The sequence below is a fragment of the Hyperoodon ampullatus genome (assembly GCF_949752795.1).
Source record: "Hyperoodon ampullatus genome assembly, chromosome: 13".
NCBI classification, from domain to species: Eukaryota; Metazoa; Chordata; class Mammalia; order Artiodactyla; family Ziphiidae; genus Hyperoodon; species Hyperoodon ampullatus.
Window position 1 is genome coordinate 26485763 of NC_136926.1, and position 67972 is coordinate 26553734.

At 57.5% G+C, this 67972-nt stretch overlaps 6 protein-coding genes across 7 annotated transcripts; 3 read left to right on the forward strand and 3 right to left on the reverse strand.

Annotated features, from left to right (window-relative positions):
• Window positions 1-862: 862 nt before the first annotated feature.
• Window positions 863-2831, forward strand: DERL3 (derlin 3; the record flags this gene model as incomplete). Its single annotated transcript, XM_079717740.1, has 7 exons — window positions 863-955; window positions 1078-1143; window positions 1219-1292; window positions 1400-1493; window positions 1907-2102; window positions 2556-2646; window positions 2750-2831. 7 exons carry the CDS (start codon window positions 863-865, stop codon window positions 2829-2831), a joined length of 696 nt encoding a protein of 231 aa, XP_079573866.1.
• Window positions 2832-4974: 2143 nt separating this feature from the next.
• SMARCB1 (SWI/SNF related BAF chromatin remodeling complex subunit B1) lies at window positions 4975-29591 on the reverse strand. 2 transcript variants are annotated; one of them, XM_079718098.1, is made up of 9 exons: window positions 29129-29591; window positions 25270-25408; window positions 23618-23747; window positions 21591-21728; window positions 19442-19569; window positions 16165-16331; window positions 11538-11728; window positions 5626-5757; window positions 4975-5290 (listed from the first exon to the last, which is right to left on the reverse strand). In XM_079718098.1, exons 1-9 carry the CDS (start codon window positions 29219-29221, stop codon window positions 5251-5253), a joined length of 1158 nt encoding a protein of 385 aa, XP_079574224.1. In that variant the 5' UTR covers window positions 29222-29591; the 3' UTR covers window positions 4975-5250. The 2 variants fall into 2 exon arrangements, with proteins under 2 accessions (XP_079574224.1, XP_079574223.1); XM_079718097.1 differs by having other exon boundaries at window positions 25297-25408; window positions 29129-29308.
• Window positions 29486-40643, reverse strand: MMP11 (matrix metallopeptidase 11; the record flags this gene model as incomplete). Its single annotated transcript, XM_079718096.1, has 8 exons — window positions 29486-31387; window positions 32254-32511; window positions 33209-33425; window positions 33543-33784; window positions 33927-34060; window positions 34141-34284; window positions 35188-35417; window positions 40533-40643. 8 exons carry the CDS (start codon window positions 40641-40643, stop codon window positions 31254-31256), a joined length of 1470 nt encoding a protein of 489 aa, XP_079574222.1. The 3' UTR covers window positions 29486-31253.
• Window positions 40644-43331: 2688 nt separating this feature from the next.
• On the forward strand, window positions 43332-45224 carry CHCHD10 (coiled-coil-helix-coiled-coil-helix domain containing 10). Its single transcript, XM_079717866.1, has 4 exons — window positions 43332-43471; window positions 43722-43941; window positions 44787-44934; window positions 45031-45224. The coding sequence occupies exons 1-4, from the start codon at window positions 43431-43433 to the stop codon at window positions 45048-45050; spliced, it is 429 nt and encodes a 142-aa protein (XP_079573992.1). The 5' UTR covers window positions 43332-43430; the 3' UTR covers window positions 45051-45224.
• An 877-nt stretch (window positions 45225-46101) lies between these two features.
• LOC307061745 (uncharacterized protein C22orf15) lies at window positions 46102-47524 on the reverse strand (the record flags this gene model as incomplete). Its single annotated transcript, XM_079717021.1, has 5 exons — window positions 46102-46208; window positions 46290-46364; window positions 46598-46735; window positions 46827-46913; window positions 47500-47524. The coding sequence occupies 5 exons, from the start codon at window positions 47522-47524 to the stop codon at window positions 46102-46104; spliced, it is 432 nt and encodes a 143-aa protein (XP_079573147.1).
• Window positions 47525-51513: 3989 nt separating this feature from the next.
• Window positions 51514-52626, forward strand: VPREB3 (V-set pre-B cell surrogate light chain 3; the record flags this gene model as incomplete). Its single annotated transcript, XM_079716991.1, has 2 exons — window positions 51514-51562; window positions 52310-52626. The coding sequence occupies 2 exons, from the start codon at window positions 51514-51516 to the stop codon at window positions 52624-52626; spliced, it is 366 nt and encodes a 121-aa protein (XP_079573117.1).
• Between the last annotated feature and the right edge of the window lie 15346 nt (window positions 52627-67972).

Genomic DNA, 67972 nt, shown 5'->3' on the forward strand with positions numbered 1-67972 from the left:
TCTCCTTGGCTACACCAGGAGGGCAGGAGTGATAGCATCTTTTGTTGGCCTTTGTGTCTTCAGCATCCAGAACAGTGCTTGGCACATAGTCGGTGCTCAATAAATGATTGACTTTGTTCATTAGAATGAATAAATGGAGTTTCCCTTTTCCACCAAAATAACAAGGTCCTCTCCAGCCCGTCCACTTGCTCCAGCCTGCCTCGTCACCGGGGCTGCAAGTCCCCAGCCTGGCCCCTCCTCCGGCGGCCCTCGTGGGGCTTCCCAAGGAGTCGGCAGTTTCAGCAGGGCCTGGACGTGCAGGGGGATTTGGACTCGCGGCTGAGCGCCTCCTTCGCTGCTCTTGTTCCCGGAGGGAAGAAGGACGGGCCGGGTCGCCGGCCAAGCCAGGTGGATGGACATATCAGTGCGGCCGAACACCGGGTTCCGCCCCGCCCACGCCCCCGCGTGGCCCCGCGTGGCCCCGCCCCTTCAGTCTCGCGGGGCCTCCTCGAGCAAGCACTCCTAGCCTCGCCCCCAGGGTGGCTCGTGGGTCCTCGCTATTGGTCCTCCCTTAGTTTGCCGCGAAGCGCCCAGTTCCTCATTGGCCACACATTCTCCCGCGCTGCAGCCGCAGTCACCACAACAAGCGCCACGTGCTCAACCGTGGGGCTTGCTCATTGGCCGCGAGTCCCAACCCGCCCACGCCCCCATCCTGCCCCCGGCTTCCTGCTTCCTCCTCCTATTGGTTACCTGTCCCAACACCCCTCCCTCTAGCCCGGGCGCGCTGCATCTCGGATGAGGATTGGCCGAAGACAGGAAGGCGGGGTTTGGAGGCAGGTTAAGAGCGCTTGGCGGTCGGGCCACGCGTTCCTGAGAAGGTTCAATGGCGTGGCAGGGGATAGCGACCGAGTTCCTGCAGGTGCCGGCGGTGACGCGGACCTACACCACAGCCTGCGTCCTCACCACCGCCGCCGTGGTGAGCCGGGCGGGCGGGTGGGTATAGCCATGGTTACAGCCCTGGGGGTTGCCATGGTTACGGTTGGACCAGCACCCCCCCGCCCGCCGGGGGGTAGCTCCTGACGCCCCCTGGTTCCGCAGCAGCTGGAGCTCCTCAGCCCCTTCCAGCTCTACTTCAATCCGCACCTCGTGTTCCGGAAGTTCCAGGTGAGGCTGCCCCGCCCCTTGCACCTGCTGGCCCAGCCCCGCCCGCCCCGCGCCTGACCGCCCGCCCCCATGCAGGTCTGGAGGCTCGTCACCAACTTCCTCTTCTTCGGGCCCCTGGGATTCAGCTTCTTCTTCAACATGCTCTTCGTGTATCCTTCACCGCGCGGGCCCGAGAGGCGGGGGTGGGGGGGGTGGGGACGGCGGGAGCGGGGAAACTGAGCTCCGCTGGGAGGCACTTCCTATACGGACGCTGCAGGTTTCGCTACTGCCGTCTGCTGGAGGAGGGTTCCTTCCGCGGCCGCACGGCCGACTTCGTCTTCATGTTTCTCTTCGGGGGTGTCCTTATGATCGTATCCTTCCCGGGCTCTGGAACCTCTGGGCCCGGGCTGTGCTGGCCCTGGGGCCCGGCTTGAGCGCCGGTTGGAGAGGGACAGAGTCGCTTCCTCCAGCTTAGGCTGTATTGAGCGTGCATCGCGTGCTCAGCTCCAGGTGCCAGGGCTAGGTCCAGTGCAGTACCCAAAATGCCACACGGTGGGGTACCCGGCGCTCTGAGCCCTGAATGCCAGTATCCAGGAGGAACTGGGGCCGGGATGACCAGTGGTGGGGCCTGGGGTGAGGTGGAGAGGCAGTGCAGATCAGGTGGCCCCTGGAGGCCACAATGTGGCCTTAGATTGGGAAGGGAAACCAGCCAGCGGGAAGGTTCCAGGGGTTTAGGAAGTCAGAGGGGCCCTGGGCAGGGCATGAGGCCTTGACTCTGGCCCAGCTGCTGGGGCTCCTGGGCAGCCTCTTCTTCCTGGGCCAGGCCCTCACAGCCATGCTGGTATACGTATGGAGCCGCCGCAGCCCCCGGGTGAGGGTCAACTTCTTCGGCCTCCTCACCTTCCAGGCGCCATTCCTGCCCTGGGCGCTCATGGGCTTCTCAATGCTGCTGGGCAACTCAATCCTCGTGGACCTCCTGGGTGAGCCTGCTGTCCATCCAGCCTTCCCCAAGCAGGCTGTCAGGGACTTGAGGGTCTGCTTGGCCAGGGCCCCCCGTCCACCTGCACTGGACCTCTCATCTGTCCCCACCACCTCTTCCTGCCCTCACGGCTACTCTGTTCTTCCAGCCCCTCAAACAAGCCAGCCTATCGGTTTTACTTCAGGCCTCACCTGCTTGCTGATGCTTGTGTAGGTTCTGACCCAGGTGGGGATGGGTGGGTCAGGGTTCCTGCTTCATGGCTCCCATTCCTCCCATGTTCTCAGGCCTGACCCCCTCCCAGGACCTGCCCTCTTCTGGGTCAATCCTGGCCCCACCCTGGGCTGGCCGTCTGTGTAGGACATTGGTCACCCGTGCTCTGGGGCCTTCAGGGCTGCGCTGGCCGTGGGCTCTGGGCTGTGGAGGGTGGCTTTAGCAGTTGGTGGCTCTCCCACAGGGATTGTTGTGGGCCACATCTACTACTTCCTGGAGGATGTCTTCCCCAACCAGCCTGGCGGCAAGAGGCTGCTGCTGACCCCTGGCTTCCTGTGAGTGCTGAGATGACAGCCCTCCCTACTCCCCCCCAGATGGTTCCCTACCCCATGGGGTAACCCCTGTTGGCTGAAGCTCAGCGTGGGCCCCTCCCCACAGGAAGCTGCTACTGGATGCCCCAGAGGAGGACCCCAATTACCTGCCCCTCCCTGAGGAGCAGCCAGGACCCCTGCAGCAGTGACCCCACCCAAGGCCAGGACCAGCCCCAGGGGCCCATCTTCCCGGCCTCTGGCAGGCCTGCATTCCCCCCGCAACCCCGGCTTGTAGCACAGCTACCTGTCCTGGAGGCTGGGCCATGCCCAGGGCCCACCCGAATAAACAATGACCTGCATTCTCTTCACACACAGCACTGGCCCTCCTGCCTCGGCCGGCCACACCTTTCCATGCAGGGTAGGTGCTGCTGGCCTTGACCAAGGGCCACCAAGCCTGACCTGCTCTCTCAGACCAAGAGCAGGTGGTAGGATGGGAGGCCCAGAGAGGGTCCAGAACCTACCCACAATTGCCCAGCAGAGCTTTGAGCTCTCATCCCCACCCTGACTGTGCCTCAATTCAGCCTTCAGTGAGGGGTGTCAGATACTGGTGGCGGGGCCAGGACTGGGCTAGCCAGTCATGCTGAGCCCAGTCTGTGGTGGCTGCTGCCCGAGGGGCCCTCAGGCTGATGCCTCTCTAGGCCCCTCCTGTCCCTCACCAGCAACCCACAAGGGGAGCTTTGCCTCATTTTCCAGCTAAGCAGCTAAAGAACTGGCTAAGTACCCAAGGGGCCAGGTGCAGAAAGGGGGCAGGACCTTTCTGTGACCCCGAAGCCTTAAGTGTCACCTCAGCAGAGTCCAACGGCTGAGGCAGAGACCTCTGGGAAGCTCTGCCCCTGCCATTTTCAGTTGAGGACGCGGAAGCCTCCTCTGGCCCACAGCTCACTTGCATCAGATGACCAGTCCACATGGTTTATTCCTGGATCGTCACCAGCACGAGGGCTCCTCCAGCCACCGGCTGTCACGTTCACAGATGACAGAAGTATTCGCCATGGAATGGACCTAGACGTTGTAGTGAAACCTTTGGAGCAGCAGTGGGCTCTGCGGTGGGCAGGTGGCATGTGAAGGCCCCTCCCCGGGCCTCTCCCAGGCAGGTGGCCAGCCTGGCCAGTGGGCTGAGGCAGGCAGGGTGTATCCCACCCACCAGCTGGGGGCTTGGGCCACCGCCTGCTGGCCTGAACACACACCTCAGCAGTGGAGCCCACTTGTCTCCAAAGCCAGCTGGACCTGGAGCCTTCCTCTTTGTTCAAGGCCTTCCAGTGAAGCCCAGCTGTCTCCTTGCTTAGGGTCCAGCAAGTTCCACTTCTGGATGAAGGGCAGTGGCTGGAGTACAAATTCCTAGGACGTGCTCACGAGGCCCCCCACCACCCCCGCCCCAGCCCAGACGCCAGGCCCATCTCACCCCACATCCCACAGCGAGAACCCTCAGGGCTCTGCCCCTGCCCAGTGTGGGGCTTGGGCTGGGTACCGGGTGCCATGGGGCCCCAGCCATGCTCCGGGGAGCAGAGCAGTCCTGCCTCTCAGTCCCGCCAGCAACTGAAGGTGCAGGGTCTGGGCCCATGGTCTTCAGTTAGACTGTAGCTATGCCTGGGTTACCCTGCGGTGCCTGGCCCAGTGAGCAGGTCCCCATGTGCCACCCTCCTGGGTCTCACATCCCAGGCAGAGTGGGGACCCTTCCACATTACAGAAGAGGATGCAGAGCTGCATCACCTTCGAGGTGGCACCAGGTTGGGTGTACTGCTCCACACTCTTCTCCTGTTACTCCTCACAACCGGCAGGGAGGTGGGGGCTGGCCCGGCCACAGCATCAGCTGCGGGTGGAGATGGGCCCCAGTCCACCTGTTATGTGTGAGGTGCTAGGAGGTGTGGCGAGAGCAGAGCACACCTGCTGGAGCTGAACAGCTGGGCATGGGCACCCGGGCTGGCAACACACCCTCAACGACCGCACAAGATGAGGCCTCTCCAAGGACCAGAGAAGCAGGCTCCTGGCTGGGGGCGGGGCTGTGGCTGATAGGGCAAGCAGCCCTGCCTGCTGAGCCTCACCTTCTCATCCCTCTGGGACTGCAAGGACTTGCTGAGCACAGATGGGCGGGATGCCGGGGCCAAGGGGAATCAAAACTGCTCTGAGTCACGGGCCTTGCAGGGCTGAGAATAGAGCCACAGCCCTGCTAAGGCCCAGCTGGGGACATGAGGCAGAGGAGGCTGAGGGGCCTGCCCGCAGCCTCGACCACGTGTCCTGACCACATGTGCTCTCCCCCATTCTTGTTTTTATGCCACCACTTTGAAGAAACGGAACAGGACCTGTTGCCTTTTATTTAAAAAATGTTGCTTGCCCTGCCTGGGGCTCCTATACAAAAACAAAACACAACCCCAAACTAGGCTTCTTCCTGACCAGAGACGGGCGGTGGGGACTGGAGCTCAGCAAAAGGAATGTGTACCCTGGGGTGGATGACCAGGAGGCCCCTGCCCCGTGCTCCTCAGGATGGCCGGGCTGCCCCCTCCTTGCCAGAAGATGGAGGGGAGACGGTCCAATCTTCCAGATGCTCCGTGGGAGCCAAGCACCACTGGGTGGTTACCAGGCCGGGGCAGTGTTGGCCAGACGCCTCATCCGCCTGCAGGAGGGGAGAGGGTGGTGACCCTGGGCAGCTGCCCCTCCACCAGGGATCTCTAGGGCAGCCAGGGGAAGGGGCAGAGACAGGACGTGGTAGGTGGGATCCCCAACCCCTCCCTCAGCCTTGGCCTGTCTGCTACTTGGGGCCCTGAAGCTGCCCTCTGTCCCACCCACCTCTCCAGGGGTCCCGAAACCTGGTCTAGGCTGTGGTCAGACCGACCCAAGGGCTACTCTTGTCCCCTGCAGGGCTAGACTGGGACTCATCATCCAGGGGCCTGCTGGGTCTTGGGAAAGGCGACGGTCCTATCCTGCCTGGAAATGGGGCTGGGGAGGCACCTTGTGTTCCTGTCCTGGTCGCGGATCTTCTTCTCCATCTCGGCGTCTGTCAGGGTCTCCAGCAGCGGGCACCACTGATCAGCGTCGCCTGTATTCCGGATGGCAATCTCCACCGTGGGCAGGGGGTTCTCACTGTGGAAGACGGGAGGAAGTAGACAGTTCACAGAGCAGCAGCTGGAGAGGCCCCAGAAAGCGCTGTCCATGCCCCATGGGCAGCTGGAACGCTGGAGCCTGATTTCTGTGCCCAGCCCCCAACAGGGCGGTGGGGGTGCTGCAGCCCAGCGGACAGCACGACAGTGACTCCGGGTCTGCATGCTGGGGAAGGGTCCATAGGACAGCGCTGCAGAGCCAGCTGTTCCCACTGCAACTGTGGGGAGGGGGAGGGCCATCCGCCTCGCTCAGCGTCCACGAAAAAGGAAACCAAAGGAGTCCACCCAGGAGTCCAGACGCCGCTCACCTAGGGCCACTGCCCCTGATGGTCCCACACACGGCTCCTCAGCCCATCATGGGGCCCAGAACCCACGACCCCTGACCGCTCCACCTTGGGGTCCCTCAGAAACGTCTCCGACTCCGGCTGAGGGCCACCTGCACACCCTCCGGCTAAGTGGACTCAGTGGTGGGGGGAGGTCAGCCTCAGCGAGGCCACCAAAGCTGGGGGTGCCTGACCGAGCTGCCGCCTCTGCCAGGAGGGCCAAGCCCAGGCTGCCCGGTGAGCCTCAGCACAGCCCGAGCCCTGCCCTCGTCTACCTGGAGCCCTGTAGAGCCAGCTCTGGAGGAGGGAGAGCGGGGGGGCCCCAGGGAGGTGCCCGGTGAATGATGGCACAGAAAAAAACGGGCCCCTGGCCTTGGTCTTAACACCTCATCTCGAAAATGGGGACAATGTCCTCGCTGTGAGGGATTTCAGAGGATCACTATTACTAAACATCCAACGTACATCCACTATGTGGGGGCCGATGCCACTCCCACAGCCCCCCGAGCCCGTACCGAGGGGCTGCCCAGCGTGACTGCAGAGCCCCCGCCCACCCCCCTCATGTTGCTCCTCGGCCTGGAGTCTCAGGGACCGCAGGTGCACGGGGCACAGCCCAGGGCTGCCCCGCTCCCCTGCAGAAGTGGGGCTCACCTCTTGCTGCCACAGCTTGGCCCATGGGGTCCATGCCCATGAGGCCCGGAGCCGGTGCTGGTGACTCAGAGGCCCGTGGCTGGGCCGCCCCTCCTCGGCCGCTCCTGACAGCTGCTCCCCAGCCGGGTGGCGGTTTGGCAATCCCAAAACCAGCCGGCCACAGACCCAAACATCATTCCTCACCTCGAGGGCTCCCAGCCGCCTTCCTCAGGAGGGGGAAACATGAAAGTCGCCAAGCCCATGCGAAGGGGAGCCAAACATGTTTTCCTCTTAAACAAGAGCTGGTGCGTGGGTCCTGGAGGCCCCTGTGTTTACCTCCCCGTGGCTCTGGGAAGATTCCACCCCAGTGGGTTTGTTCTAAAATAAGAACTGCTTGAACCAGGCACGGAAGGATGGGTCTGGAGCCAGCAGGCCCCATAGGTGTTGCGGGGGACATGCGGGCAGAGAGCCACCCTGCCGCCCTCAGAATCCCCTTTGATGGGATTGTGCTTCCCGGGCCTCAAGGCCACCTGGGACCCTGATGTTCCCACAACCTGTGGTATCCAGGCAGGGAGGCCATGGCTGAGGAGGCAGAGGACCTGGACGTTCATCTTCGATGTGACCTCACTTTTATGACCTCACGAGGTACGAGAGGCCAGCTGAGAAGCAAGACTGTGCCCACTTGGTAGATGAGAAAGAACAAGGCTGCGATGGTGAGCAACCTGCCCACAGCTCCTCAGCTGGGAGGAAGGGGCAAAACTCGACGTTGCCTTCCTGTTTATGATCAACTAACTTTGGATAAGGGGCCAAACCCACTCAATGGGGACAGAGCAGTCTTTCCAACAAATGGTGCTGGGACAGGAGCCTGGATCAGGCCACCGTTTCTTAGGTAAGACACCAAAAGCACAAGCAACAAAAGAAAAAATAGATAAACTGGACATCATCAAAATTTTAAACTTTTGTGGGACTTCCCTGGTGATCGAGTGGTTAAGACTTCGCCTTCCAATGCAGTGGGTGCAGGTTCAATCCCTGGTTGGGGAGCTAAGATCCCACGTGCCTCTCGCCAAAAAACCAAAACAAGCAATATTGTAACAAATTCAATAAAGACGTTGAAACAATGGTCCACATCAAAAAAAAAAAAAATTTAACTTTTGTGCCTGAAAGGACACTCTCACGAAAGTGAAATATAATCCCACAAAATGGGAGAGAATATTTGCAAATCATGTATGTGATAAGGGACCTGTAGCTGGGATACATAATGAACTTTTACAACTAAATAATAAAACACCAAATAACCCAATTAAAACACAAAGGACTTGAACAACCTTTTGTCTAAAGAAGATATACACATGTCCAACAGCACATGAAAATATGCTCAACACCATCAGCCACTGGGAAATGCAAATCAAACCACACCGAGATGCCACTAGGGTGGCTAGGATCAAAGTCAGGCGAGGATGTGGAGAAACTGGAGCCCTTGCTCTGCTGGAGAGAATGCAAAATGGCGCAGCTGCTTTGAAAACAAGTCTAGTGGCTCCTCCAAACGCTAAACAGAGCTACCACGTGACTCAGCAATTCCACCCCTAGGTACATACCCAAGAGAACTGAAAATAGGTGTTCAAACAAAACCTCGTGCACAAATGTTCACGGCAGCACTACCCTTAACAGCCAAAAGTTAACACAACCCAAATGACCAACTGATGACTGGATAAATAAAGTATGGTCTGTCTATATGATGGAATATTATTCAGCCACAAAAAGGAATGAAGCTCTGATACAGGCTCCACATGCACGAACCCTGAAAACATTATGCTAAGAAGCCGGCCACAAAAAACCATATGTCATATGATTCTATTTACATTAAGTAATCAGAACAGGCAGATCCACAGATGGGAAGTAGATCAGCGGTTGCCCAGGACTGCGGAACTGTGCAAACACACAAAAACCCACTGAGTTGTCACTCTAGGTGGTGAACGAAAACAAGCCGGCCAGCCCGGCCATGGGGCCAGCGCAGGGGCTGGAGCCCCAGGACTAACCTCTTCTGGTGGCTCTGGTCAGCCAGTCCACAACGACCCTGGTGCCTCCCAACCCTGAGGCTGTTCCAGTGACAATGCCTCTGTCCCCCACCGGGCACAGCTGCCAGGTTCTCTGACCCTTTGCCTGTCCCCAGCTTCCTCCAGCCGCTCCTGCCCTGGCCATCTGCTGCCTCCTCCCTGGCCCACACCCTCTGGCCTCGGTGGCCAGGCACTCGCACCTCCTCTGCTGGACAGCGTGCTGGTTCTCCCGTGTCCCCAGCCAGGGTGCAGGGCTGGCCTGGAGGAGGTAGAGGAACTCTGCAGGATGCCACCCCCCTCACAGTCTCGGTGACTGTCTGACACCCTCACACCCTCTGCCCAGCCCTCCCCTGGGGAGCCCTGCCCCCTCATCACTGTCTCTGTCTCCATTCCGCTGGCTCCAGGACATCTATATGTCCTTCTGGTTCAGCTCTGTCCTCTAGCAGCCACACGCCCGCGTCCCCCTCATGCTCACTGCCTGCCTCTGCCCACATCAGGCTTGCCCGGCCCACTGCCTGTTCTCCGCACTGGTGCCCCAGCTCACTAGCCTGTGACTAGCCTGCTCCACTGTCGCAGAGGACGGCACCGCGGCCAGACACCGGGCTGGGCTCAGTCCGGGGGAGACAGCCAGCACTGGCTCACAGGAATCCAGAGTGCTTCCAACAGGGGTGACGGGGCCCAGAGCTTAAAGTCCCCTTGAGGAGTCATGTGACTCAGCAGCTGCCAAGCCTCGCGTAGCAGAAACCAGGCAGGGGCTCCCAGTCCAGCTCTCTGTGGGCCAGGCAGGCCCTGGCCCTGGGGGTGCGGCAAGCCCCTCTCCTTTCCCCAGGCAGAGGCTGGACAGCAGGGAAAGGCTGGTACTGGTCTCCCGGGGAGCTCCCAAGGCATGGGGAGTGCACGGGGAGAACGCGGGGTGGGGTCAGGAGACAAAGTTCCAGGCACCCTGCTAGCCGCAGTCCTGCCCCTGGATGATAAAGCCTGACCCCGCGCTCCCCTTCCTATCCTGCCAGCTCTCCGAGCACCCCGCTGCCCAGCCCAGACCCAGCACACGCGAGCCCACGAAGCCTGGTCGGCTGGAGAAGTGCAGCAGCCCTCCTGACGCCAAAGGAGGCCTGTGGCCGCCTCCAGACCACCAGGCAGGCCGCACCCACCCAGCTGGCTGGGCCAGGCTGCTGTGGAGGGGACATGCTTACCACAGTCCCCAGTGGGGTGGCCCTGCCTTTGATCCTGAGGATTTGAAACCTGCATCTTCAGTACCAGAGTCATTCCCACCCACACAATGGAACGTGTTAACTAGCTGCTGAAATGGGAGCACTCCATCCAAGTCCTGACCTGCACGCCTCGGGGCCCCTGCGGGCCTGCTCTGGAGCTGCAGGTCGCACTGCCGACAGCCCAGAGCCCCGGGAATCAGAGCAGGAGGGATGCGGCCTCGTGTGTGGACACCCTCCAAGTCCCCCTGCTGCACACCAGTGAGGTGTGGATTCTGACTCAGCATTTGGGGATGAGGGACTCCCAGGACCTCAGGGTCGACTCTAGGAAGCAAGGCCACCCCAGACTGGCCCCAGACCGGTCGGCCTCAGCTTGCATGCCGTCAGTGGACACACACCGTGACACGGTGAGCAGACCTCCCATGGGATGCGGAGTGTGGGCCTGGACCCACATCTGTGGAGCAGGATCCCCAGTTAGCGGGGTTGCTGGTGGTCATGGGAGGCCACGCATGTTATGTCAGCCGGGACGCCCGGGGCCTCAGGCCCTGCGGGTGTTGGTCATTCCTTCTCTCTTGCTCAGAGCTACAGGAAAACTGAGAAGGCTACCTCCTGGGATTTCTGGGGGAACCAGCTGAGACACAGGTAGACCCACGCACGCCCTCAGCTGCCCCGTCTCTGCAGGGCTCTTCGGCTTTGCTCCTCTGCACACCTTAAGGGGGGGTCGGTCCCTCAGTAACGGCCTCCAAATGTGGACGGTGACAGCTTGACGAGCAGAATAAATCCTAACATCCTGTTTTGATGCAGAGATACTCAGTGCCGCCCGCACTGGCACCCCATCCCGCAGAGGAAAAGGAGCTCGGGGGACAGGGCTGGATGTGACAAACAGTCCTGTGGGTGGGCGAGCTCTGCTATGTGGTTAACGCTCGCCGACTCCTGCCCCGGCCAGGCCTGCATGGCAAGGCCACCAGGAACAGGAAGGCCACATCTGTGTCATGAGGAGCCCCATCCCCCAGTCCACCCCCACCAGCACCCATGACACTGGACCAAATGCTACATTTACACTCCCTACCCGCCCCGTCCCCAGCAGCCTGAACGCTACTCCCTCTTCCACACTGGCAGCACCCAGTACGGGTCCAGCCGGCGGAGGCGCCCACCACCTGCTCTCTGACTGAACAAGTAGCCTCTTGACTCCCCTTCCAGGGAAGGCAGCATGGAGTAGCCCTTGTTTGAGATTCAGTGCCAGTCCATCAGACGACCCTGACCGAGGAAGGGTCTGGGTGAGTGCAGGGAGGAGGTGGTGTGTGAGGGCGGCAGGGGCTGCTGGTGGCAGAGTGGGTGAGGACAGAGGGGCAGACCCGCCACCTCCTTAGATCCTCCTCTGTGATGGGGGATGGGAGGAGCCAACAGAGGCCGTTGAGCCCGCAAAGCTGCCCTCGGCCAGATGGCATCATGAGGCTCCAGAAAGTCCCAAAGGCATCACTACACACAGGGGGAAGCCTTGTCCCCAGAATGGTCTGCAGAAGGAGGAGGAGGCACCTGTCCGAGACCTACCTGAAGGCGTAGGTCTTCTGATGCCAGCTCAGCTGTCCCCGGATGCTGTACGCGATGGTGGTGACGAACTCCCCGCCCAGCCCCAGCTCGGAGCACAGCTTCAGTGCAAACTTCTCTGGCGAGTTCTCCTTCTCTGACATGTCCCACTCGAACTGGTCCACCAGGGAGATGTTTCCCACATGGATGTTCAGCTGGGCCAGAACCAGGAACACGAGTCAGAGCAGGCAGAACTGCATCCCCCCCTCCAGGCCCATGAGAAAGTGAGAAGGCTGCCCTTATCCCTCTGGCTGCAACTCCCCATCCACAAACGGGGCTGACCCCACAGACCTCCTGGGCGGCCAGAGGGACTGTGGTTCAGGCCCCGGCACTGTCACCCTCTAGGGAGGGCCCTGGAGGGCCCCGGGCACCTGAGTCCCGCCTTGCCCCTGTTCCCACCCCCTCGCTCCCTGCACTGGCCGGTACCCTCTTCTCTGCCCTTCTACCGCGCCGCTCTGGACCTTTACAACATGATAAACACTGGTCACTCATCAGATACTATCCCTGAGCCCTCACCTGAGCCAGCGTCTACCCCCCTCCTCTGTCTCTTCACGGAACATGCCCTGCTCTGAAATCATCTGCTACGTGCGCTCACAGACCCACAGCCCGCAAGGCACAGGCAGAGCCTGGGCAGGTGGGGGTGGGGGGCGGCGGGAGCGGAGGCCATGCCGGCTCCTCCGCCTCGTTCCCCAGAGGCATCTGTGAGACATGCCACCTGCAGCCACAGCCTGTGCCCCAGGAGCTCCCCACCCTGACTTCTCACCCCACAGATGACCTGGGCCTGCTCTGAAACTGGGCATCAGCGACTCACAGAAAGGACAACTCGGGGTCTGGCGGCATTCACTGGGCATCGTGTGGAGACCCCTGCCCCTGCTGTCCAGCCCTCTGCCAGCCAAGCAGGCCACGGAGCACCTGCCCCTTCATGCTACTGTCCCCAGGCGCTCAGCTGGGCTTTTAAGGTTCGGATCGGGACTCGTCCATGCCTTCAGAGAAACGTGAGGCCCTACCACCTGACCTGTGCATGAAGTCCTGCACCTCTGGGCCCCCTGCACAGCGCTCCACTCTGCAGCCGAGGCCCAGCCACTCCCGCCTCCAAGCCACGCCCTTGCTGGGCGACCAAGCAGGTCTGCTGGTGAGAATTGGAAGAGCCGGCCCTTCCCAGCAGGAACCACGTGTCTGCTGAGCCACGTCGGCACAACAGGACCGGAAAGCGAAGCAGCAGCAGGCAGCCCGTGGACACATCACACGGGACCAAAACGCCCCACGCACCACTCGGCCTGGCCATCGGGGTGCCACGCAGACCGGTGCCTGTTTGTGCACTGTGCCGACTGCTCATCAACGCTATCGTTTATTAAGAAATACAGACTCCTGCCGACCCAGGAGACGCACAGGGGACACACAGTGGGAAAAACAGACAGAGTCATCTTCATGGGTTTTCATCCAGTGCAGGGTTAAATACGTGAATGAGGGGACATCAGAGGTGTAGGTGCTGAGGGGAAGAGGGGGAGGGGCAGAAAGTGCAGTCAGCCTTAGCCAGGAGCCCCAGGAAGGCCGCCCAGTGGAGGGGGCATTTTAGGAAGAACTGGACAAGCTGAGAGAGAGCAGGGTGGGGCTCCCAGGGGAGGGTATGGGCAGAGCAGGGCCTGAGGCCTCCACAGAGGACACAGGAAACTCACAGAGTGGGGACTGGGAGCCGTCGGGGCGGGGGCGGCTGGACTGTGGGGCCAGGCCCCCTGAGCAGGCTCCCCAGCTTCAACCTGAATCACCCACATGCCATTCCCTCCCCAGAAAGGGCCCACCAGCCCCCCAGAGTCTGACAGCTCCACCCTCAGCTGCACTGAGCCCCACGACCCTGGAGGGCCAGGTGTCCTGGTCGCAGTGCCAGCCTGAGCTTTCGTTCCACCACTCCGGGAGCACCTGTGAGCAGCCGCCCTGAGCCTTAGGGCTCTGCTCTGTGAGGAGACATTGGTCTGATGTCGTCCTCCACTGTGTCCCAGAAGCACCCGGCTCCTCTGGAGTCTGTGACACACGGGAAACCCTGGATGTGGCCATCAGCGTGCTCGCCTACCAGGTGGCACGCTCCCCCCAGGTCACAGTGCCCACGAGGCTCTGCCCCCACCGGAAGCAGGCCTTCCCTGACCAGCTGTGTCCGGCCCCAGTGCTGGCAGGCCCTCACAACCCCAACCAAGCAGGACCCCGACCTGGGGATGGTCTCCCAGCAGCCTACCAGCCGACACCATCCCATGGATGGGGATTATAGGTGGGTGTGAGAGCCTGAACGGACCCCACGGCTGAAAGCTGTCTAGTCACCAAGAAAGCCTCTGATCAGGGAGCAGGTGATGGTCCCAGGTGGATTTTCAACTGCCTGACAACTTTCTGTATGGCTGCCCACAAGCCCCATCAGGATAATAAAAAGATGACACTCAGTTACAAGAAAATGTCAGAGAAGCCAGCTGTCAGACTCACAAGGACCCTCCCTGTGGCTGACCCCGCTTATCTGGAACCACGCAGTTGGGTGTAGCCAACTCTGCAAGTCCACGTCCCCACCATGGTTACAGGACAAAGATGCAGCACAGAGCGGAGTAGGGACCATCCTCCAGGGGCCACAGGCTGCGCACAGGGACACAGGTGTTGGTCCCACAGCTGCACCCCACACATCCCCACCGCTTCTCTCCCAGGACATCCCCCTTCTTTCTCACCCGTGCCCTTTTTCTGCTAGTTGGCCATGAGAAACTGAAATAGGTTAAGAAAAATAAATTCATATTTCTCTTAAAAGAAATTAACTAGCAAGGAGGTTGAATCAGTAATTAAAAACCTCCCTACAAAGAAAAGCCCTGGACCGGATGGCTTTACTGGTGAATCCTACCAAACGTTTAAAGAAGAACTAATACCAATCCTTATCAAATCCTGCCAAAAACAGGATGGACTTGAGGACACAGGGAGGGGGAAGGGTAAGCTGGGACGAAGTGAGAGAGTGGCATGGACTTATAAATACTACCAAATGTAAAATAGATAGCTAGTGGGAAGCAGCCGCATAACACAGGGAGATCAGCTCGTTGCTTTGTAACCATCCAGAGGGGTGGGAAGAAGATGCAAGAGGGAGATATGGGGATATATGTATATATATAGCTTATTCACTTCATTATAAAGCAGAAACTAACACACCGCTGTAAAGCAATTATACTCCAATAAAGATCTTAAAAAAAAAAAATCCTGCCAAAAAACTGAAAAGCAAGGAATACTTCATAACTCATTGCTTTGTTACCAAAGCCAGGCAAAGATACTACAAGAAAGGAAAACTATAGACCAATACTTCTTATGAACGTTGATATAAAAATCCTCAGCGGACTCCCCTGGTGGCGCAGTGGTTAAGAATCCACCTGCCAATGCAGGGAACATGGGTTCGAGCCCAGGTCCAGGAAGATCCCACATGCCGCAGAGCAACTAAGCCCATGCGCCACAACTACTGAGCCTGTGCTCTAGAGCCCAAGAGCCACAACTACTGAAGCCCGTGAACCCAGAGCCTATGCTCTGCAACAAAGAGAAGCCACCACAATGAGAAGCCCGCGCACCGCAATGAAAAGTAGCCCCCACTCGCTGCTACTAGAGAAAGCCCACACGCAGCAAGACCCAATGCAGCCAAAAATAAATTAAAAAAAAAATTCAACAAAATACTAGCAAAACTGAATTCAACAGCACATTAGAAGAATTACACACCATTATAAATGATACAACAATATAAATAAACTATAAAAAGTGGAACCTATTCTGGCAATGCAGGGATGGCTCAATAAGAAAACCGATCAATGCAATAAACCACTTGAACAGAATGAAGGACAAAAACCATATGATCGGGGCTTCCCTGGTGGCGCAGTGGTTGGGAGTCCGCCTGCCGATGCAGGGGACATGGGTTCGTGCCCCGGTCCGGGAAGATCCCACATACTGCGGAGCGGCTGGGCCCGTGAGCCATGGCCGCTGGGCCTGCGCGTCCGGAGGCTGTGCTCCCCAACGGGAGAGGCCACAACAGTGAGAGGCCCGCATATCGAAAAAAACAAACAAACAAAAAAAACCACAATGAGATATTGCTTCATACCAAGCAGGCTCTGCAGCAGGCAGGCCTGGGCCCAAACCCCAGCTCTACCACTTCTCAGCAGGGCAGTTGGGGGTAGGCGGCCCCACCTCTTCACTTGTAACACAGCACCTTCCCCCAGGATGGTGGGGGTTACTGAGACAGTATGGGATGTGCTTGGCCCAGCCTGCCCATGGGAAGAGTGTGGCAGTGTGCTCATCTTACTGTAGGCTTCCCTGCTCTACCCGTCAGCTGGCATAACCTCCTTTGTACCACCCAGGCTCTGCTCCACACCTGGCAATGCCACAGCAGCACCCCGAATGCGCCCAGAATGTGATACCTTACTCAGAAGTCAGCCCACGCCTTTCCTGGGATAAGCTGCCTGAAAGACAGCTTTCCAGAAGCCCTGTCCAACAGTATTAATCCCAGACAGGCTTCTGCTGAAGCCTCCACGTAGCTTCAGCACCCCATGACCCCCACCAGTACAAGGAAGGCCCTGGTGCAGGGTGGGGAGCTGCTTACCTTGATAATGACACGCTGGTCTGACTGGTCCTCCAGGATGCTGTCTGTGGGGTAGGACTCGATCTGCTGTCTGATGGCGGAGGCGATGGCTGGTACGAACGTCAGTGGGTTCAAATCCAGGTCATCACAGAGAATTTCTGAAAACATCTCAGGGGTCATCAGCTTCTCTGAAATGAGGTGAGAGGTATGGATTGCTGGTGGATTGCAGGGCCTAATGTCACCCTGCTCAGCCCTGAACTCCCCGAGCCCGTCCTCCTCTGCCAACCCACCTGGATGAAGATGAGCATAAAGGTGAGGACGATGGATCCTCCCAGACATGGTAAGGAGAGGAAGCACAAGACGAACACCTCCCTTCTGGCCCTCAATCCATACACACCACCCCCCCAACACCTCTGGAGGTGGTCAAGACCCTATGTGCTCCCCAACCCCAGGCTCCCCACTCCCAGGCTTAGCACTGCACGGCTCCGTTAGTTCTAACCAGTGAGCTGTCTGGGGAGGGGGGAAGCAAAGGCACTTCAGAGCTGACGTGCCACTTCCTCCCCTCTTCCAACCCAGGCAACCAGGGAAGCCCACGTGGAGACACAGGGAGAAGATGGCCTCAGAGGAAACCAACGTTGCCAACACCCTGACTCGGACTTCCAGCCTCCAAAACTGGGAGGAGATAAAACCTGCTGTTATGCCCCCCAGGCTGTGGGACTTTGTCACCTCGGCCTGAGCTAACACAGATTCCTTCCAGACAAGACACTTGGAAGCCAGCATCCACTGGAAGACGGAGCAGGTGCATGTCTATCCACCATTTCCTCCGCAGTGGAAATCCCTCAGAGATCACCTGGGGCTGCGTGTGGCTTTTTACAACCCCTCGCTGAGTTTCTGACTCTGTGGGCAGCACACACACTCAACAAGGCGACAGCATGGGGGCGGGTACGGATCCTGGATCCTGGAGATGTAACTGCCTCAGGCGCGAGCTTCATGGGGACTGTCCACTACTGGCCGGACTACAGCAAGGTCCTGTGCAGTCAACTGTTTTCCCCAGACCTGCCCTCTTTCTCATAACCCAAACTTCAATGACCACGTGCCAAACTGGGATGAGCCACAGAGAAGGGAAAGCAAAGAGTGAATTCCCAGGTTTCCCTGGTGGCGCAGTGGTTTAAGAATCTGCCTGCCAATGCAGGGGACACGGGTTCGAGCCCTGGTCCGGGAGGATCCCACGTGTCATGGAGCAACTAAGCCTTGCACCACAACTACTGAACCTGCGCTCTAGAGCCCGCAAGCCACAACGACTGAGCCCGCATGCTACAACTACTGAAGCCCACACGCCTAGAGCCCGTGCTCCACAACAAGAGAAGCCACTGCAATGAGAAGCCTGTGCACTGCAATGAAGAGTAGACCCCGCTCTCTGCAACTAGAGAAAGCCCATGCGCAACAATGAAGACCCAATGCAGCCAAAAATAAATAAATAAGTAAAATAAATAAATTTATATATATATATATATATATATATATAAAAAGAATGAATTCCCTCACAAGTACTCGGCATGATTCCATCTTCAAGAACGAGGTCTGCTGGGACTTCCCTGATGGTGCAGTGGCTAAGAATCTGCCTGCCAATGCAGAGGACACAGGTTCAAGCCCTGGTCCAGGAAGATCCCACATGCAGCGGAGCAACTAAGCCCGTGCGCCACAACTACTGCTTAAGCTCTAGAGCCCGTGAGCCAAAACTACTGAGCCTGTGTGCCACAACTACTGAAGCCCACATGCCTAGAGCCCGTGCTCCGCAATGAGAAGCCACCACAATGAGAAGCCCACACACCGCAACGAAGAGTAGCCCCCACTCGCTGCAACTAGAGAAAGCCCACATGCAACAAGGAAGGAAGGAAGGAAGGAAGGAAGGGAGGAAGGAAGAAAAGAAAGAAATAACTAAATAAATAAATAGAATGAGGTCTGCTTAACAGACAACTGACCCCACTATTTCACTAGCCCAGGAGAAGGGCTAGAGACCAACCCTCCTCATAGCACCATTGTGCCAGACCTGAACAGTGCCAGCCTACTATTGATAACACATACATCCAGTTTTGGAGAAGCAGCAGGAAGCTAAGGTGCTCAGGCCAAGCGTCCTATGAGTATACTGTGCAGAGAATTTTAAAAATTAACTTTTTTAGTCTATGATCGTCATAGATTCAGATGCCGCCTTGATTACTGCAGCTCCACACCAAGTCTTGGGATTAGGAAGACTCATTCCTCCTACTTTCTTCTTTTCCAAAATTGCTTTAGCTACTCTAGTTCCTTTGCCTTTCCACTGAAATTTTAGAATAATTTTGTCTAAATCTACAAAATGTCTTGCTGGGATTTTCAAAGAAATTGCATTAAACTTGCATATTAAAAGGGAAGAGATATGGAGATATATGTATATGTATAATTGACTCACTTTGTTATAAAGCAGAGACTAACACACCATTGTAAAGCAATTATACTCCAATAAAAATGAAAAAAAATAAACTTGCATATTAATTTAGGGAGAATTAACATCTTGAATCTTCTGATCCATGAACATAGTTGTCTGTCCATTTATTCAGATCTCCTTTAATTACTTCCATCAGTGCTTTATAGTTTTCAGCATATGAAATGTTTCCTGAAACAAACTATATGTTTGTAAGATTTACACCTTTTTTCTTAACTGTGTAACTGTAAATAGTAACATTTTTATACTGGACACTTGAGTGTCCACGTGTTCACTGACAGTATATAATGTATAGAAATACAATTGACTTTTGCATGTTTATTTTGGGTCTTGTGACCTTGCTAAGACTCGGTTATTAGTTCTAGCAGGTTTTTTGGGTAGGTCTCTTGGGATTTTCTATGTAGATAATCATGCCGTCTACAAATAAAGACAGTTTTATTTCTTCCTTTCTGAAGCGTATGTTTTTTATATCATTTTCCTGCCTTGTTACACTGGCTAGTACTTCTAGCACTATGTTGTCTATTCCCAATTTCCTGAGTTTTTATCAAGAACGAGTGCTGGATTTTGTTAAATACTTTTTTGTATCAATTGATATAATCAAGGGATTTATCTTTTCTAGTCTGTTAATATGATGGATCACACTGACTGATTTTCAAACACTGAACCAGGTTTGCATTCCAGGATTTGAACCCAAAGTCCACACCCTCCTAATCTACTCCACAATGCTCTGAATGTCACAATCAGAGTCCAGGGTCCCCCTGACGGGCAGCAGGCAGGAAACAAGACTGTGTGCAAGACGGTGGGTTGGCCACCACATACCGTTCATGTTCCAGGTAAAGGCATCTCGCAGCTTCTGCCCGTCGATCTCCATGTCCAGTCGGATGGGAACCAGCACCTCGGGCTGGGACGCATTCTCATGGATCACAGCTGGGTCGTGGTCGTCGAAGCTGGAAGGGAGGCAGCAGCATGCTCAGCAAGGGGGGCTGGGGTCCCTGCACCCAGGGCCTCCCTCTCTGCACCACTGGTCACTGTGACCTAACCAGAGGGGAAACCCCGCTTCTTATAGGGACTTGTCCACTATGGGCTGAGTCGGCAGAGACAGTGCCAGCAGGGGTCCACGCTAATGGACACGCGGGACGGGAGAGGAGATGCTGACTTGGGCAGCAGGACAAGATGGAGATGTCCGAAGTAAGGGACATTTAAGCCCCAAGACAGGCAGGACTTTCCCAGGAAACTGTAGGAAAGGAAGGGTACTCCCAAAAGTGGAAGCCCTTGAGCAAAGGCCGAGGGGCAGGAGAGTCGAGAACTGCTGAGGGAAGGAGGGGTGCAGATGGTGTCGGGGAGCAGTGGGAGGATGCTGGGAAGCCACAGGGGTCCAAGTGCCCACAGTTCTCCATCTCCAGCCTCGACCCCGAGGGAGCCCCAGGAGGACTGAGAACAAGGCAGTTCTGTGCTCACACCTGCATTTTAGGAAGACGAAGCGGGAAGATACGGGGTGAGGGTGGGTGCAGGAAACCCAAGGGTGGAAGACCGAGGGTTGAGATCTGTTCTCAGAGAGCTGGGGGCACAGATGACAAATGAACAAACAAATGAGGAAAACACCCCCTCTCTCCGCCCAGACACGAATGCTCTAGGACAGAGTGGTCATTCTAAAAGGGGAGGAACACTCTGAGAAGTGACATTCAAACAGAGATGGGGAGGGAGAAAAAGGAAGGGGGAGGAGGGAAGGAGGAGGGAGAAAGGGATGAGCCTGCAGATGCTGACAGGAAGTGAGGGAATTGCGAGGGCAGGAGTGCCTGGGCGGCTGAAGAGTGCTGAGAAGGCCACAGTGCCTGAGGTGAAGGGCGGCAGGAGCCGGGGCCAGAGAGGGGCAGCCACCACCAGGACTCTGTCACGTGGATGCTGGTGTGACGGGGCATCTAGAGGACCTGCCCTGGCTGAAGGGGCACATGCCCAATGGGGAGCTGGCCAAGGGTGGCCGGATTCTGAACACTTGGAGAGCTGAGCAAGTAGAATTTGTGGAGACTGGCTCTATGGTGTGAGAAGGAGGAAGAGTGCCAGGATTGTGGTCCAAGTACAGGAAGGACGGGATTGTTGTGTCCTGGGCTAGAGAAGCCTACAGGCAGCCTGTGCTGGAGGTGCCTGGGGCGGCATTCAGAGGAGAGCTTAGTGGGCGGGAGCTTGAAAAATGGCCCCCCAGAGACATCTATGTCCAAAGTCTTGGAACCTGTAACTGTCATCTTACAGAGCAAAAAAGGAGAGGAAGCCTTGTCGAAGTGGGCCCTAAGTTACATCACAAGTGTCCTCACAAGAAAGAGAGGGAGAGGGAGTTCCCTGGTGGCCTAGTGGTTAGGATTCCAGGTTTTCACTGTGGTGGCCCAGGTTCAATCCCTGGTCAGGGAACTGAGATCCTGCAAGCCACGCGGCACGGCCAGAAAAAAAAGAGTGAAAGAGAAAGAGAGGGAGATTTCACACACACAGAGGAGGCCATGTGACCAGGGAGGAAGAGACTGGAGTGATGCTGCCACGAGCCAAGGAACGTGGCAGCTGCCAGCAGCTGGAAGGGACCCTGGAGGGAGCAGGGCCCGGCAACACCTTGATTCCAGCCCAGTGAAACTCCCGGCCTCTGGAACTGTGTGAGAATAAACTTGTGTTGCTTCAAGCCACCCAGTTTGTGGCATTCTGTTCTGGCACCATGGGCAACTAAGCATCGAGTCATGTGGATGGCAGAGAAAAGGTCCAGAGACTGCACCCAGGAACGCTACCTGAGGAGCTAGGGGTGAGCGCAGGCAGAGCCAGGCTGGACCACGCAGAGCCAGTCATGCTGGACGCTGAGGGAGACCAGCCCCAAGGAGGAGCAGTGCAGCGTTTCGGGGACAGGAGGTCAAAGCAGAGCGTTTTTCTGGGGAGGAGGAAACTAAAACATGCTGGAGGACCTCGGTGGATTCAGAGGGCGAGGCCCACTCACCACAGTGGGAATGTCCTCTTCTTGTCCCGGCCCATGCGGTTCCTGTTGATGGTGGTGGAGCAGGGCACGGCATCCAGGTGGTGGGAGCTGTTGGGCAGGGTGGGCACCCACTGGCTGTTCCTCTTAGCCTTCTGTTCCCTGGGAGACATGGAAATACCTCCTCTCAGTCTGTGAGCCGAAACTGCCCACCAGGCATCAGGTCGTGGTCAGTGGATGCCCACTGCGCCCCTGCTGGGCCCCAGGTCCCAGTGGGGACCTCTGTGCACCCCAGACTCCGCAGGTGTCTATTCCCTAGGCTCCCACCAGCACCTGCTCCTGGGTTAGGGGAGGTGCAGAGGGGCCCCAGCCCAGTGCCTCAGCCATGACCCAACGTGCTACATGCTGGGCACAGCTGCACGGAAGCACAGTCCCTTCTGCGAGGAAGGGACGGTACAAGAAGGCTGAAGAGCAGCCCTGGAGCAAAGCCTTAAATGCTGAGTCACGGTTCATGGGTGGAGGAGAGGAGAGCATTTCAGGAAGAACACAGAGGGCAGCAGGGCTGGAGACACAGAGAGGGTCCTGATTACAGGGGCTGGCGTGCTCTGCAGGAAATGGATGCACTCAGCAGGTGGCTGTGAGTCCCTGGAGGTTTGAAGCAGGCAGAGACTCAGACTGTGATTTTAGACATGCAGTCCAGGCTGAGACAGACTAGGCAACAGCTCTGGCCTCTGGGCCTTCAGACCAGTAGAAGTGAGAAGACACATTGGTAAATACTCTCTACAAAATGATGCTCAAAGTAATCCAAGGAACCCATGTCCCAAAAGAGCTCACTCTTCTCTCCAAATTACAAGTTGCTTTTACTACTAGGAAAGTACCAAAAGCTGACCGACAGGAGGGGGTGGGCTCCCACCTTGCTCTGCGAGACCCTTCATCACCCTCGGGCCGTGTCCCTAGTAACCTGGGAGCAACGTGAGGGCAGCAACTGTACGTAACTCACCTTTCCATCCCCAACCTCTGTACCATGTCACCTTCATGATTTTCCGTAACCGCATCACTTGAAACAATGGCCTGCCCCCCGCCTTAGTGCTCCCGCCATCTCATGCACCTAAATGCATGTTTTCTTGAGAGTTGAAAGCGTCACGCAGGTATTCTGCACGTCTCGCTCATGTGAGCCAGGTTTCAGGTTGCTGCAGGGTCTACTTACCCACAACACATCAGGTAACCCCAGACTACTTGGGTGTCTGCATCTTCGCTCACACAGCCTTTCCCTGAGGCAGGACACTCAAGGGGCTCCCTAGTTCCCTTTATAATTCACATGCCACCAATAGCATCTCTGTACTTATAATGGTTTTTGTTGACAGTATAAATTATTTCCCTGGGACAAATTCCCAGGGGTGGAATTAATAGATCAGAGACCAACAAAAAACTTTGAGGCCACAATGCCTGAGGCAGAGCCGCCACGGTGGGCGTGAGTGTGCCCACTCCATGACACCCTCCCCGGTTCTTTATGTTGCTAGTTATTTATATTTTTATTCTGCATTTTTAAAATCACACTCAAGAACAAACATCATTCCCTGTGTTTGTTTACTCCTGTGCCTCAGTGTGGGTCACGCTTTACCTATCTGTCTACATAAAATAGAGAAATACTTGGGGTATCCAAGTTTTTCTTATAAATCTAAATGAACAAACTCTACAAGGTAGCAACTTCCCAATTACTCCCCTGTTTAATTGTTAACGTAAATGCTCTTTCAAAGGATCTACGTTGATACGTTCAAATCTATTGTTTGTTTCTTTTGTGAGCTGATCTGGGCCACTAATTGTTCTGACAGATTAGTGAATCCCACTTTCAAAGCATTCTTAATGACTCTCCAGAACCCAAGACTTGACTTATGTTTCTTAGAAGTTCCAAAGTCAGAAAAAACTTCGAAGCCTGGCTAAGACGACCTGTAAACACAGTGGGTAAATTGCTGAAAAGTATTTTGGTTCCAGAGCATGAGAAAAATACCCGTGGGTGTCCCGAGAGCGAGCCGAGCCTGAGGGTGCAGTACCTGAGGTAGGTGGGGGGTTCCGTGCTGATGGATACGGCCTTGTACTTCTCATCGTTGCCATCCAGAATCTCTTCCACCTCGGAGGCTTTTAACAGAGTTACGCTGGTGGCCAGGGTCGTGTATCCATGATCTGCAACCAGAGATGCGGCTGCGGTCACCCTGCGGGAGGGCAGTGAGCAGCAGCAGCCAGGAGATGCAGCGCACTGAGGTCCTCACATGCAGGAGGTGGAAAAGCGGGTGTCAACCTCACTACTGCCCAATGCTGGCCTCTTCCAAAGGGGCGGTCTGGACCCTGGCTTTCTCTAGAGGCCCTCCCGGGTCAGCACTCCCTGGATGGACGGGGACTAACGTGTCCCGGGAGGAGCACTGGCTCCAGGCACAGGGTACGCCCATGGGCAGCTCAGCCCGCAGAGCCTCTCGGGGAAAGGAAGGCTCCAGAGTGACACCGCCAGTGGGAAGAGGTCTGACACCGCTGCAGTCCACGACACGAAGCAAGGTGGAGATGAAATGGGTGATGAGAAACATTTTTCTTTTAAAACAAGAGCCCAGAGAGTTGGAAAGAGCTGCTGTACACCAAACAGGAATTCCTGGCCCAGCGCCAGTGGATGCGAGCTGCCCGGGAGCGGGGAGTTCTAGACAGTTCGACCACAGCTCGCCTAGGAAGCCTGCTGGAGAGACAGATGGTTACAGGAAAGAGTCTCCCGAGCGCGAGGCCGAAGGGTCGCCAAGGCTTCCAAGGGGCAAGCGCAGCTGGGGACGCACTGGTTAGTGACTGGCGCTCCACTGGGGTGGAGGGAGGACCAGGGAGGCTTTGGAAAGCGCGGGAGGGAGGAGTGAAAAGTTACAGCAGCGCATAGGAAAGCAGCTCCGGCTCCTGCATTAAAAGAACATGGTAGACGAGACCAACGCAGGGCTTACAGACGAACCGGCACGGGACAGACCGCAAAGAGCACGTGCACACACACAGGGACGCGGGCACACGCACGCAAACGGGCGCACGCACGCAAACGGGGGACGCGCACGCACGCGGGCACATGCACACGAGGCCCGGGCCAGCTCCGCCAGGCAGCCCTGCCAAAGGGAAGGAAGCTTCGACCAAGCCCAGAGGCACAGGGCCTCTCCCCAGCTCAGAGATGAGGAGCACCCTCTGCCCGCCCTCCCGGGTCGGGTGGCAGCGCCCCACAGCCCCAAGCGGGACATGCACACGAGCGCCAGCAGACCGACTGCCAGAACCAAGTGCCACACGATGGATGTGCGCTGGGAAGCATGTGCGCTGGGAAGCGAAGCGGTGAAAGCCTGAGGGGAGCGGGGGCTGGGGCGGCCCCCCGCCGCCCGGGCGCATGGAGGGTGACGATGGCAACACGCCCAAGGCAGATGGTAGAGCATCACAGCATTCCTAAAACGTTTTCAGACCAGCGGTCTTCACAACACCCTCTCCGCCCTGGCCCCGCCCCCTCCGCCCACCGCCTGCTGCCAACACCTGAGCCTGACCAACCCTGACGGAGGACCACCCGCTCCAGGGGGGCCTCCAGGATGCTCCATCACCTTAAGGTCAGGGCTGCCGTGAAGACGCTCCAGAGTGAAAACGTTTTATCTTCATGACATAAGCGAGTGGTTTTGAAACAGGTTTACAAACCCTCGTGAAGACGCACCCTTAGTGTTAGGTTTTGTTTTTTTACCATGTGACGATGCAACTATTTTCTTCCTCTCTTCCACAGTGGCTAGTCGCCTCCAGAGCGAGGGGTATCTCTTGTACAGAGAACCTCGGAACATACGGAGGTAGTTTCCCACCTATGAGTAAAGCGAGAAGGCTCATTATGAGGGTCGCAGCTCCTCGAGGAAGGGGAGGGCCCTGGCTCAGAGGCTCTGCTGGATGAGTGACAGACAAACACACCTCGACTTGGCCCCCAGGCCTCCAGGCGCCAGGCTTCCAGCAGCAGTAAAAATACATTCTGCTGACATCAGGGGTCCAACAGCAGTTCGTATCTGGCCTACATCTGTCCCTCTGGCAGGGGTAATAACATCTGCATCCTGACGACAGGACCAAGTTCAGAAAGGCCTGACCAGACACTGGGGAGGCAGGCCCCCCGAGCTCACTAAGAAGCTCGATGTGATTCTGATTTTGGACTAAGGATCGCTGGCACTTTCCAGAAATGTAAGGCCTCTCTGACTTTCTTTTATCTTAAGACTTTGATATTTTTACGATGTAATAAAGACCAAAAAGGTCTTTTAATTTTAGACAGATGCAGGATAATTTCCCCCATGGCCTTTGTTGCTTTGTTTAGTAACAAAACTCAAACCAGAAATACCAAAGGAATTTTCCAAAGAGTTTAAAATGCACTTATCAGCAATCCTTAGATTGCTATATAAATCATTACTGCCCCAAACAATAGCTTCAGTTTGCCTGTACCAAATACTCGAAGTACGACCTACTTGATGAAAAGAAATCTAGTCCTAAAGTTTTTATAAAGAAACTCCATTGTTTCACTGACTTCAAAAACGAACACTTGAGTCACATGGCCAGGGACAGCAGGTGGACTGGGTGGGTACTGGCTCCACCTGTGACCAGGCATCACTTCCCTTTTCTGGGTCTCCCTACTTCTCTGTCAGATGTTCATCAACTGTGAGGTTCACCCACGAAGGACCACTTCTACTACTTTCCCACTTACCTACCCCATTATAGTATATTTATTTTTAAAAAGTTTCTCCATTTTTCATGAATCAAAGATTTACACGATGCCCAACTAGGGGTGCCGAACAGTGCAAGAGAAAGTGGCCACAGGGTCACTGGTGCTCCCCACTGCGGGCACAGACCCATGCGAGTTATTTGGCTTGAGTGTGGTTACCGTCCAAGGGTAAACACATAGTTTCCATTAGGTTTTTGAAAAGACACTGACTATAATGCCCCCACTACTACTTTGCAGGTCCTGCAGACCTCCCACACTCCTAGGCCCTTCCCAAGGTCCCTTCAGAGCTTAGGAGACCAGGTCTGCCTTCCTGGGTTTTCCCTGAACCAGCCTTTGCCACCTCTGGACCCAGGTTTCCCAAATGGAAAACCAAGGTGTGGTTATGGGGATTTCCTAGGATTCTCTCAGCAGTGACTCTGGCGTGGTGACAACGGCTGCCTGCAGATGGCAGAAGAAGGGTGACACGCTCACTGCAGCTGTGGATGCCCTCCCAAAGCTGCTACACCCAAGTGTGTGGGGGTGCTGAGGGTGTTGCTCTGGCGGGCCCACCTCTCTGAATACGGTGCCTGTTTGCCAAGGGCATGGGGCCTGGGGGTCATCTGCCCAATGCTGTCAGAGGAGCTGCTGCTATCAGTAGACAGCACTCTGACCTCGAACCCTTCTCAGGCCTCCCAAGGCCTGATGATTGTTAAGTCAGGCCCCAGAAAGCAAACTGCCTCTCCCTTCTCCCACCTGGTCTCTATAAACTGCATCTCAGGACAAACGTTCTCACTCAACAGGGCTGAAAGAAAAGACTGCAGTTAGCTTTCTAGAATCTAAAATGTGCTAAGGGGAAGATCTTAGAGACCACCTAGTCTAAGCATCTCATTACATACATGAGAAAAGTGACACACAGGCAGAGCTGAAACCAGGCCTCCTGACGTTCTGCCCACCTGGCTGTGGGCTCCACCTAATAAACGCAAGCTTGATTTTCAAAAGTACCACCGACTCAGGGCCAATGGTAAACTGACTGCTCTTCCTGCCCGTTAGATCAGGTAAAGGTTTCTTTCTTTCTTTTTCTTAAATTAACTAATTAATTTATTTTGGGCTGCATTGGGTCTTTGTTGCTACGCGCAGGCTTTCTCTAGTGGCAGTGAGCAGGGGCTACTCTTCGTTGAGGTGCATGGACTTCTCATTGCGATGGCTTCTCTTGTTGCAGAGCACAGGCTCTAGGCGCGTGGGCTTCAGTAGTTGCAGCACATGGGCTCAGTAATTGTGGCTCGCAGGCTCTAGATCGCAGGCTCAGTAGTCGTGGCTTAGTTGCTGCACGGCATGTGGGATATTCCGGGACCAGGGCTCGAACCCATGTCCCCTGCACTGGCAGGCGGATTCTTAACCACAGCGCCACCAGGGAAGTCCCAGGTAAAGGTTTCTTTAAACAACCTGTCCATCATCACAAACTGAAACTCCTCCACTGCCTTTGTGCCCACCGGCCAATGAGGACCATTCTGAGCTATGGCAGATGGCAGGCACTGGCTCCCCTCCTCAGCACAGCTAGCTTTGAAGAGTAGTATTTTTGTGATGACATGAAAAATGTGTTGCATCCTGCCCCTTGTGTTTTACAAAAACTGGTGAAAAAAGGAAACACTAAGGTTCTGATGCTACTGAAAACACTGGTCTCGTAACTCAATACAACTCAGACAAGCCAGGAATCACAGGAAGTCCTGGAAGCCTCAGTGTGACCATCATGAGGCTTAATTCATTCACACTATGTTCAATTGTGATGGAAAAAAAACATTGTGGGGGAAAAAAAGAAAAAAAAAAAGGAATGAAATGTCTAATACTGAAAACTGCTACAAAGAGAAGCAACTGCTGGCATTTGTAACTGCTTTAACTCTCCAACATCTGCACTTAACTCATTACATGAGGAAGACACTACTGCTTGGTGTTTGCACATCTAAATTGCATATCCATAATTGAAAAATATATGTGTATGTGCATGTACACACACAAACCGGGGACTGCCAAAAAGGCCTAGTTTCAGGCAATCTGGAAAAACTTAATATACTTGGTATAAACTACCAGTGAAGAACCAGTTGTAGGGTTTTCCTAAAGTCAGTCATCCACATGATTCAACAGAGTGCTGAAAAGTCACTTTTATTTAAGGATTAAAGGCTTAAGTCTCTTTCCCCGGTACTAACTCAGAGTTAGTTCAAGATATCCGAAGTGTCAAGCGCTTCCGAATTGCTGATAGATCTAACTCGGGGGCTGCAGCCTTAGCCATCCAAAAGCAAGCATCCTCCTCCCAACCTGTTTCCTCACTGGTAATCAAAGGTCAGAACAACTCCCCGCCCACCTCAAAGTTCACGAACACGAAGGGGGTGAGCCCTCACTAAGCCCCGTGTTTCGAACATATGATTTCAGGATCCCAGCTCCAGCAGTGTGGGATGGGTGCGCGTGAGGGGTCCAACATCTCCCCCTACGTGTCGCAAAAGATAACACCCCGTTTCTATGTGTCCGGCTGGAGCTGTGGAACTCAGCGTGGCCCAGGGGCCCCGGGACGCCGCAGCCCTGGCAGCCGGGCGAGTCCCCGACTCCGCAACACCAGCGGGTGAACCCAAGCGGCCGAGCGCGGGGCGGGGGCCTGCTCAACCACGCCCCGGTCAAACCGCGCCCCCAGACAGACAGACCACGCCCCGCTGGCCGGCCGTACACGCGCGCGCGCGCCCGCCCTTCCGCCGCGATGAATGGAGACGCGCGTTCCCGGCGCGCAGACCCGCCCCGAAGCTCCCGCGGGGACCAGGCCGGCCAGGGGCCCGGAGAGAGAGGACGCGCCGCGGGCTACCTCAGAGCCGATCATGTAGAACTCGCCGTCGTCTTCCAGCTGGAACTTGACAGGCTTCTGCCCGAAGGTCTTGCTCAGCGCCATCATCATCATTGCGGCGGCAGAGTCGGGCGGCCACGATCGGGCTGCGAGGGTCAGGAGAGCTGAGGCGGGGCCGGGGTGCGCCGAGCCCAGGAAAACCGAAGCCGGAGGCGAAGGGCTGGCCGAGCCGGGCCGGGTGCTTGCGCCGCCGCCGGGCTCCTCCACCGCCGCAGCAGACGACCAGGCCGCACTCAGTGCGCAGGCGCGGGCGTTGACGCTGACGCGCGCGCCGCTGCCGCCCAAACAAAAGGTCGGGCGCGCCCCCGCGTGCCCCTTAAAGGGGTCTCGACCCGTTTCTCTTCCTCCCAGGTCGCCTCCCAAGTGGAGGTACCAGGGAAAATTTCTCACGGACAGAAGTAGCAACCGCGGCCCTGACTCAGGCGGTGGTCTTCCCAGTCTCACAGCTGGGACTGTAACTTAGCCCAGTGAGGAGGAACGAGGCGAGGCCTGACGGCCTGGAGGAGGCCAGAAGCACATATGCCTCAGTTTCCTCGGCCCAAGAACTCAGTGCAGCTGAGCAGATAGGAGGGCTCAGGGACCGCTATCCCAGCTCCGGGCCCACACTGTTCCTGTGGCTTTGGGGATGGGGTTGGCAGGATTTCAAAGCCCAGGTGGTGTTTGGTTTGGCTGGTGCATCCTCTGAGTGCTGGGGTTGGCGGGGGCGGGGGGACCGTCTCCATTCCCTCCTTAACTCTGCGCTTTATGCCTACCACAAGCCCGGTGCACTGAAGCCAGACAGCCAGGCCCTGGGGCGCTTACAGCTGGAGCGGGGCCTGACACACAGGAAAGCATCAAAGCATCCGTGTATCCGGTTGAACAATTGCAGTAGGTAAAAAACGGCCCACTGCTGACAATTTTCTATGGTTCCATCTGATAAATGGCAGCCGTGGTAGGTGCCACTCCGAAGAACATTCGCGTGGGGCTGGGTGGCAGGCGAGGAGACCCTGGAGAGTTAGGAATGCTTGGCGGTGGTAACCATGAGTTTTGTTCTGTGTCTTGACAGCGGCAGGATAGTGGCTGGAGCGTGGCATGATCAAAAAGAGTGACCACCACTTGGTGGAGGAGGGTATGAGGGGCCATTGGGGAGGCAGGGAACAGATTATAAAGCCACTCCAGGCACCCAGCAAGATGAGGAGGAGCCCTAAGCAGGGCACCCGGCCCCGAGGACCAGGGGCTTGGGGGTGGGGTGGGCTGCAACCCTGGCTCCCAGGGCAGAGCAGGTCCCCAGCCAGGCTTCCCACCTCCCTGGCCCAGCTCTCCCCCCATCCTGGCCTTGCAGTCACAGAGACACCCCAGGCAGGCAGGTAGAAAATGACCATGTTTAATGACAGTCCTCAGTAAAAAAAAAAAAAAGAAAGAAAGAAAGAAAGAAAAGGCTTTATACACACTGTACACATTTACATGGCTTTGGAGGGCTTGGTGTGGGGTGAGGGCTGGAGAGGATCCGACCCGTGATAGGATTGAGGTATGTTGGGGCCTCCAGGTCCCAGGGTCTCTGGCAGAAAGCACCCCCCTCCCCAGCTGCCTGGCCCTTGCACCCTGGATCCTGGGGAACAGGTCTCCAGAACCACCAACTGGAAGGCAGCCAGTTCCAAGCACCTACCAGAGCTGACTTCTCAGGAAAAGACAGAAGGCACAGTGCCCTGGGACCCACATGCCAGCACCCTGTGGGACCCCACAGCCAGGACAGTGAGGGCTCCAACTCCCCCAGCCCTGCTGAGGTGCTACCCTGAAGGATGGGGACAGAGACCCAGGGCAGCTGGGTTTGACTGTGACCTGCACAGGTTGGGTGGAGCTGGCCTGAGGCCACCCTCACCCTTAATGCCGGAGCCGCCCTGCCCAGTCTGAGGCAGTCACTGGCAGTGGCCACGACCCGCGCGGCCCTCCCTGCAGTCCTGATGGCAGTGCTCGCCCCCACCCCCACCCCCAGTAGGCACGGCTCCGTGCCGTGCCCAGTGCCCACAGCCACAAAGATGACCATAGTCTCCAGCCGATGTCGGTGTCCTGGCAGGGGTTAGGGGCCCTGAGGACATCCAAGCCGTGGTTAGCGGAAAGTATTGGCAGGCTCGGTACACCCAAAGAAGTCGGGGCCCACGAGGCGGGGGAAGCCCTCCAGGGCCTTCACCTTCACAGGGTCAAACTTCCAGTAGAGGCGGCCACGCAGGAAGTAGGCATAGCCTGAGGAGACAGGAGGGTCAGGCGGGGCGAGTGGACACAGGGGCAAGTCCCAGTGGGCAGACCTTGGCCACTGCTGAGTTCCTTGAAACCTGTAGACCCCAGGGTGTCCCTTCCAAAACCTCCCTTTGGGCAAGCCCTTCTGCCTGCCCCAGGGTCTGGTCTGAGCTACCACCCAGCCTGACAGAGGCCAGAGCCTCGGAGGCCCAACTCCTGCCTCTCAGGAAAGCAAATCTCGCCCCTCTCACCACCTCTCCTGTGCCTTGAGTCAGATGGGGGACACTGGCGACCTGGAGCCCAGGAGCCCAAGGCCACTACAGGACAGCTCTCCCAGCAGGTCCCGATGTGGGGGAGCACAGAAGCAAAGGGGGGACATGGGAGAGAGCGCTGCACTGTGAGTCCCAGATCTAGTGCTTCAAGATCACAGGAGGCAGGTGGCTCTTGGCTAGGAGCAGGGATTGCCTGGGTGGAGGTCCTGGCTCTGTCCACCTTGGTGGCCCCAGTTAGGTACCTCACCACCTGAATCTCTGTTTGCTTTTCTGGAAACTGGGTTCATAATAGATGCTACATCGGGAAATCGCATGAGACGTGTACAGAGCTCAGCACTGTGCCCAGAGCCTCGTTGGCCCTCAGCAAGCAGCAGTTACTTCACCAGGCACGACCGAGGGACCTCGGCAAGTCCTTGCACCTCTCTGGCCCTCAGTCTCCTCATCAGCAGCACAGGGGTCTAGCACTGCCCTGGCACAAGGAGGGGGTAGAGAGGGAGTTCGCCAGGCAGAGGACCCGCAATGAGAGCTGATGCCCAGCCACCACCGGTGGGAGATGCAGCCACCACCCCGCTTCCCCCAGCCACCCCACCCCCAGCGCACCGTCAGCATCCTGGAAGGCAGCGTCGATCTCAGAGGGCACCCCTCGCCAGTCGGTGGCCCGGCGGGGCACGGGGCTGTCCACACGGCGGGTGCTGGGGTGGAAGCGCCAGTAGTCTCCGCCTTGGAAGAAGTAGATCTTGTTCTTCTCGGGGCCCCAGACCAGGGCGGCGTGGACCAGGGACCCCAGTAGGCCCAGCTCAGAGAGGGGCGCGGGGCCCAGGACTGGCTTCTCACCATCGTATACCCAGTATTGAGCTCCTGTTAGAGAGTGGAGGCTGCAACAAGCTGCCCAACTGCCACATCCAGCCACTGTGGACCCGCCCAGCCACCACCATGGCCACGGACTTTCCCAGCCTCAGTTTCCTTGTCCGTAAAACATGAAGGCCAGCAATGCCTGCTTGGCACCCCCCACCCCCGAGTAGGACATTGGGCAATGCAGGCACTGGGAGGTACACGTGGGGAAGTTTACTCTAAGCAGCAGAGTGGCCGCCTTGGCTCCCACTCCTTCCCTGCACTTGGCTGCCCCGGACAGGCACCTGCTGCCCAGCCCTGGGCCCAGCCCTGCCACAGCAGGCCCTAGCTGGGCCCTTGTGAAGTCCCTGCCGCGTGCAATGCTCCAGGCTCTCGTCTCTGCCAGACCCAGATCACATCCCTCTCTGCCTTTTCCAAGCTGTGCCCTCATGCAGGTCACTTCACCACCTCTGAGCCCCGGAGCCTCGTCTCTAGACCAGGGGTAATAATCACACATGCTCCATGGGGTGTGATACCTTCAATTCTACTCCAACCTCGATAGCCGCTTCCTCTAGGAAGTCTCCCAGCTGTGCCCAGAGGAGTGAGCCATACTCTTCCTTGGCCCCAAGAGTTCGGGGCACCCTCCATCTGTTCATCATATCTGCCATCTGTCCCTACCCTTGGCCATGATATTCCTGAAGGGTGACCTCCAGCCCCCACTCACCTTGGAAGAACCAGATGTGGCCCTGGGCATCCTCGAAGGCTGCATCCACGGAGGTGGGCAGCCCCTGCCAGTGGCGCGAGGCCAGCGCAGGGTAGCCGGGCTGCAGCCGGCCCCCGCGCAGCCGCCATACAAAGCCTGCCTTGAAGAAGAAGAGTTCGCCGCGGATGGTGGCGACCGCATCAAAGGAGACCTGGCAGGCATCTGGTGGGGCGTCTGGCTGGGGTAGGAGGGAAGGGTCAGAAAGAGCCTGCACTGGAGCCACAGAGGCCAGCAGTGGGGGTCGGGGCTGGAAGCAGGGCCTCACCTCCTGCCTCCCCACCCTCCTGGGCCTCACCTCCAGTGGTGCAATCTCGTTGGTGTCCACCCCGGCCCTGGGGCCCAGGTCTGGGGGCCTAGAGGTGGGGGCTAGCCGAGGCCGGCCGTAGAGGTGCTGGATGCCCCTGCGGTCATCCGGGCTGAGGCTCAGCGGGTATCGGAAGGTGTAGAAAGGGGACATGAGGGCCTTAGCAGCTGTCGTGTGCTGCAGCCCGAGCACATGGCCAAATTCGTGGGCTGCCACCTGCAGGAGGTCTGTGCCTGGAAAAGGGAGATAGCCCAGCAATCCCCGAGCTCCTGCAGCAAGACACTGAGCTGCGGGCCCAGCTCAGGGACCTCGGCAAGTCCCCATTCTCTATGATGTTCAGTAGCCCCATCTGGAAAGTGGGTCCCCAGCCCATACCCTGGTTGTCCCCGATTGTCCAGGTCTCGTCATAGTCGAAGTGGACATCCCCTTCTCGGTGGGTCTTGGGGAAGAAGGCGTGGGCCAGGATGCCCCCAGGTCCATCAAACGGCAGGTTGTCCCCATGCCAGTACCTGCAGGGGAGTGGGGGCAGAGTCAGTGGCTGCTGATGGGTGGGGCTCATTCCTAGAGGGGTCCCCGGCCACTGGCTCACCTGGTGAAGTCGATCATGATGTCAGCGTGGCCCTCGTGCACCTCGGTAAAGGTGAGTGGCGTCACATCACTCCATACCTGTAGGGCCTCTGCCACTGTCTGCCGCACCTGTTCCCGCACCAGCTGCCATGGGAACCGGAGGATCCTGGGGGAGGAGGAGGGGCCTGGACCTGGCTCATGGGGCAGCGTCAGCCCCTGATGGCTCTTGGGCCAGGAGTTGCCCCTGGATGCTGCTCAGTGGGGAAGCAGGCATGCACGACACAGGCCAGGTGTGCCCTGGGCCTCAGGTGTGGCACACCAGTCCCTCTGCCACATGGGCACATCTTTGTGTGGGTTTATGTCCTCAGGTGCCCATGGGTATCTGCATTGGGTGGAAAGAACACAGGACCAGGAGCCCCGAGGCCCACCTTCTAGACCTGACTATACTGCTCACTGTGGGGAGACGTTGGGCCCTAGACCTGCCCCCTCCTGGTTCCCAGCTCCCCACCCAGGACATTTCCGGAGCCCCCAGCAGTCTCAGCTCCAATGCCTCGGGGCACCACACCAGTATTCACACCTTCTCTCCCAGGATGAGCCCCACTGCATCACCCTGAGGGACCTCAGGTCACCTGAGCTATTACCTGTCCTGCCACTGCTGCTCCCTACCTGCTCGGATCCCAAGTTGCAGCGATAGATATGAACCCAGTGTGGATAGCACCTAGCTCGCTGAGAGGAGGGGCCGTGTCTGCCTCATTCACCACAGAATCCCAGGACCTGGCCCTTAGTGCATCCCCACAGAGGCTGCCTGGCTGACTGAAGGCTGTGTCCCCACATGTCTACGGTGTGACCAGGCATGTGCTGAGACTCCTCTGCTGAGGGAGGGCATGGGTACAGGGGGTACCATCTGTGTGGGCATCTAAGTGTGGGTTTGGGGTGTTGACCCAGGGGGCTCGGGGGCCAGTGGATACACCAGCCTGTTACCATGGGGATCTGGCACAAGTGTGTCTCAAGAAGCAGGGTGAGGGCGGTAGGTGGAGGGCGAGAGCCTGCTCGCAGTCCCTGGCCCTACCTGTAGGTGAGGTCCTTCTTTTCCCAGCGTCCGCCTGACAGCACGAACCGCTTTTGTCGGTTGTGGGCGCTCGGCCCGTCCAGCGGGTCAGGCACGCCGCAGCGGGGAGGTCTGGGGCCGGTGGCAGGCTGAGGGGCCTCCTGGGCGGTCGGGGCAGGTGCCAGGCTGCTGGGAGGAGCTTCACGCCAGGGCTGCGGCCCCCTCCTCACTGGGTGGCGGAGGTGGGCATCCTGTGCAGGAGAGAGGATGCAGGGGCCTGCTCAGGCCTTGGGTCCTGGTGGCCCATGGTCAGAGGTGTGGACGGTCGGCGCACCCTCACTTGACTCCAGCTGGCCGTGTCAGTGGCCAAGCTGAGGCCGTCACGCAGTAGGGCCCTTTGGCGCAGGCTGACTGGCGTCCAGATGCTGATTCCAAGGCCTCCTACCGCCTCCTGCCCCCTTGTGGAGGGCCTGGGCTGCCGGGCACCTACTCCTGCCATTTGGGCTGGTGAGGACTGGGTCGGGGTGCAGCCCTGACTGTACTCTTCACACACACCCAGGAAGGGACCCCACAAAGCTTCCAAGGAAAGGCCAGGGAAACTCCCCCTCCACCCCCCCAGCAGATACCTTTCCACCTCCCCACTCTGCCCTCTCCAGTTACATGAGCTGGCTCCTGCCCAGGACAGCCACTGCAGCCACTCCCCAGCGTGGAGGGGCTGCAGTTCTGCCTCAATTTGCTCACCTGACAAACAGGAACGATACTTCCCCAGAGCGTGGATCTGAGGATGAACCAGGCAGTGCATACAAAGTGCGAAGGGCACCGGGAACTGAGATCTGATTGCTGGGGGCAGTCTTGCTCACGCCCTGCCAGGGCTGGGTACACGGCCGGGCTAGATGTGCTCTGTTTGCCCCCTCCACGGGGGTATGGGGGGCAGACAGTTACCAGACACCCAGCCCCACCATGCCAGAGCCCCTGGACCAGCAACAGTGATTCTGACCTGGAGCTCCCACCCTCTGAGAGTCCCAGGATGGAGGTTGCAGTTCTCATGCATGGAAAAAACAGAAGCTCAGAGAGGTAGAGAGACCCGGCGGGGTCACCCAGCAAGGGCATGGCCAGGCCAGGTGAGGACTCTGGCATCCCAGGCAGGGGGCGAAGGCCCGGCTTGGGACACAGTAAAGCTGAGGGAGAGGCACAGAGCAGTGCCGTCTGCTGAGAGACTCAGCGCCTGTCTAGTCTGGGCCTGTCTGGTCAGGGCCGCTGTGGCCTCCCCACAGCCATATTTGGGGTGGGAGCTGGGCCACCCAGGCCCCACCCTCGGCCTCAGCCTCTGGCGGCTCTCCCAGGCCCTGGGTGCCCCAGAGTTCTGATGAGCATCCTAACCCCCCCAGCTCCCGATTCCAGAGCCACCAAGAACTCAACCCCCTGGAGCCACTCAACCCCCAAGGACTCCCCATGATGAAGGGGTCGTCTAGACACCTGGAGCTTCTGGGGTGTGAGGCCCTGGGCCAGTTTTCCCCATTTCAGAGTTGCTTCTTGAATGGCTGATCACCTGACAGAGCCCAGCCATACTGAGTGTGCCAGTACTAAGTACTGATGGCTGTTACAGCTTACCCGTATCTAGGCTAGGACGCTGCCAACTGCTCCACGGACACGCTCTCAGCCCCTGATGGGACCTCCCACCATCTGTGCAGTCATCATCCCCATTTCTCAGGTGAGGACCCGGAGCCCAGAGAAGTTAAACAACTTGTGGGGGGCACAGCTGGCAGGTGGTGGGCTGTCTGCACTCACAGCCCACCCCCTACTTGCTACTCTGCTCTGCTCTTCAGGCTGGGGTCACCCTACCCCTGGAGGAGGGACCCAGGCTGGCCTCACCTTGATGACAGAAGAGAAGGAAGGGGAAATGATTAAGCACCTGCCACTTCCCAGGCACTCTGGAGGCAGGTTCACTGAACCTCCCCACCCCCATCCCCGGCATAAGTTGGGGAGGATACGCATGCCAGGTCTCACATCAAGGATGTGGACCCCAGACTTATGTGACAAGCCATGACGGCCTGCACCTTCCCCTCCCCAGGAAGGTCTAGCCCATAGACCTCCAGGATAAATAGATTCCTTCCCCCCAACCCTGGCCAGGGTCTGAGGACCCTCCCCAGGAAGGCCAGGGCTGTGTCGTTCCTGGGAGCCCCAAACAGCCCAGAGCCCAGCCTGCAAGCTCTGTTTATGCCCATGAGCAGACAGCTCCTCCCCCCAGTGAAGCCTGAGCAGCCAGCCACAGAGGGAGGGTGGGTGTGCCTTTCTTTCCTGCCCCCACAAGGCACCAAGTCCTCATGGATCCCCCACGAGGACCCCTGGATCATGGGACTGTCAGTGTAGCAGGAAGAGCCACGGGCTGAGATTCAGAAGGCCCAGTTCTGTGATGTGGAGACCCTGGATGGAGTGACCCTGGGCAAGTCACTGTCCTCTCTTAGCCTCGACTTTCCTATCTGTCAAATGGGAATGGTGCCATGGCAAAGGGCTAAATGACCTCCATCTGTAATGCCCGCTGCAGTGTCTGGCGGCAGAGAAAAGCCTCTTCCTGGTCTGGCTTCTTGCCCCGTGGGCCCTCCCCTCCCACACCTGGGAATCTGCTCCACCCAATTCCCTACAGCTCCCCTGAAGTTTCCAGACTTTAAATCGTAACAAAGGAGTTGCAGCTAGAAGGGAGCTCTCAGGCCCAGAGAGGAAGAGTGACTCGTGCTGGGTCCACCCACAAGCCAGGGGCCTCTTGCTCCCCGCCCACATCACGTTCATTGGTACTGGAGAGCGAATGAGCAGGAGGCACTAGGATCAAGGCCCCTGGGAAGTGGGGTCTTTTTCTTGGAGCCCACCATTTAAGGGCTCTTGGCCTCAGTTTCCCATTGCTGGGATAGGACACATGCTCCCTGCCCTGCCGACCTCCTGCACTCTCTCTTCCCAAGTCCTTTCCGGCCTGGGGCCAGGGGCCCTCCCTAGCTGCAAGGCCTGGCACGCAGCAACCTGATTCCTCAGATGGGTGTGCCAGTCCCCCCAGGGCAGCTGGGAGGCAGTGAGGTGGGGGGTGGGCATAGACCACGCCTGGCCTCATCTACAGCCCTGGGGGATTGGGGAGCAGGTATCACCCCATTTCCCAGGGGAAGAAACAGAGCCCAGAGAGGTCAAGGTCTTGGCTCAGGGTCACACAGCAAGTCAGCCAAGAGCTGGGCCTAGATCTGGGGTTCATGCCTCCCCACCCATAGCCCCACATCCCCCCAGCTCTGGCCTGTCTCCAAAACCCACATTCCTGAGAAATGCGCCTCTTTGGAGAAGGTCTGCCTCCTCCTTGGCCAGCGGCCTCCCTCAGCCTGCCCTAGGGAGGGTGCACAGCTCCCTCACCCCACCCTTCTCTGGCGGGCACCAAACCACAGCCTCAAACATACTCGAGGAATTTCTTGGGGAACTCAGCCTTCTGGCTGAGCTAGAGGCTTGGGGTCAGCCCCTGGGTCAACCTCCAATTAGGAAAATGGGAGGTACCTAGCAGAGGGGAGGTGAGGGAAGACCCCAGACTGGAAAGTGCTGGGTAAGGCCAGGCCGGGTGTGCCCCTCTCTGGGCCTGTTTGCTGTTGGTCCAGCGGGACAGTTACTCATAGCTACTCTCTCTACTGTGGGCAGGAGGTGACCCTGAGGGGAGGGCATTTGGTTAGACTGTGAGGAAGGCACGGAGCATCACCACGCCATTCTATGCCCCCTGAGGCTCAGAGAGATCAAGCAACCTGCCCAAGTCACACTGCTAGTGGGCAGGCAGGTCCATCTCCCCCCACCTCCCCCGCTGGCTCCAGAAGGGAAGGCAGCGTCCACCCCACTGGGCGGCGGGGCTTTCATCAACCCTGAAGGCTGTGAACTGGGATGGATAAATATTTACAGAGCTTTTCTGGCCCTGCCAACAGCAGTCCGGGGATAAACACATCGGAGGCGACCCCAAATGCTCCCTGCATATCTGCAGCGTGACAGACAACGGCCCAGCTCAGACCCAGACCCGATTGACCCTGCACAAGCAGCAAAGTAGCAGCTGCAGGTGACAATGTCTCCAGTGTGCCTGGCTGAGCCCTCTCCTGGCCTCACCTCATATACTCTGCAGCCCAGCAGTGGGCACTGTTGCCTCCCACCCACCCAGACAAGACTGGGGTCGGGGGTGCTGAGGCTCCAGAGGGCTCACCTAGGGTCACGTGGTTCAAACCCAGGTCTCTCCCATACCCAAACCCCATGGATTCAACAGCTACCCAGGGTGATTTCTGACTCTGCCCCAAGGTCTAGGGGACCAGGAGGGGCTGGGAAAGAGGCAGGGTCCCTGCACTGAGGTGCCCACCACCCCTTCTGTCCTCTCCTGCTCCTATAGTCAGGGCAGGGGAGGGCAGAGCTGGCGTGGCTGGACAGAGGGGCCCAGCCTGGCCAGATCTCCCTCCTCACTGGACTCTACCTGCCACCCCCCTAATGCTCCCATCCCTGCCTGGGCTGGCTGGATGCTCAGCTGGGCGTCTGAGTGGGCTGGGTACCCAGCGGGCTCTGGGTCTGCAGTTGCCCAGGCTGTAACCCCAGGCCCACCTGGCCGCCCCTGGGACTGGTCCCCCCCAAGCGCCAGCCGGAGGGGAGGGTGCAGTTTTCCCAGGCACACACAGGCTGTCACACATGCCGGGACCTCCTTCCTCTCCCTATCACACCTTCCTCTCCCTTCCCTGTCTGACCCTACCCCCTGCTCTCTGAGGGTCTCGACTCCCTGCTCTCGGCCCCTTCTTTCTCACCCAACTCATATAACACACACTAGCTCTCACACTCATGCTGCCTCCTGGCTCCACGCTCCCCAATATCGCCACTCTCAGGTGCCAGGTGGTGGCGCCTCCTCCAGGCTCAGACCCCATTTCCCCGGCACCGGCTGCCCTCCCCAGCGCTTCCTTAACCCTCCAGCCTGGAGGTGTGCTCACGGAGGCCACACATCTGGAGGCTGACGCCAGCCTGAGACCTGATGGGCTTTGTCCCTGCAGTAAATAGGGGGCCCTGTAGCCACTCCCGCTGTACCTCCCCCAACACACACCCCAGTATCTCGGCCGGGGCGCCGAGGAGCACGTCCCAGAGCTGGGAGTGGGGCGCGGAGTCCCGCTCACCAGCCTGAGCGATCCCGGCGCAGGCTCCACTTGCACACCTCCAGGGACGGGAAGCTCACTATCTATCACGCCCCCCAGGGACCCAGACAGCTTTTCGGGTAACGGGCCGCGCCGAGCCACCCCGGGCATCCCCGTGGGTCCAGCTCGGCCACCGGGCCCAGCCCGCGTGCCCGGCGCCCCTCGGCGGGGGGCGGCCAGCCGGCGGCGGGCACTCACCGGCGACCGCGGGGCCCGGGCCAGCAGCGGCGGCGGCGGGAGCAGCAGCAGCAGCAGCGGGAGCAGGAGGGCGCGCGGGGCCGCGCCGCGGAGCCGGGCGGCCCAAGCCATCCGCCCCGGGGCTGCTGGGCCTGCTGGGCCGCGCCGGCCGCCGCCCCTTATAGCCTCCGCCCCGCCCCCGCCCGCCCGGCCCCGCCCCCGCGTCTTTTGTTCTGCACTCGCCCCGTGCTGGCGGCCAGGGTGGGGGAGGTGGGCGGGGAGGGCTGGCCAGGCGGGGGCCGGCCCGCGGACCCAGTCCTTCCCGGGCGGGCCGGCCCTGCGGTCTCAGGGGCCTGGTGCTGGGGGACCCTGGCCAGCTGGTGCTGCTCCGGGCCTCAGTTTCCCCGATGCGGTGGAGAGTCTGAGAGGAGCCGCGTTTCACTCCCCCTCCCTTGACCAGGCCACCTTTGGAAGGCGCATCCCTAGCTGGTCTCCCTGGGGCCTTGACCTCTGACCTCCTGTTAGCCTGTGACAGGTGGCGGTACCCACGGGCAAGTTCTGCCACTCCTCAGAGCCTCAGCTGATCCATCTGGAAGATGGCACTATAGCCCCTGTGAGGAAAGGGATATTAAAATGTGCCCCAGAGGAAACTGAGGCATATGGTGGCGGCTGGCGCAGAACCATAGGCAATTATAGATGGGGAAACTGAAGCCCTAAGAGGGAGGGACGAGATCAGGCTTTTCCAAACCAGCAGGCAGGCGGAGGGGTCAGAAGGCCCTCTAGCTGGTTAGCTGGAGGGAGGGTACGGTCAGAAAGCCATGGGAGGCATTGTCTGAGTGGGGCACTGGGGGCCCAGACTCCTGAGACCGAGGATAAGTAGGTGAGAATCAGAGGAGGGGGTGATGACCACACGCTGGAAGGGATCCTCCAGGCTCATATACTCCCTGTGATGACCAGGGACTTCACCACCTTGCCAGGCAATCCGCTCCATCATGGGTAATGCTGGGGAGCCAGGACACAGGCGGTGGCTCCCGTCCTGGTGGGCGGGGTGCTGAGCTGCCTCAGTGTGAGGCTGTGGGCACCCATCCTGGGCCTAAGAAGGGGGGAGGCGGTGTGGGGAGGGGGAGGAGAGGGACACCGGCTGACTCAGCCCTCCCTCCGGGTCCCAGTCCGGGGAGCCTTCACAGCCTCTCCAGGGAGGCTCTACAGAGACCCCTAGAGGGCAAGGAGAGGAAAGACAGCAGTGATTTTTACTACCTGGGCTGTTTGCCATCTTTTTCTTTAAAGTGATTTACTTTTAAAAATTGAAATGCCTACTTCAGCCTCATTTTAGCCACATTGGTCAAGAAATCATAGATTTGATGAGCTAATTATACGTTTTTTTCCAATACACATGAAAATATAGACAGTAAAAATATTTGTGTAACTACCTTAAGTGGTCTTGAGTGCCTCCAGGGGAGCATGGCCTTGCTTTGCGGAACCACCTGACATGGGAGCTCAAGTAACAACCTCCCATGTTGTAGGCCGCAGTGGAGAGCCATGGTTACAGCAAGCTGGGCTGGTCACAGAGGGCTTCCTGCAGGAGGAGGACCCTGATCAGCCTAGGATGGGCCAGTTTGGCAATGGGAACAAGTGGTCAGGGGCTGCATGAGCAAAGGATTGGAGGCTGGACCAGGCCCGGCATGTCTACATGGAGAGAGTAGCCACCCTTCACATGCTTCCCTCACCTCGAGGCCAATGGTCACCCCCACTGCAGAGAGGAGAAAATTTGGGCCCAGGCCCAGATGAGGGTCAGGGGAGGGCCCTGCTTCCCAGGCTGGCTGACAGGACTGTGTGGTTGGGACACAGTAGAGACATGCTGAGCCTGCCAGGTACTGCCTATGTCCCCTTCATCCCTTCTGCCCCTTCCTCACAGAGGGGCCTCCTCTCCCCACCTGGGACCCCTCCCCCATGATTTTGCTGTGGGCGATTTCATCCTCCCCACAGTCCTGGTGCTGGGAGGCCTCCCTCGGGCATAGGGGACAGTGATGAGGGGGTGGTAAAGAGGTCAGGACCTCTCCCCGCTAAGGGTAGCAATAAAAGACTATGAAAACCTCCTGTTCCCGAAGGGCTGGGAAGCGTCCTAAATTCGGCATTGCCCTGCCCTGGGCCTGGAGCCAAGGTGGTAAAATTCGAGGCCACAGGATTCAAACCCGCGCAAACACCTCTAGGTTACGGCCTTTGGGAAGGACACGCTGCATAAACGCTGTCGGGGTCTGGCGCTGCATCCGTGGGGCAGGGGGTCGGGTTGGGTGGAGGGCCACGCAGGGGGCCTCGTCGCACCCCGGCGGGGGCTGCCCGCGCCCCGCCGTGATTTTGCCGGGAAGGAGTCCGAGAGCGGTCCGGACGCCCCCTGGCGGGAGCTCTGGGGACCGTCGCGGAGGGTGGGTGCTTCTTCCCCTGCCCAGTCCACCCGCGACCCTGAGGCCACGCCGGAACCAGCGAGCCCGGTCCGATAGGAGGGGAAGGAGCAGGGCCCGGCCTCCCGGTGCCCCCCTTCCCGAGCGCGGGACAGCCCCTAGCTCCACTCCCAGAGCTCCGCAGTGGTCTTTGAAGGACCAGGCTTCGCTCCTGCGTACGCCCTCGGCGCCATGAGACAGCGGCCCGTGTCCCCAGGGCGCACATAGCTCGGGACAGGAGCTGGGAGGGCGCAGGGTCACCGGCAACGGGTGCTGCCGGATGGAGAGGCCGGGTTACCCTCGGGGGTGCAGCCTGGCCCCGGGTCCCGAGCCTCCGACCGGGGGCGTGTCCCCGCGGCACCGCCCCGGCCCCGCCTCGCAGCGCCGGCCGTGACAGGCGCCGCCGCCTTCGTTCCCGAATCGGAACCGCAGTCACCGTCGCCGTCTCCGACTCGGCTCAGCCGGTCCCACCGCCGCCACCATGCCCCGGGGGAGCCGCAGCATGGCCTCCCGGCCAGCCAGGTGGGAGCGGGACGAGGGCCCGCAGGGTGGGGTCTGGGGAAGCGCGGCCCCCAAGGGCGTGACAGCGTGACCTTGGCGCCTGATGCGCCATCTTGGCGGGGGAGGGGCGGGGGTACCGTAATCACGCGTCTAAGACGGTGGTCGTCCACCCTCGGGGAGGAGGAGAGGGTGCCTCTCCGGAGCTGCGGCCCCCTGGGGCCGCCGGCCTGGAGTCCGGCCGGGATTAACCCTGCTTCTTCCCATCTCGCAGCCGCAACGCCGCGCCCTCTGCCCACCCGCCCGCCCACCCGCCGCCCTCGGCCGTGGCCTCAGCCACCGCCCCGTCGGGCCAGCCCGGCCTGATGGCGCAGATGGCGACCACGGCCGCCGGAGTGGCCGTGGGCTCGGCAGTGGGACACGTCGTGGGCAGCGCCCTGACCGGAGCCTTGAGCGGGGGGAGCTCAGAGCCCGCCGAGCCTGCTGCCCCGCAGGTGAGCAAGGGCTCAGGGGAAACTGAGGCTGCCTTCTCTCAAAGCCACTGAGCGGGGAGCTGCCGGAACGTCCAGCGAGGAGTGTCCAGGGTGTCCAGAGCTGCCTCGGCCGGGGACTGTGCCCAAGAAGGGTCCTATTAGTCGCTTTGCTGTTGGTCTCTGGTCACAGGCCGGCTCTCCCTGCCCCTCCCCTGAGGCCAAGGTTCCTAGACCCCTGTGGACAGACACCAACCAGCCCTTTAAAGATGGGGAAACTGAGGCCCTTAGGGTCTCAGAGACTGGCCCAAGGTCACCTAAACCTAGTAGAAGGGAGGGATGTGGAAGTTCCTGAGTCCGTGCTCTCTCTCTCCCAGGTAGCCCCTTCCTGTAGCCCCTGCACCCAAGGGTGAAGGGTAGCCAGTGACTCTGGGTCTGTTCCCTGCTGGCCTGTCCCCCACTGGGCACCCCACCAGTCCTGAACCAAATTCTGGCTTAGTGGTGGGGTCGGGGATCATGAGGATCAGTGTTGCTGAGCAGGAAGGTGCTAGAACTTGTGGGGGTGGGGCTTATACTCCAGCAGAGCACTGGGCTTTTCTAGAACCTTCTCTCACCTCCCACCCCCACCTGCCAACATACCTGTTATGAGGCAGCTGGGAATGCTGTCCGTACCAGCACCAACAGGGTGGCTTTGAGAGGGCTCTGGGCTCACCCTGTTTCAGGGATGGAGCAGCTGAGGCTAAACAGGGCAGGCTGGGCCTGGCAGGGCTCGGGGCGTTAGGAGGGGCAGCCGGCACCCCCAGCTTTGGAGTCCTCTTCTGGGTGCCAACCCCAAGCTGACCTTGCTGCTTCCTGTGCTGTAACCCCAGGCCCCGGCCCGCACTGCCCCGCAGCCCCTGCAGATGGGGCCCTGCGCCTATGAGATCAGGCAGTTCCTGGACTGCTCCACCACTCAGAGCGACCTGACCCTGTGTGAGGGCTTCAGCGAGGCCCTGAAGCAGTGCAAGTACAACCACGGTGAGCTGGGAGGCCCTGACCTCTGCTGGGGCGGGAGCGGTGGTCCCTCCTGTACCTGCGGCCTGACCTCCACCTGTGCCGGCCCTCCCTCTGCAGGTCTGAGCTCCCTGCCCTGAAGAGACCGGTGCAGATTCAGGGGCCACCCCTTCAGCCACCTTCACACCTTCACCGACAGCAAGACCATGACGTCAGATTGTACCCACATAGCTGGCACTGGGAGTGAGGAGGGGGTTTCTCACCCCACAGATGACCCAAGACGAAAATGTGCAATTAAAAGAGTTTATGTTAGATCGGAGCCTGCTGTGTCCACTCTCATTGGACTTTCTGTGGGTGGGGGAGGATGGATGGATGTCCCACTGTGGAGTGGGATGCTTCACCTTCAGCTGGTGTCCTGGGTGGGGAGGGTGACCTTGTAATCCTGTGTAATCTGATAGCCTCAGGCAGTCCAGACTGGGTGGTGAGGCATTAGCAGGTGACCATAAGCCTCAAGGGCGTCTGACTCCTGGGGGCTGGAATCCCTGGAGGAGCGTGCTGTCTCCTCTCAGGGACCCCTGCCCCTCCACCCTTCTCATCTCTGCCTCTGGATCCCTTTCTTCGCACCCACATCTTAGGGGCCCTGCGGCGGCCTCAAGTTCTGTCAGTGACCTTGCAATTTCCCAGAAATTCCAGATTCTGCAAGAGGAATGCTGCTGGGCCTTTGTGCCTGATCACACCAGGCAGAGGTCACGGCCAACCCCCTTGTATCTGAGTCCAGCTTGGCCACTTGGCCGTGATGTGCCAGGTCACGGGGCCTGCCGGAACAGAGGTGCTGGCCCTTCAAACGCCATCACACACTGTGCTGCTGCCTTCACTGAGTTCATTCAGCAGCTCGGCACTGAGCACCTACAGTGTGCCAGGCCCTATTCCATGTCTCCCTGCCCTTGTGCAGGCACTTAGCCTCCAGCGGGATGGTGGGGACCTGTCTCTGGATATAGTGTCTTCCATCATGTGGGTATACGTGTGTCTCTGAGGGGGGTTGGCACTGGGGTCCACCTCTCAGCACACACATCTGTCCCCTGGGAAGGGGTCCCATATCTGGGTATGAGCATCCCCCCAGGGATCCATGTCTCCTCCTTACCTGGCTCTCGGCCCCAGCTAGTGGATCCCAGTCAGCAGGAAGCCCACCCTTCAGGGCCGTGAAGGAGGGCCTTGCTCCTGGTGGCCATGCAGAGTGCTGGCGCGCCTTCTCCAGCCATCGCCCAGTGGGGGCAGGCCCGACAGCCAGCGCAGCTCCTCTGGAAGGCCCAAGAAGCCCTGCCTGTGGGGGGCTGGTGGGAAGGCACATCCTCCCCCTGGGGCTCTCCTGTGACACTCACCTGTCAGCTCTGGACACCGCTCATCCAGGTTCTCCAGGAGGGACTCATAGCAGGTGGGGGCCCTGCCCTCACCCTCTGCAGAGGGAAGAAGGCTGATTCCTGGCTGGCCTGGTGGTCCTCACCCCCACCTCTCACTCTGAACCTGTTTGCTGGCCCACAGTGGGGTCAGGACAGGGCATTGGATGGGAAGGTCAGGGCTAGGTCCTGGCCAAAGTAGGGGCTCGGCAGGGCTTGGGTGGTCTGTGGCTGCTGTCCCCCCTCTTATATTCCAACATAGCTGCACAGGGGGCATCTGGGGCCCCACTTACTGATGATCAGCACTAGGACGTAGGTCCCACGCTCCTGCAGCAGGGGGCTGCCCATGGAGGGCGCCGGGGAAGGCCCCTCCTCCAGTCCCTCAGCCAGGTTCACCAGGTGCCCGTCCTCAGCCAGGAGGGCTATGGTCACTGGGGAAGCAGAGAGGGAGGCAGGGCAGGGCTGGAATCCCTACCTGGGGGCCCTCATTGGTTCTCCCAGAGCCCCTCCCTGCCCCCTCACCATCTGAGGGCACCTGCCCCCTCTGCCTCAGGTGGGTGATGAGGATCACCAGGCTGCACCAGGGGTTCACCAGCTCCCAGCAGCCGGCTGTGGGGGAGGAGCAGAGGTGAACGAATGGCACCCTCTATTCCCCCCAAAGTGGGACCCTCTGCCTCCCTCCCGTCTCTTCCCTACAGAGCAGGGAATGGGGCTACGAGATTAGGAATGTACCCCCTTCCATCTCCCAAGATGTTGGTGACCAGGGTGCACAACTTCTGCCTTTCTCACGCGACCCTCCCCTCCCACTTCAGCCCCACCTCCGGCACCTGACAGCCCCTCACCCACTACCCCACAGCAGCCCCGCCTCCACCAGAAGGTCAGGAATCTGCAGCTGGGGCTAGAGCTTTAGGTGCCTCATGCCCCCTGAAGCTGGAGGACCACTGACCAGCTAAGGGATGGAGCAGTTTGAACATTTGCTCCACAGCAGCGGCTTGGTGGCTGCGTGGCCTGTGCGCTCCTAGAGGAGCCCACGTGCATTTCCCAGGACCCAGCCGGGGTTTCCCCTCAAGGGACTCTCCGCAGACGCTCCCATCCCTTCCCATGTGTACCCCTTCCCCCTGCCACCTCCCCACTCTCCCTCAAGGCAGAGGGAGTGTACCCCAACCAGTCTGCCGGGACAGGGGACCCCACTTACCTCCAGACATCACCGTGATAAACATGGCTGCAGGGGGGAGGAGACAGATGTGGGGGCTTTGATCCCCCACCCCCCAACTTCCTAAGGAAGGAGCTGGTGCTGAGATCTACCCCATGTGGCGCCCTGCGGGAGATGTGTGTGTCGGGGATGGGGGAGTGATGGGTGGGTGGGTCCAAGTGCAGCTCCCCGCTCAGCCGCCCTTAGGGCTGGGCTCCACCAGCCCAGGGGGTCCTTGCAGCTAATCCAGGAGCCTTGGCCTCCTCTTCCTCCCGCTAGCTAGATCAGAGTACAGAGAAGACTCAGGCCCTCCCAGCTTCCAAGCTGGTCTCCATGGGAGTGGGAGCTGCCAAGAGGTCTAGGCAGGAAATGCCTTCCCCCCAGTATCCCGGTAACGGGCTTTGGGGAGGGTCCGGACATTCCCTGACGCAGGGCTCTAGTGGGGGCTGGAGCCTCAGGGCCCAGGGATGTCCAGAGACCACATCCCCTCACCAGTAGAGACAGAGCTCCCAGGCTGAAAGCAGGGGAGATTCCTGGGGGTGGGGTGCTGGCGTGGCTGTAGCAGAAGCGGGATTCTTACCAACCTCGCAGGCTCCCAATCAACTCAAGGCCCCCTGTCCTGGGCTCACTCCCAGCCTCCCTCTCTTCTGTCCTTGTTTCTTTCCTTTCTTAGTCAAGTTTATTGAGTTATGGTTTACATACAGTAAAATTCACTTTTGAGTGAACAAAACACTTTTGAGTGTTTTCCAGTTGTGACAAGTCTCACAGAACCACCACCAGTCTGAATACACAACATTTCCATCACTCTCCCAAATTCCTTCATGCCCCTTTGTGGTCTCCCCAGCCCCTGGCAAGCGCTGCAGTGTTCCCTGCCCCCACCTCTTCCAGACTGTCACGTCACAGAGAGCGAAGCAGCAGACAGCGCGGAGCCTTTCATGTGCGGCTGCTTTCACCTAGCTCCATGCATGCGGGATTCACCGGGGTCATCAACCGGTGTCAGTGGGTCCTTCCTTTCATCACCCAGGAGGGTCCCACTGCCTGGAGGTGCCACGGTCTGTGGATCCACTCACCTGCTGCTGTTTGGATTGTTTCCCGTTTTGGGTGATTATGAGTAAAGCCAGTACAGACACTCTGGGTGAAGAGACGTTTCCATTTCTCTACTGTAAATCTCAGCAAGAGGGATTGTTGGGTCCTCTGGGGAGAGTATGTTTAACTTTGTAAGAAACTGCCATTGTTTTCCAGCGTGGGCAGCGTTTGCATTGCCCCTCTTTCCGTCTGGTTGTGGTTGGGCCTCTGGACTCATGGCGGGTCAGGATACCTCCTTCTTAGCTGCCCTGCCACTGCACCCCGGTGATTAGACTATTCATCCACCCTCTGCAGGCAGAGCTCAAGGCAGGAGGCCAGAGGGGGCCCAGATCCTCCCCGCAGCTCGTCAGCATCACTCTGCCTCTGGACAGGACTTGCCTCAGTGCTCACACCTGTAAAGCAGTGAGAGGCACCGCTCACGGCACCACGGGCAAGTTAGCGTGAGGGTGGAACACAGTAACCCTTTTGAGTGCTACCTGGGTGCTCAGCCTGCAGCAGGCGCTCAGAGGCAACACTGGGGAAAGCCCCGGGGCAGCGCTTCCCAAACTTACAGGTAGGGCACTTTCTTCCAAAATCTGGGGACCCGTGTCCTGCAGAACACAGCCTAGGAGTGGCTGCAGCCAGATTCTGGAAGGAATGGAACTCCCGGCCTGGACCCTCAGCTCCAATGACCACCCCTCTGTTTTCCGAGGGGTTTGTCTTTAGTGCCGCCGAGGAGGGATCTTTTGTCTTGAGTGTCATGGAGGTGCTCTAAGGAGGTGTTAGGACTGGAGTGGGACCCACAGTGGGAGCTTTGTAACCTTCCCCAAGCAAGCTCTCAAGGCTACAAAGTAACAAGAGCACACTGCTTTAACTTGTTTTATTATTTTTTAGGTATTTGGTAAGGCCAGCAGATCAGGAGATGATTGCCATTGAGAAGCTGGTTTGTTAGTTCCCAAGTGGAGGAGGCATGACACCCCATGGTGGGGGAGGCCACATGGGAAATCACCAGGGCTGGTCAGGAGGCAGAGAGAGAGGGGGAACTCTGGGTAGGAGCCTCTATTGTGGTTTCTGAGGGAAGGAACAGTGAGGTGGGGTGAGCAGGCTCAGGGTTGGCTGTTTGGAATAACTTCATGCTCTGGGGCACAGGAACCATCCTTGGTTGTCTGGTACTTGCCCTGGGTGACAGGGCAGGAGGGCAGTGGCCCAGTGAGAGCCCCCCGTAGGGGAGGTGGTCAGGGGAGTGTGGACTCAGGAATGGTTGGTTTGCATTTGAAAAGTGTGTTACTGTCTCTAGGAACTGGCTGACCCTGGAAGGGCCAGTCCCTCCAAGGTCAGCAAGGCCCCAGATGTCAAAGCATCAGGATAGAGAATATAAAAGGCATGATTAATACACACAAAGTCCTATCTATGTTTTTTTTTTGCTTTTGTTTTGGCTGCAACGTGCAGCTTGTGGGATCTCAGTTCCCTTACCAGGGGTTGAACCCAGGCCACGCAATGAAAGCCCAGAATCCTAACCACTAGGCAACCAAGGAACTCCCACAAAGTCCTATCTTTGTATCCTCACAACACTTGGGCTGGCACAATGCTCGTCTTTAGTTTCCAGATGAGGAAACTGAGGCACAGAGGGGGGAACTTGGCTGAAGTTGTGCAGTCAAGAGGGGGGGGGGGGGCTTCCCTGGTGGCGCAGTGGTTGAGAGTCCGCCTGCCGATGCAGGGGACACGGGTTCGTGCCCCGGTCCGGGAAGATCCCACATGCCGCGGAGCGGCTGGGCCCGTGAGCCATGGCTGCTGGGCCTGCGCGTCCGGAGTCTGTGCTCCGCAACGGGAGAGGCCACAACAGTGAGAGGCCCACGTACCACCAAAAAAAAAAAAAAAAAAAAAAAGAGGAGGGGGATCTGGGATTCAGGTTTGAATCCCAGCGCGGGTTGAATCCCAACCAAAGTCAGCTCCCCTCGGTCTGGCAAACTCTCTTACCCACAACAGGAGTGCAGATCGGCACAACCATGTCGGGAACCCCGGCGGTATCTACTAAAACTAAACAGAAAGGGAACTTCCCTGGCGGTCCAGTGGTTAGGACTCTGCGCTTCCACTGCAGGGAGCACGGGTTCGATCCCTGGTTGGGGAACTAAGATCCCGCATGCTGCGTGGTGCGATGCGGCCAAAAAAAAAAACAACACTAAACGGAAACGTTCCCTGTCCTGGGTGTCTGCCCAGCAGAAACCAGAGCTCAGGTGCACCAACGACACAGGCAGGAATGCTTGCAGCAGTTCTCCTTGAAATAGCCAAAGATGAAAGCACCCGAATGGCTAGTAACAGGAGATGGATAAATTAATTGTGGCTATCCACACAGTGGCTTACACACAGCTGTGACAACGAATTAAACATTGCTGCACACACAGATGACTCATAATGTTTAACAAAAGAAGCAGAAACAAAAGAGGACACACTATCACTCCATTTATAGCTGACGTTCTACAGCAAAACTGATTAACCACAGAGTCCCACTCGGTTACCACTGAGGGCTAAGAGGGTGTTACTGGCAGGGAAGGCGCATGAGGGAACCTTCCGGGGTGATGGAAATGTTCTAAATTTTGGTCTGGGTAGAGGCTGCAGGGATATATATATAAAATCATTGAGCGATACATGTAAGATTTGTGCACTTGACCGTACGAGTTATACCTCAGTGAAGAGCAGCCACCTGCTCTAACTGCACTTGTGGATTTCCGGGCTTCTGTTCTCAAGAAGGCCTTGTGGGGCCAGGATGCTGACGTTGGGAAGATAAGGTCTGGCTGCTGGGCCCCAGCACCGCCCTCCCACCTTGTCAGTGGGTTGATTTGCATGCCCTGTCGTGGTCCAGCAGCCTCCCCAGTGTGCCCTGAAGCACCTGGAGCACGCCCAGCGCAAGCCCAACACAACAAGCGACTCCCACCTGCCTCCCTGCCTCTGGCCATGGCCTGTCGGCATCTGGCCCTCCTTCTGACTGGGGTCCTCCTGGCAGGTGAGCCCTCCCTGGGCCTTGCTCACCCGGGGGTGGAGTGGGAGACAGCACACTGGCTCTGGAAGTCCCCTGTAAGGAAGCAAATCCATGTGGTCAGTGGGGAAGGTTTTGGAAGGGTCCTTGAGGTGGAGAGGAGAACTGCCCACAGGTGGCCCTGCCCCAGACTTGAGGCAAGTCACTTCTCTGTGTGGGCCTCAGTTTCCCCATTTGTGAATGACCAGATTGCTAGGGTCCCTTTGGACTCTGACTCTTGGGGGTCTCAGAGACTCATCACCTTTTGAGTTTTTCAGAGGGGAAGCTGGTGTGGGCTGGTTCCTACCCCACAGGGCCTCAGGGACAAGCTAACCCTGAGAAGGTCTTCAGCAGCCAGTGGCCGGAGGCTGAGCCAATGGGTAGTAACAGCCCAGGAGGCTTCTTGGGGGTCGTCAGTCTGTAGCCAGGGTTTGGACAAGCCAGTGTGACCAAAGTGATAGGGGTCTGCAGGGCAAGGGATGAGGGTGGGCAGCCCAGAGACCACCAGCACACCCTCTGAACTCTAGATCCTTAGCTGCACATGGCTCCTTGGGAACATGACACTAATGGGGGCTTAGGGGTCGCCAGCTCTGTGCCCCACCCAGTGACGATCCCATGGCACCGGGCTGTGAGTTTTTGGGAGAGGACTTTCCTGGGAGTCTGACCAAGACTTTGTGGGGCAGGGGCAGGAAGGAAGGGGCCCAGGCCAGACCTGAGTGTGTCTGTCTCTCTCAGCCTCCCAGCCAACCCTGACCCAGCCGGACACACTGCTGGTCTTCCCAGGCCAAGTGGCCCAACTCTCCTGCATGCTCAGCCCCCGCCATGCCATCGTCGGGGACTACGGCGTGTCTTGGTATCAGCAGCGGGCAGGCAGCGCCCCCCGCTTGCTCCTCCACTACCGCTCAGAGGAGGACCACCACCGCCCCCCTGACATCCCTGACCGCTTCTCGGCAGCCACAGATGCAGCCCATAATGCCTGCATCCTAACCATCAGCCCCGTGCAGCCTGAAGACGCCGCGGATTATTACTGCTCTGTGGGCTACATACCCTAGGGGTGGGGTGTGGGTTGAGTGCCTTCCATCTGCCTCCCACTTATGCTCCTGACCTTGGGACCCTCCCTTTCTCTGAGCCTTGATTTTCCTCCTTTGTAAAATGGGTTAATAATCAACGTGTCAACAATAACTATTCTGAGGGCCATGAGATCCTGGCTGAAAAAGTGACTGTGGTTGGTCTGGGAGTGTGGGGGTAGGGATTCTGGGGATTGTTGCAGAAGCGGAAGCACCTGAGACCCTTGGGTGGGGCCCCACCTCCCTACCAGCCCCCAGGGGGCTCAGAATGGTGGCTCTTGCCTTCCTGTGACTGGAGGAGCTGGAGTGAGAGAAAAAATAACCAGCCCTTGCTGGTCCCAGCTCTGCATGGCTGGTTGTGGTCCAACACACACAGGGTCACTGGACTGGGTCCCTAGAAGCCCCTGCCTACTCCTGGATGGGGCTAGGAGGCACCTGAGGGCCAGGACGGAAGGTGCTGAAGACAGGTGGGCAGATGGCAGGGGCAGAATGGGCAGCAGCCATCCTTGGGTAGAGGGGCAAGTCTTGCCACCAGAAGCAGAAGTGAGCTCTGGGAGAGGGGTCGGGGGCTGAAGAACACACCCCGCTTCCCTTCCGGTTCCCCTAAGAGGCGCCACCTGAACGGAGGCCATCCCTCAGATGCAGAGGTGGGGTCCATAGAGGGTCCCGCCTAGGCTCCCAGCCATCTCCTGGGCCCTCTCCGGGCTCTCCTCATTTGTCTCTGCGGGGACGAGGTGAGAAAGCAGGACCAGAGCTCCCCAGGAAGGGAGGGGGAATCGCAGCAGGACCCCGGGCCTGCGCGGGGTAACGGGCTCCGCAGCCCTGAGCGCGCCTGCCCTTCTCCCGGGGACACAGCCGCCGCAAGGCCTCTGGCCGGCCCCACCCCCAGGACAGGTGCCCAGGAGCCGGCCGCCCCTCCCAGCCTCAATTTCCTCCTCTGCGCTCCCGCCAACGCCCGCCCAGCCGGGACGCGCTCGGGGACGGCCCAGAGCCCTGAGCCGACTGGACGTCCCATTCCGACGCCAGCCCTGCGACCCGGATCCCAGCGACCAGGCGGAGACGCGTACTGCGCGGTGGGACCAGCGAGACACTGGCCTCCGCGCGGCCTAGAGCGGTCCCGGAAGTGCTGCGGGAGGGGGCGGGGCTCGGGCTCTCGGGCCGCCGCGGGCTCCGCGTCAGCAGCCGCATCCGAGCGAGGCCACGGCCGCGGGCAGGAGCAGCTCAGGTGCGGCCCCGCCCTGCTCGCCCGCGGCCCCGCCCCCGCTCAGGTGAGCGGCCCCGCCCCGGCCTAGGTGAGTGGCTCCGCGGCAGCCAGTGTGGCCACCTCTTCCTCCGGTGGCGCAGGTGTGGGCGACCCCCGTCCGTGGAAGCAGGTGCGGGTCCGCGGCCGCTCGCTGGCCCCCAGCCAGGAGGCCCTGACTGGCCCGAGGGTCGGCCGGGTGCCCAGGCCCTGGGGGTCCCAGGAGAATGGAGTGACGGAGGCAGGAGGAGCCGGGGAAGGCCCGAGAGAGGTGGGAAGCGTGGGGTTCCAGACCTTTGGATTTTCGGTCCCAAAATATTTACAACATCGTTGGGCACAGATAAAGTATCGCCAACTTTTTCAACACAGTGGAGACTTCAGCGTGTAGCTGGTACATAGTGGGAATGGAAAAACCCCGAGGAGGGAACCTCGGAAACACCAGGATTTAGCAGGTGGGTGGAGGCACAATCCCCAGATACCGAGAAAGAGGGGTCAGAGGGCATGAATATTAGGGGGGGAAGAAACCAAGGAAATGAAGTGGGGCGTGGGAGTGGGGGTAGGTTGGCCAGCAAGGTGGGTTAGTGAAGGGTGGGCTCGTATTGTCACATCGTCCAGTTTTTCATGAGAAAACCTACTGAGTTTTAAATATTGGCAGCTAAGTCAAACAAAAAGGAAAAGCCTGACTCTTTGAGAGCCAAACACAACGTGTCTGTGGCAGGATCCCCAGAGTGCCAATCTGCAGTCTCTGAAATGAAGGGTTTTGAGAGGGATGTCTTGGGGAGGCCTTCCAGAGGGGGGAGGAAGTGAGGACCCAGAAGAGAGGGCTTGGCCGTAAGGAGGTCATTCGATGCTGGGGCTGAAGTCCCAGCTGAAATTGGAAACTTGAAGTTTGTCTCCGCGCCAGACACAGTCGTATGATTTTCCTTGGCAACATTCAGCATCTTAGGAGGAGCTGGCAGAGGAGGTGGGTAGTTAGTGGCAGGGCAGGGAGGTGAGGAATGTGATGCTGGTCAGAGAGCTGGTTGAAGTGACGCCCATAGTTAGACCCGCTGTAGTCTAAGCTAGATGGGGAAGGGGTGAAAATGGGACGTGAGGTTTGAGGAGGTCGGGTGGCGGGGGCGGCGAGTGGAGACCGTGGTTGTGAAGAGGAGTGGGAGTGATCACAGGCTTTTTAAAAAAATTAATTAATTAATTTATTTATTTATTTTTGGCTGCATTGGGTCTTTGTTGCTGTGCACGGGCTTTCTCTAGTTGCCGCGAGCGGGGGCTCCTCTTCGTTGAGGTGCACTGGCCTCTCATTGCGGAGCATGGGCTCTAGGCACGTGTGCTTCAGTAGTTGTGGCGTGGGGGCTTCAGTAGTTGTGGCACATGGGCTTAGTTGCTCTGCGGCATGTGGGATCTTCCCGGACCAGAACTTGAACCTACGTCCCCTGCATTGGCAGGTGGATTCTCAACCATTGCACCACCAGGGAAGTCTGACACAGGCTTCTTGAGGATATTGCAGTTCTGTGCTTTTTTTCACACCTGGCCTTTCTACTGGCTGAAAAGTCATTAAAAAAAAATTCCAAATAGGAATGAGTTCCATCATGACTATTCTGATTAATTTAGTATGTCTTTTTGAGGCAGTTCCTCTCTGACTTCAGTGTAAGGATGATAGTACCTTTGTATGGAGTCCTGAGGAGTACATGAGATATGCTTGTAAAAGGTCTAGCCGTGCCTTGCACACAGTAGTTGCTCAATAAACTCGAGTTGTCATCATTATGGTACCTGAAGAGTTTCCCTGGAGGTTGCATAGCAGTTTGTGGGTGGGGTCCTGCGGGGCTCCCTCTGGGCCCCCACAGTGGGATGGGGGGCTGAGTGGGGTGTTCTAGCCTCCTTCCTTGTCCCTCCGAAAACACCCCTTTCAACCGGAGCAGCTCTGCTTTTGTATGTTTCATTTATTCATATCTCCCAGATAATTGACTTATTTGAATAAAGAGTACTTTGGCAAAATAAAATAAAAGTGTGGTAAGCAGTTCTAACACAAACACAAATAACTTTTCCTCCATTCAGTCATTTACTTATTCAATAAATGTGTGTGTAATGATTGAGTGGCTGTGCTGGGAGCTGGGGATTCCAATATGGAGGAGCCCCGGATTTGCCCTCGGGAAGCTCGCAGGCGGTGGTGGGGAAAGTCCTGCCATGACATTTGCCCTCCAGGTGGTGAGTGCTGTGATGGACATATGCCGCATGCTCCAAGGTCGCCAAGGCCACGTGCCCACGATTGTCAGAGTCTGAGGGTGCAGGGAAGAGGGGACATTTGAACTGAGTCTGGAAGGATGAGCAAGTGGCCATGTGAGAAGAGTGGGGACCAGTCAAGAGGAGGAAACAGCAGCATGTGTGAGTGGTGGAGCTGGAAGTTTGGGGGTGTGTGGAAGGAGAAGCAGGGGACAGGGCCGCATGGCCGCGTGTGGAGGACTTGGGCTGCTGCAAGCTCCTGAGAAGGGGGATGCCACGATCAGGACTGTGTTTTGGGTGTTTGACTTTGGCATCCACGTAGAGAACGGGCTGCGGGGAGGGGGGAAGCTGGAGGTAGGCAGCCAGTGGGGAGGCGAGTCACACGGAGGCCTGAGCTGCCCAGTGGCAGCGAGGAGAGAGGCAGAGACCCCTTCAGTAAAGACGGGAAGTGGACAGGACGGGGTGTGCCGGCAGGAATGAGAAGGGCTGACTCCCTGGGCTCCGGCTGGGGCTCTGGGCTGGAGGCCTGCAGCCGACCGATCGTAGGAGGGGCGTGTGTGCTCTCTCTTTCCCAACAAGACCCCAGCCCCAACCTCCTCCGGTAGCTGGAGTCTTGCCCCTTTTTCAGAATGGCTCCACTTCCTGTCCTTGCCCACCTTTCTGGACACCCTGAGCCTTTAGAGTCTGGACACCACCGTGTGTCATTGTCTGTCTGCTTTGCAGTTGTTACTGGTAAGTCAGACTTGTCTCTAACTCAGTAAGGACCATCTCAAGGGCAAGATTGTGTCTTTGGTTATATCTACCTTAGACTCTGGCATCTACTAGGTGCTTGACTTGCTGACTTGACAGTGTCTCTTGTTTTCTTTTCAGAATCTGAGAGCAGTAAGTGTGCCCCAAAGAGAAACAGTCACTAGGGGTGAGCCCGGACCCACAATGGAGATTCCCCCGGCAGCCAAGCTGGGTGAGGCCTTCGTGTTTGAGGACGGGTTGGAAATGCAGACAAATCTTTTCCCGGAGGAGGACCCGGGGGACCCTTTTCTTCAGGAAAGGGGTTTAGAGCAGATGGCTGTCATCTACAAGGAGATCCCTCTGGGGGAGCAGGACGATTATGAGGGGAATATCAGTCTGTGCTCAAGCCCCGTCCAGCATCAGAGCATCCCCCCAGGAGACAGACCCCAGGACGATGAGCCATCCAGCCCAACCTTCCTCCAGAAATCAGACCTGACTATGTGCCAGATAATCCACAGCGAGGAAGTGTCTGGTAAGCCCGATGGGGAGACGGCGGGCAGGGGGGACTCGGGACCTGAGGGGCCTCACAGGACTGCACAGCCAGCCAAGCCCTACGCGTGTCGCGAGTGCGGCAAGGCCTTCAGCCAGAGCTCACACCTGCTTAGGCACCTGGTGATCCACACGGGGGAGAAGCCCTACGAGTGCTGTGAGTGTGGCAAGGCCTTCAGCCAGAGCTCGCACCTGCTGCGGCACCAGGCCATCCACACGGGGGAGAAGCCCTACGAGTGCCGGGAGTGCGGCAAGGCCTTCCGCCAGAGCTCTGCACTCGCGCAGCACCAGAAGACCCACACCGGGAAGAGGCCATACGCGTGCAGGGAGTGCGGGAAGGACTTCAGTCGGAGCTCGAGCCTCCGGAAGCACGAGCGCATCCACACCGGGGAGAAGCCCTATCAATGTAAGGAGTGCGGGAAATCCTTCAACCAGAGTTCGGGCCTGAGCCAGCACCGGAAGATCCACACACTGAAGAAACCGCACGAGTGCGAGCTCTGTGGGAAGGCCTTCTGCCACCGGTCCCACCTCATCCGGCACCAGAGGATCCACACAGGCAAGAAGCCGTATGCGTGCGAGGAGTGCGGGAAGGCCTTCAGCCAGAGCTCCAACCTCATTGAGCACCGCAAAACGCACACAGGCGAGAAGCCTTACAAGTGCCACAAGTGCTGCAAGGCCTTCAGCCAGAGCTCCTCGCTCATCGAGCACCAGCGCATCCACACCGGCGAGAAGCCCTATGAGTGTGGCCAGTGCGGCAAGGCCTTCTGCCACAGCTCGGCCCTCATCCAGCACCAGCGCATCCACACGGGCCGGAAGCCCTATGTGTGCAATGAGTGCGGCAAGGCCTTCCGCCACCGCTCGGCCCTCATCGAGCACTACAAGACCCACACGCGGGAGAGGCCCTATGAGTGCAACCGCTGCGGCAAGGCCTTCCGGGGCAGCTCGCACCTCATCCGCCACCAGAAGGTCCATGCGGGGGACAAGCTCTAGAGGAGGGGCTGGCGCCAAGGCCCGCGCCTCTGCCAGCTGGAGCCCGGCCTCCCGCTCATCTGTAAGGCCTGCCCGCCTCCCCAGACCAGTGCCTCCTGGAAATGCCCGCCTGCCCTGGTGGCAGGGCCCGGCCCCCGCTCCGCGGCCCTGGCCCAGCAGGGGGACTGGGTGGGGTGGGGAGGGAGGCCAAGGGCCGGGGCGCCAGGGCACAGCCGGCTCTCAGATGTCTCATGCTCACCTGTGACCCAATGGGGTTTAGTTTTGCCCTCTATTCGCTTTTTCCAGAATCCAGAAGAAGAATAAACGTCAGAGGGAGAAAGTGGAGTTAAACCCATGAAAATGTCAGATGAGCTCTAACATCAGGCACTTTTAGAAGAAGTAACCGTGTTCGCGGTCCAATCAACTGAAGGAAAATGGATCCAAAGTAGACGCGTCAGCAGCCCGCCTCGGGCACTGGTGGGGACTGCCAGCTCAGGTGACAGAGCAGAGGGAGGGTCTGGAGGACTCATCCTGGGTGTGGGGGTGAGGCCCCCGTGTGCTCTCTCAGCCCTCGACGTGGGTTAGCTGAGGGCGGTTCTGGCCAGCAACTCTTCCAGGCGGTGGAGGCGTGGTCCCGGAGGCCGGTGGACGGTGCAGCCTGGCTCTGGCTCAGCCCTGGCAAAGGCTCACTGCCCTCCTGGGGGTAACCCTCCACCAGACCTAGGGCCCCAACCACAGCGTGCCTTGGACATCATCGGGGCCCGTCTCTGGTCGGCGCTTTGCAGCCTCCCCTCCGCCCTCCAGTGCAAGGGGATAGAAGGTGATTAGGTCAGAAGGTCGGGGTTCAAGTTCCAGTTCTGGCCCCTCCCTCACCTTGGTGACCCCTTCCGTGAGGTGGGCCTATTGGGACTGGCCACATTCCCCTAAGGGCTGGTGCAGGCTCCTGTTCAGAGTGGGACCACGCATGAACGTGCTGTCGGCTGGCGATTGAGGATGGAGACCCACAGTGACCCCTGCCCCACCTGCAGGGGAGGTGCATCCCTGTCTGGTTCCCGAAATGGCAGGGCCCCCCCTTCAGCCAGGCTTTCCCTCCCTCCCTCCAGCTTGTGTCCTGGGTGCAGCGCCCTGGGCAGGACACTTCCTGCACGCCGTCCCCGCAGCGGCAGTGTGTCTGCGTCCTGTCCTTCTCTCTGTCCTCCCCACTGGGGGTTGTTTAACGAGTACCATTGTCTGCGTCCTGCCCTGACCAGTTCAGTTGGGCATCCCCAGAGGTGGGGCTCCGACAGTGGCATGTTTTTAAAGCTCCCCAGGTGATTAGAAGGTTCCCCTGCATAGCAGGCTGTGAGCCCATGCTGGCTCCCAGGCAGCCCCAGCATCTCCCAGATGGCATCGTCCAGAGCAGAGCTTGAAGGTGGCCATCCTGTCTATGACCTCTGCCCACTACCCCAGGGATGGGTTCAGGCAGTGCCGTGTCTGGCTGGTTGGTAAGGGTTTGTCCCAGGCCTTTGTGTGTCCATGAGGATCTTTAGTTCTGGCTCCCGGGCTCCTCAGAGCTAGTGTGGGGAGGACGCAGTCAGAGCTATTTTGAAGCTTTCCGAGTCTCTGGCTGAAATCCCATGAACCCATCATGGTCACACTAGTTATTTCAGCTTATGAGAAGCTCAGCTGGGCAGCTGTGTATAGTTTAGATGAATGAAAATGGGAAAGCCATAGTGGTTACTTCTTAAGTGGGGCTTGGTAGGCCAGAGATGTTAAAACGACAGGTCTGTTGGGCTGGGAAGATCGGCTCTGTCCAGCTCCTCTCTGCTGTGTGAGTCTGTGGAGCACAGCTCTCCAGGCCCCCACAGAGCCTCTGCATGAACAGGTGGACCAGCCTGACTGGGCGGTGCCAGGCACTGTCTGCAGGCAGCCTGCACGGAGGGTCTTCGGTCACCAGTGAGAGTGAAGACAGAGTACTGACACCTCTGCTCAGTGCAGGTGGGACATTGCCCACCCCCCAAGATCTACCTCCTCACCCCCTGCTGTCCCCACATTCGGCCTCAGCCTTGGCCAGTTGTCTGCTTCCTACCTTTGATGTCTGTCCCCGCACACTGCACCAGCCAAATTTTTTTTTTTCAAGCATCACTTTGCACACATCACCACTCTCCTTAAAACCAACCTTCAGGGGTCTTCTGCACGTAAACCCCCATTTTAGCCAGCCTGGGTTACCCGCGCGAGCAAGCGTCTCGATGTTCCCACCACGCCCAGATGCACCCGACTCACGCCCAGCTTCTCTCAGCTCATTTAAGCTGTTCTCACATTTTTGAATATGCACTTTTTCTCTTCCTCCCCCACATCTCCTTTCTTCCTTTTGACTATGTAACATGGGGATTAAGACCCCCTTTCTGAAGAGTTGACAGACTCTCACAAAACCATGGTCAGACCAGGCAGGTACTTTCTTTGTAGGAAGTGTGAGCAGAACCTTGTTCTTTCAGTTCAAATTCTTTCACTGATTTCTTATGTATTTTTATTTTTTTATTTTTATTTTATCTTTTTATTTATTTTTTTTTGCGGTACACGGGCCTCTCACTGTTGTGGCCTCTTCCGTTGCGGAGCACAGGCTCCGGACACACAGGCTCAGCGGCCATGGCTCACGGGCCCAGCCGCTCCGCGGCTTGTGGGATCTTCCCGGACCGGGGCACGAACCTGCGTCCCCTGCATCGGCAGGCAGACTCTCAACCACTGCGCCACCAGGGAAGCCCTGGATTTTTAAATCTTTTCATTTATTTAGTTTCTCAAACAGTGTGATGTTATAAGAGATCATCTTGGTAATATTTTAATCATCCTTCAGTTTCGTTGTTTGTTTTTGTTTTATTGTCTTACATTTTTTCCTTTTAGTTGTTGAGTGTTGTAAAGCTCCAGTTCTTGGTTCTGTTTACTAATTGAATTGTTTGTCAAAGTACATGTATTCTGCTCTTTTCTTTCTTTTTTTTTGACTTAATACTTCACATTTCTTAAGATTATTTAGATACAGTTAATCATTTTTAATATTTCTAGTAAATTGGGGTACTTTAGCCTATGATTTTTTTCTTACAGTTAGAGCTTTTGCTGCACTCCATAATGTTGACATGTGTTGTCTTTTGCTGTTGTCCTTAGGACTTTCCCTTTGGCCCAACTGTTACTATTGTTATTGTTATTATTAATATTTCCCAGTGATGACTGCTGAGGTTATGGCTGTTACTTCTTATGGTACGTGGTGGTGTCAACATTTCTAAGTGTCCATAGAACTTCTCTGGGCCTGAATATATCATCAGTTTTTATAAGACGTTTGTGTACTCTCAAGAAACGTGTTTTTACTCCATCAGTTCTATTTGTTAAATCAGTTTTTATATTATTTTATTCAAGTCCATACTCTCTCTAACTTTACTTCAGAGTTCTTAACCTGGGGTCCAAGGACTGCCTGGGAGTCCATGAGCATGCAGGGGTTTCAGAGGTCGTGGACGCCGGGGACTGAACAAAGCTGTGTGGATATGTGCATGCATGAATTATTCTGGGAGGGGGGTCTGTAGCACTCACCACATTTTGGAAGGGTTCTGTGACCCCAAAGTAGGTAAGAACACTCATTTACCTAGTCAAATCACAGTCTGATTTTGTGTGTTTTTTTCTTTACGTATTTCTATTTTGCGTTAATTTCTGTTTCTTTTTTATGTATGTTGTTGCTTTGTTAGTCGTGCAGTTATCTTCTTAAGAAATAGGCAGGGTACAAATGATCAAATAATTACCATATTTGGGGCATATATGTTTGATAGTGACATATCGAAAAACTGTGCCTTTTAGTGCCCTCTTTGCCTCTTTTAATGCTTCTAGCTTCAACTTCTCTTTTCCAAATATCGTAATGGAAGCCCCTTGCTTTTTTTGAATTTGCATTTGCATGAGAGTTTATTTAGCTCGGCATTTTATTTTTAAAATTTGTGTATATATTTTGCTATATATCTGTAACTTATAAACAGCAAATTGTTGGATTTTGTTTTCTGATTCTTTCTGTAATTCTTCTCATATAAGTTCTATTAACATTATTGTTTAGCGTAAGGCATAAATTACCTTCATCTTAATATTTTAATATATATTAACTCATTTAACCCAAAAAGGTCATGCTCATCTCCCCCCAACCCCCGTCCCTATGAGTTATTATCCATGTGTAGAGCATCACTTCTGGGTAGACTAGAGGTCTGCCATGGGGCACACCTGCTCCTCCTGGTCTTCATCAGTGCCAGGCTCTGTCCTGAGCCCCTCTTGAAGCCACATCCTCTCGCTTCAGTGTCCTTGGCTGTGATTTGGAGGAATGATGTTACCTCACATCCCCGTGGGGCTTGGAAGACTAAGGAGTGCAAGCCTGTGTGGAAAACTGAAGGCGTAGGTGATTATTACACTATCAGTATTGTGAAAGATTCCTTTGTTTTTCTGTTCTTCTTAATCCCAAAGTTTGTTCAACGTAACTTAGAACACTACATCGTGCTTTACTTTTTAGAAATAATATGCGATGCAGCAAAGAGCTAGACATCAGGCCCACCCCCCCTGAGGGAACCCACACAGTCATGTGAAAGAGAGGTGGGGACCCTGATCTTGTGCCCCTCTCGCCATCACCTGTCTGCCCCAGGATGGTCCCCTCAACTTTCCCCTTTCTCCCCTGACCCCTCCCGTGGTGGGGGCAGAGTCTCAAGAAGATGGTCACTCTGGCCGCTCCTGTTGCAGGTGGGAACCCGAGGCCAGTGGTTTACCACAGGTGCAGTGGTTTAGTGTCAGATCTACCGGCAGCCATGGGGAGGAACAGTTCAGATGTGATGCTGGAGCCCCAGCCTGCTGCTGCCGGGACTTCTTAGAGGCCACAGTGGGTTCAGTCACCACGGGCCGAGGTGGAAACCAAACGGCCTCTCTGCTCAGAGTCACTCTGCTCTTGGGGCCAAGCGGATGCTCACCAGCATCACACATGTCTGGATGTATTTGCCATCGACTGACACCCACCTTACAGGGGGTGGGGAAAGGCAACCCCTTTCTTGTGGGGGAACCCCCCTTCAGTATCTGATAACCAGGAAGCCCAGTCGGAAGGTGGCCTGGGGAGTGTGGAGTGGGGTGTCTTGAGATGGACCATCCCTCCTGCACCACAGGCCAGACGCTTTCCCAGTGGCCAGGATGCCGGTGGGGCTGGTGGGGCCGTGTGCTGGAGACCCTCCCACGCCCCACCCCACGCCCCCATCTGCCCTGGTGGGCATCTTCCTCTGTCACTCACCTTCCTCGGCTCCTGCTCGCTGGGAGGTCTCTGCCCTCTGGGGTCCAGATCACCAGCTTGAAAGGCTCTTCCTACACCTTTCAATCCCTGCCCCCTGTGCTGCCACCCTCAGCCAGGCCAGATCTTCTCGCAGAGATGACAGGAGCACCTTTGTCCTCCCCGGCCCTCACTTGGGCCTTCCAGCTCCTGGACCCCAGAACTGAGAGGGGGTCATGAGCAGCCACAAACAAATGCGTTCCCTACATAATCCTCATGTGGCCTCATCTGGAAGAGGGAGCAGCACTGCATGGCTCTGGACTGGTCTTCTCCCGGGACCACAGGCACCCCCAGAGTGAAAAGCTGTCCTGGGCACGTGGTCGGAGGTGGTGAGGGGACCATTTCCCCTCCTGGAGGCTGGTGGGGCCTCATGGGGTGTTATGAACTGGAGCCTCTACCTCCTGCCGGCGGCCCATCCGCATTCCCAATGTGGGCCTCGCTCCTGCCATCCTGCCTTCTACCCGCTGTGCCCTGGAGGGGAGTGGCCTGCAGGTGTCATGGGCAGCTGCATCCCCCGCTCCACCAGCACTGCCTCGTGAGCTGGCAGCTTGTTCCTGAGTGTCAGCCGCGCTCTTCAGCCTCTTTCTGTCACCTGTTGTTTCCTCTGGTCTCGCTGATCACAACCAGGGTCCGGAGACCCCTCCTCCTCTACCTTCTCATACACCTATCCCCCCAAGTCCTGCCCACAGTGTCCCTAATGCCACCCCCTCCTCTCATCTCACTGCACGGCCCCCTCCCTGGCCACCCACCCCCAGCCTTTCCCTCCACCGCAGCCAGAGGGATCCTTCTGCCCTGCAGCCTGATGGGGTCAGCCTCTTCCACAAACACCCACCCTGGTTTCCATGGAAACCGGTGTCAAGATGCTTCCCGATGATCGGACATCTCCTCCCCACCAGGAGCTCCTGTGTTCCGAGCAGGCCTTCGTCCTCAGGGGACCCTCTCCCATCTGTAGGAAGAGCCTGGGCCAAAGACGGGGTGTTCTCGCCCAGAGTCAGCTATTCTGAGAGGGCCAGGCCCCCTGACCCAACCCGCCCCAGACCCGTGCTGCGTCCTGGGTGTCAGGTGCAGTAGAGCTGGGGAAGGAGGCTGAGTTTAGGGTCAGGGCCGGCACTTCAGTTAGTGGAGACTGAGAAGAGAGAAAGGGTCCAGGAGAGGGTCACCCTCTTTTTTTTTTTAATTGACATATAGTTGATTTACAATGTTGTGTTAGTTTCAGGTGTACAGCAAAGTGATTCAGATAGATAGGTATAGATAGATTCTTATTCAGATTCTTTTCCATTGTAGATTACTACAAGATATTGAATTTAGTTCCCTGTGCTCTACAGTAGGTCCTTGTTTATCTATTTTATATATAGTAGTGTGTACCTCTTAATCCCAAATTCCTAACTTATCCCTCCCCGCCTTTCCCCTTTGGTAACTATAAGTTTGTTTTCTATGTCTGTGAGTCTATTTCTGTTTTGTAAATAGTTCATTTGTATAATTTTCTAGATTCCGCATGTAAGTGGTATCACATGGTATTTGTCTTTCTCATTCTGAATTACTTCACTTAGCATGGTCATCTCTAGGTCCATCCACGTTGCTGCAAATGGCATTATTTCATTCTTTTTATGGCTAATATTCCATTATGTATATACACCACATCTTCTTTATCCATTCAGTTATCTTCAACCATTGCCTTCCAGCAGGGGGGCATCCAGTGGGGTTGATCTAATTGAAGGTTTCCTACCACCCCAGCCCTTTGCTGGGTGTCAGGCCAAATGACTTGAGTTTGTGACCAACGGTTGAGAAGCCTATTGTCCTGTGGCCACTCAGAAGCTGTGACCCACACTCCTGGGCTGCATCCTATGCCCCACTGAGCTTAATTAGCTAAACTGGGACTCCTGTTCCTTATCTTACATGTGGAGGATCACCTCGAAAAAGCCAAATCCAACCTCCTTGGTAATAGTTTGTCTGGGAATGTTGGTTTTAACTACTGCAGGCCACACCTCCACTGCCACCTCACCTCCCATGAGATTTCTCCTATGAAAAGCCCTCAAACAGACTGAGGGGTGGTCATTTTTGAAAAATATGACATCGGGGCCACCCTTGGGAGGCCACCCCGAAGCAGTAGTTCTGCCCTTTAAGCTGTCGTGAGGGAGGTGGGGAGAGGACAGGATTTCGTCCCCTCCTGACACTTGGAAGCAGAAAGTGTTTGGGGGGACAGAGAGTTGAGGGTCCAGCCTCACTCTCACCAGATGTGGGCTCTGGGAGAGGTGAGGGTAAAGGAAGACTGGTTCCCTCCTTGCTGACGTGTAACACAGCCTGTACATGCCTGCGGTGTTTGCAAGAGTGTTTGTATTTAGTCCTAAGCGGTCACAGCTTCTGGGTCCTTCGGAAATTGATTTCTTTTATACATCCCTGGACAGGCTTCTCTAGCTTCACTGTCCTGGGAGCAAATCTCACTAATCCTGGGAGACCTTGCCCTGCAGGTTGCTGGCTGGAGGGGAGAACCTCTGCATCCTTGTGTCCCCTCTCCCCAGCAGCCATCCCAAAGGAGCTGCCTGTGTTCTCACTGCTGATCCATCCCTCTGGTTTCACCCCAGTGTGGATGGGGCCGACCTGTTGGATCCCCACCTCCTCCTGCTGTTCCCTGTGGCCGCTGGCTGTTTGCATGTGCAGGACCAGGACCTGGAGCATCACCCATCAGAGCCCAGAGGACGGGGAGTGGAGACGAGGAGTGAGCCCAGGAGTCTCGAGCGACCAGAGGCAGAATACTGGACTGTGTTCTCCGGGAAAGGCAGTTTTCTCAAGAAATCGTCAGTAAGGTCACCCCAAACCATCAGCCTTATCTGTTGCAGAGGAGTGGATTTCTCCCTTTGGCTAATGGCGGTTGATTTCTACCTGGACCAGGGTATTTATGTTTGAATTACAATCTTTCCCCCCTTTGCGCCTCCAGGGATCTGGAAAACGGAGGCCTGGGCTAGACAGAAGCTTTCTAGAAGATTCACTATTGAAGGGATTCAGGGAAAAACCTTTGGTGGTTGGCGATCTGTGGGGTGTTGGGGGGGCCAAGTGTAATGGTTTAGCTATTTTTACGGGACCAGATTCTTTGTGTCCAAAGTGCAGCAGGCCAAAACGCTTAAACAACCAGAGGTTTGCAGCAAAGAGAGGGTTTATCCGCAAGGCAGCCAATGAGGAGATCAGAGAACACTCTCAAATCTGCCTCCCTGAAAGCAAGGGTCTGGGTGTTTACGGGATGGAGAATCAAGCAGCAGGGCGGTCTGAGGTGTGGGGAGCGCGGGGGAAAATGATTAGAAAAAGGAGCAGGGACTGTGGTTCTGCGCAGGTGTAACCAACTCCCGGCCTCTGCACGCTCACAGCACGATCTGGGGGCGGACTTCTTACGGAGCGGACCCTCGCGCATGCCCAGTGGGAGGGTCAGGGGTCCCATCCAGTTTTAGCCAGCTCAGCTCCAACTAGATGCAGCTGGCTCTGAGTTTCTAGAAAACAACCCGGAAGATATTTTATCATTTGGGCTACGTGCTTGGAGTACATGCAGGTCTTAAAACGGCCTTGATTAGTGACGGCAGGTGGAATGGATTTGACTAATCATGACCCACAGTTCCACTATCTCAGGGGCTGCCCTCATCCCCCACCTATCCTACCGTAGGTTGGGGCATAGGACGCTGAGATCTGGGACATACTTACGCTAAACGGTCGGTCAGGGTTGCTGAGCAGACCCGGGGCCATCCTCACACCAATCACTGGCTCTTGTGCCCAATAAAAGGGAAAGAATGCGGGAAAACAGGGAGACGGTTACTGGGCCTTGCGCTTTCCTCCAGCACCCTCTACTGGCAGAGCCAGACATTGCACGTGTTGACCAAACCTCGGTGTCCGGCTCGGAGGCCCCATCCTTGTCCCAGAGATCTCACCCTCTCCCCAAAATGAGGGACACCTGCTCCCAAGAGTCGTATCCACAGCCAACTGTGTTAATTCCTCCCGAAATTCAGTCACAGTTCCACTGAATATTCTGCTAACCTCCAACAATTCCTACATAAAGTAATGCTGAGAAGAAAAGAGAACGTGGTTGATAAATACATACACAATAAGGAGCAAAGAAAAAAGACGCAAAATCACCGCCGTTCTCCTTTTTCATCGCTCATGAATAGGGTTGCCAGATAAAATGCAGGATGCATGGGCTTCCATGGTGGCGCAGTGGTTGAGAGTCTGCTTGCCGAGGCTGGGGACACGGGTTCGTGCCCCGGTCCGGGAAGATCCCATATGCCTCGGAGCGGCTGGGCCCGTAAGCCATGGCCGCTGAGCCTGCGCGTCCGGAGCCTGTGCTC

Coding starts and splice junctions, on each gene's coding strand:
- SMARCB1 (XM_079718098.1), bottom strand. CDS start 29,221: ATGATGATGATGGCGCTGAGCAAGACCTTCGGGCAGAAGCCTGTCAAG. Junction 19,570..21,590: donor AAGAGGACATTCCCACTGTG/GTGAGTGGGCCT, acceptor CCTCCCTTCCAG/CTTCGACGACCACGACCCAG. Junction 5,758..11,537: donor CAGAAGACCTACGCCTTCAG/GTAGGTCTCGGA, acceptor CGTCTTCCACAG/TGAGAACCCCCTGCCCACGG.
- CHCHD10 (XM_079717866.1), top strand. CDS start 43,431: ATGCCCCGGGGGAGCCGCAGCATGGCCTCCCGGCCAGCCAG. Junction 43,472..43,721: donor ATGGCCTCCCGGCCAGCCAG/GTGGGAGCGGGA, acceptor CCCATCTCGCAG/CCGCAACGCCGCGCCCTCTG. Junction 44,935..45,030: donor GCAGTGCAAGTACAACCACG/GTGAGCTGGGAG, acceptor CTCCCTCTGCAG/GTCTGAGCTCCCTGCCCTGA.